The sequence below is a fragment of the Chaetodon trifascialis genome, chromosome 12, assembly GCF_039877785.1.
Source record: "Chaetodon trifascialis isolate fChaTrf1 chromosome 12, fChaTrf1.hap1, whole genome shotgun sequence".
Lineage (NCBI taxonomy): Eukaryota > Metazoa > Chordata > Actinopteri > Chaetodontiformes > Chaetodontidae > Chaetodon > Chaetodon trifascialis.
This window is the reverse complement of record NC_092067.1, coordinates 9996430-10056561: the sequence shown is the minus strand read 5'-3', so window position 1 is coordinate 10056561 and position 60132 is coordinate 9996430. Positions and strand designations below refer to the sequence as shown.

Below are 60132 nucleotides of genomic sequence, written 5' to 3'. Positions count from 1 at the left end.
TGCGATAGTTTTAATGAGATTCTGGACATTGCAGCTCATATAAGCTACAGTGGCTAACACCTCAGCTTCCTCTGGGTGAAGGTTGACTCAGCAAAAACAACATCTTACAGACACACGGTGCCCATGAGTCCTCTCACATCGCACGCCTGATGGTCAATTTACTGTGTTTCGTTTGTGTAAAATGTCAAAAAGATGGACATCTGGAAGTAGTTGTGGAAACAGAGGTATACACATGCACACACATTCACACACATTACGTACAATGTAGACTACTTTGAGGTTTGGTTATTTTTGAGACTGTCTGGGCCAGGCTGAGAGCTCAGTGGTGTATGACCAGCCGCACATGAATTTGGCAGCAGATGTTGAAAAATTAGGCTTGGAACCACAGATGTTTATACCTCCTAGTCCCTGTGGGCTGTTGGATCATGCTTAACATGCTGGGTTAGATTTGAGTGACAGAACTCACTGAAGACGACAGGATATGGCAAGTGTGATATATTAAAAGATATAATAAATAATTTGACATCATCTTTACTATTTCACTATGTTTACTCAGAGAGGCGGACTCAACTTTGCTACTTGGACTAGAGGCCGTGGACCCCAGGAAGAGTAGCTGTTGCCTTATAGACAAATAGACAAAAAACACAGTGACTTGAGACTTGATTTGAGACTCATCCTCCAAAGACTTGAGGCTCGACTTGGACTCAAGATTTGGGACTTGTGAACTATCAGTGAACATTCCCTCCCTTCTCATCACGCTTATGCTTCCACATCTGGTGTACCAGCCACAGATGACTGTAAGCTGCAGCATGGTGAGTGTACCTGTAGCTCCTGTGCCATTTGTCATAATCTTTGGCTATAACAGCGTCATCCAAAATGCAAAGCTGCGGTATCAAAGTAAAGAATGCTGGATCGATGCATCAGACTTTATCAGGGACCTGAAAATGCATCCAGATGAGTAAAACACTTGGTAATGTCAAAGTTAACATTAGCACTTAAAGTGAACAAACAAAAGCTAACATTAGCTTGTAGCTAAGGGAGGTTGACTTGATTAGATTGCCATTTGCTGACTCTTTTGAAAAGTCATCCACGTTCCGCTGCCACAAACTGCTGGCTAACTTTAAACTGAGAAAAAGGCCACATTAATTAACACGGACTACAGAAAAGTGGGTCCTTTCTTTTTTAAGTAAGACCTCAATAGTTGGTCTGTGCTGTAGCTGTATGTTCATGTTACGAGGCAGAATACAGTTATTAACTTTAAAGGGAAGCTTTCATTGTGTGTGTTTTTTCATACTGCATTGCAGTAGTCTATGTATACCATGGAGGAGGCCTGAGACTTGACTTAGATGGAGGATGAATCCTGATGAGTCTCAGTGACCTGGCTCAATAAGTACTGGATGGATTGCCATGAAATTTAGCTGAGCCACTTCATCCCTTCAGGATGAACTGCACTTACTTTGGTGATCCCCTGATTCTTCCTCTAGTGCCATCACCAGGTCAAAATGTTGATTTGTACAATACTTTGGTTGATGACAAAATATCAATAATATGTTTACTGGACATGATGGACATGATGTTGTGTGTGTTTGTTCTTTCGTCTCCAATTTTATCCACTATCTGTGCATGCATGTCCTCTCCTGCCTCATAAACAGACCGGTATGGATACAGTGTGAACTAAATCACACCTTGGTGACATTTGCCTGGCATGAAATTGTAGAACACGGTTGCTGTTCCTGTTTAGTCGCTATTACAAATTACTGCATGTCAGAGTCATTGAGGGAGTCAGATTGTTTTACATCAGTGTGTGAAAAATTCATTTGTAAAATCTTACAAATGTGAGAAACACCTCATAACACGTTACTCATGCTACTATAACTCACAGCTGCGGCCCATTTCTATGTGATTTGATGTCTGACATCTGTGTGGATATAGATGGGGGGATGACACCAGCATTTTAAACTTAAGTCAGTCGGTATAACAGACTTCTTTATAGTCACTTTATTATGACTGCACCCTTCTCTCTGTCTGTTTTCTCTGGTAACAAATTAAAACGTGGAAACTGCTGCTTAATGTTTATGTGAGAGTCTGAAAGTGGTCCTCTGGAGGCAACACTTATGTAGAATAATGTGTTGGAGAGAAGCACAGCAGGTAAAGGCAGGAGGTGTTTTCATCACTCTGTGGTCGCCATGACAAGGTCTTGGTGTTGCTATGTGACACTGAACAGACCCATGTTGTACGGTCCGTCTGATCTGTAGTCGCAAGTTTTGTCAGAATATTTCCACCCTTTTAAAAACACCTACAGACACACACACACAGACACACAGACACTGAGCTGAGACGACCCTAAAAGGTAGTGAAACTGCCCCATTTATTTTCTTAAACCATTTTAATGCATGTATGTGAGTATGGATATACATATACGTATATATGTATGTATGTGTGTGTGTACAAAATTTTACATTAGTGAATACACATAGAATATTGTCATATATCATATATAAAATCTTATCTTATATAAGGGATAATGCCTGACAAGGTGTCCATTATCAGGAATTAATGTGCGACAGGGAGGCCAGAATCATCAGAGACACAGTGAGGATTCAAAGTCAATAACACTGTGTATGGTTGACAAACAGCCAATAAAATTTGACCAAATGTTCAACAACAAGACTAGCCAGCTATTCAGCCATGTCATAGTCCCAAGACAATATTTTCACAAACAAATGACAGGCCATGTGTACTGTTGGCCACAGCCTATGGTAGTAAGTTGCATAGCGAGTGGAAAGTGAGATGATTGCAGAAGGGCAGTATACATTTTTCAGATTGTGTTTTCAGAGGATGAGGCACTGAAGGACTAGCATTGTAAACAAATTTTAATTCCCCCAGTGTTAACTTCTTGTCCCTTTTCTTTTCTCTTTTTTAAGCTGTATCCCAGCCATCAAAGTTGTCATATTCTCCAAATAGGTTGAAAGTAATGTTGAAGTCAGTCTTGAAATTAGATGTTAACTTCTTAACATCCTGCAATAGATTGTTAACAGAGGCATTGACTGCATCCATGTTACAGTGATTACTCATATTAGATACAGGCTTATACTATGTTGCCTACACAGTTATTCAGAACAGTGAACAGACAGTTTCACTGCAATTATGTAGTATGCATCCATTATCAGAATTTACTGGACACCCTGCAGCCAATCAGAATTGAATGTTCAATCAAACCGTGTGTGTGTGTGTGTGTGTGTGTGTGTGTGTGTGTGTGTGTGTGTGTCTGTGTCTGTGTTTGAGCTCTTGTGCTAAAGCATCCCTGCTATGTTGTGGAAAATAGAGAAGAGCGACTGTGCCAGATGTATGATTAGATAATGGGTGAAAGTTTGCACCTTTGACACTTCAGACACTTGAAACACTTTTGATAGATTTCTTGACTCATCTTGAGTGTTTGTTGGCAAAACTGTGTGTGTGTGAATATTTCAATTTGACAAATGTCTCAGGATCAATGCACTCTTTCTTCTAACCTCCACATCCAGCCCTCACCTCTTAGTCTGGTCTGTCCTTTGTACCCTGCAACATGCAGTATATAAATATAGAACAATCCATTTGCTTATTTATGTCCTCAGGCCTTCTCTTGCCACACACTTTAAATACAATCCCTTTATCTTTCTTTCTCTCATTAGACTTGGAAAATTTCTATTACCTTCTTTTCTTTTAGGCAGCCTCACACAGACAGTAGAACAGGCTTGATGCTCAGGTTAGTCTCTGTCACACCTTACACTCAGGGATCATCTTCATTCTTCTTCTTCCATTTCCATCACTTCTGCATATTGTCTATAGACCTCACAGACTCATACTGTTGATTAGAATACTGGAAACAGACCACAGCTTCCACTCTGTAGGGTCCAGCTCTTGTTGGAAAAACTCAGGGGCATGCCTCTGGACTCTTTGGCATGTCTGGCTTCTGTCACCTTGGAAACTAGGGGGGCTTCTTTCAAAGGCCAGCTCTCATTGAGAGAGACAGTGGCACAGCCATGTCAAAATCACCAGTCGACTGAGAAAAGGTCAAAGGGCGGAAAAGATCCAAAGAGCCAGTGATGGAGTGGGCACTAAGGATGTGGTTTAGGATGTGAATTAGAAAAGCTAAAGATGAGTTGTAATTGACACTAGGATTGTGGTTGAACCTGGATGTGGGGTGTGGCAGGAGATGAGTGGACTGGTATGAAGTGGCACTTGTAAAGAAAATGAATAGACACACTGAGGAGCAGCTTATGGTGAGTTTTTCATTCGCTGTTAAGCCATAGAAAACCGATTTTCCTTGCTCTGTTGGTGACCATTTAAAGCAGAGATCTTACAGATGTAAGACATAAATAGGCGGTCTGCACTGCACAGCTGGACTGGAACTGTGTTTGTTCAAAAATGTGCTTGTTGGACCATACATCTGATTGAAGGCCAAAAGACATCAGAAAAGTACCATCAAAAGAGTGGATTCTTCCTCAGCAGTGCTAACCAGAGAGGACAAGTCCTGTTTGAATGTGCATTGCTTGTATGTCTGACAGACATCTGTAGGTGGCTTTAGATGTTACTCAATAAATACTCTGTACACGTTCTTTGTCATCTTCTCACTTGACTTCTTGTGCAAATATCTCCAGCTGTTTTTTGCACATGGCCCTGGCTATTTAAATGGGAAACAAACTAAGTGGCTCGGACAGAGCCACGCAACACTATTCCAGCCAATCATTAACAGGTGGCGTTTGTGTTCATGCACAGGACACGGGCAATGGGAGGGGAGATGGTGGGAGAAAGAGGAACAGTAAAATCTGGTACACTAACATGTAATCACATTGTGGGGAAGGAGAGACGGCAACATCAACCATCTTCCTCCAGAATGACTCACCCCAATTTTAAGGAGAATTTTTATTATTTTATTGGGGAATTATTGTTTGTATCGGACTGAAAACATTGCAGTAATGCAGGAATTGACAACAATGCTCTTATTAATACCAGGAGGAGTGGGGGTTAACTGGGAGGTGGTAGAAATACTTCACACACTTGTAAAAAGAATAATAAGACCGGAGCGTCAGACAATCAAAGTGTCTCTCTCCGCTGCCTTTGTTGTCTCTCTCCAGCTGTTACTATCTATTTAAATAATAAAGCACAAATGCCAAAAGAAATTATCTTTAAAAAATGTGCATATCAGTATGTTACAGCCACAGGACAGTACACCTAACCTTTGAAAAATTACAAAGTGTAATTGAACTCAGACAGTAGGACTGATAAATTATGGCACTGGCATCACATTATATTGCTTGGAATGAAAGTTTCAGCTGTGTGTATGGACATCAGGGGGAATTGAAAAAATATTCTGTGGTATGATGTTTAGTGTGTCTCCCTCTTGTGGATAAGTATTGTAACTGCCAATTGTCCCAGTTTAACCTGTGAAGGTGACATGTTTTTTGTCTATCTTTGTGGAAATTTGTGTGTTTTTGAAGTTTAAAAGCCTCTAACAGCTTAAAACACACATTTCAAATTAGGCTCAGCCAGTTGTAATTAACAGATTTTTTAATTTATTGTTCAAACACAATATTTTCCAATCATGCAGTAGAAGGTTGTAAATCACCAATATACTGAAAGTACAGAACCAGGAGAGATAAGACATGAGCAGTCCAATTAATAAAGATCACAAATCAACAAAAGGAAATACTCTGCATAATACTCTGCATTATATTGTAACATGAACACATTTGTATATTGAACTGGCATTATTTCAGCACCATATTATAAACCAAGATGTACAGTATCACTGCCTTCATACAGTCATTCAATTTTTCTGTCAGAACTAAACCAAAGACAACTAGAGACATGGCTAACTGGTTATTCTTGAGAAGAACACTTTGCAAAAAGAAGAATTCCCTAACAGCCATTCATATTCAAATTCAAGTGATGTTTTTCCTTTGTAGAAACATACAGGAAAAGTCTGCGTAGGTCAGTCCCAAATGAATTCAATTTAAACAGTGTGAGCCCTGAGAGTTGTGATATTAAATATTTACCAAATTTGCTTTTGCTGCTGTTGTTGTTAACATTTTTGTTAGGTATTTACTTGATACCCCTCTATGTAGTTTTTGAAGTATTGAAGGAAATAGAAATAACAATGGGCTAGGCTTTAAAATGTTAACAGCATTTTTGTTTCATGAAATTGTTGAATTGTTTAAAGTATCTATGATGGTTTTGTAGAATACTATTAAAAAGGCAACTTCACAGTACACATCCAACGGAGGGAGACAGAGTGCAGTCTCCAGTTGCCTGCTTTTTGCAAATAAAGTTGTCCATCTGACTGATGCACTTGAAGGTTCAAGATATTTCAAGGAATGCGAAATTACAACCACACCAATGTATTAGACACTTACTGAGGTATAGGATTTAAAAACTGATGCAGCCCTTCCTCATATCGTTTCTTCTGTACCTTCCATACAGGCCTTGGCCATGCCTCCCCTCCCTGTCCCCCTCTTCCTGGCACTGCTGCAGCTTGCAGCTCTTACTTACGTGAGTGGTGGGGCATACTATGGACACAAGCAACACCCTCAGCCATACCAGCCAGTACAGCACCTCCAACACATGGGCATGGGCAAAGAAGGCTTCCCCCAACAACAGTATCTTGGAAAAGAAGTGTCCTATATGCAGTATCCCCATTACAGGAAGGAGCTACCCCAAATGCCCATGCACAAGGGCAAAGAAAACACTCGTAAAGGGGCCGGTTATAATGGTGGCCAAGACAAAGGTGAGGTTAACATTTTCAACAAACAATGCTCAACAATGTTACAAGAACACAAATTCAGATCTTGAATACATGTGACAAGACTCGTTCAAATATGACAAGGTCACAAACATTTCTCTATTTTTAATAGCATACAATTAGCTATTTTTATATTATTTTTTAGAGTACACAACAAAATATTCATGAGTGGCATTTTTAACACCAGGTGTATGCAACAACATGGAGGTTTTGTCCATGTATTTTCAAATTCATAATTTTTGGTTGAATATTTATTTAATTTCTCACAGGTCAGACAATTCCTAGTGGTGCTGAGGGAATTCCCCAAGGAGAGCCAGGCCCAGCTGGGCCACCTGGGCCAGAAGGACCTCCAGGGCCTCCTGGGCCTCCAGGTAATGGCCAGCCAGGACCTGTGGGACGGCCTGGACCTCCTGGTCCCCCAGGAGTGCCTGGAGTGGGCAAACCAGGTTTGCCAGGACTGCCTGGCAAGCCAGGGGGAAATGGTGACACTGGACCACAAGGAGAAATGGGCCCAAGGGGAGAAGAAGGGCCAGCTGGACAGCCAGGGCCTCAAGGTCCCCCAGGCCCACCTGGGCTGCCAGGAATTGGAAAACCAGGTGTACAGGGATTACCAGGCCAACCAGGGCCTAAAGGAGAGCCAGGTCACAAAGGTCTACCAGGACTTCCTGGATTGCCAGGACCCAAAGGAGACAAGGGGATGGGCCAGCCAGGACAACCTGGTCACAAAGGGCTCCCAGGGCTCCCAGGACCTGCTGGACCAAGAGGGCTGCCTGGTTTTGGAAAACCTGGGTTAAATGGGGCACCAGGACCACAAGGACCACCGGGAGACAAAGGACATCCTGGAGAACCAGGACCAGCTGGTCCATCTGGTGAAGGAGGGCAGCCTGGTCCACCAGGTGTACCTGGTCAAGGAAAGCCAGGCCAAAATGGCCTGCCAGGACAGCCAGGCATACCAGGTGGGAAAGGTCATCCAGGACCACCAGGTTTGCCAGGAAAGCCAGGACTGCCTGGATTTGGTAAACCAGGACTCCTGGGGCCAAAGGGTGATAAAGGAATGGGTGGGCCACCTGGACCTCCTGGACCAAAAGGAGATAAGGGCCATGGGGGCCTACCTGGTATGCTTGGACCCCCCGGACCAAATGGTCCACCAGGTCCTGCCGGCCCTATGGGACCCCCAGGAGGTTTAGGTGCACCTGGTCCTAAAGGAGACTGTGGAGAAGGAGGACCTAAAGGGCTTGATGGTGCCCAGGGCGACCCTGGTCCTTCTGGGATACCCGGTAAGGATGGTCTTCCTGGAGAGCGTGGAGAGCCAGGACCAAGAGGTCCGCCAGGACCAAGTGGTGTCAAAGGAGATGGTGGGCACAAAGGTCTACCTGGTACCCCTGGTCTTCCAGGACTTCCCGGGCCAAAAGGACAAGGTGGATTACCTGGTGAAATGGGACCTCAAGGTCCTGCAGGAATCCCTGGAATGGATGGTGCAGCTGGGCCAATTGGGCCTCCTGGTCTTCAGGGGCCAAAAGGAGATATTGGTCCAGCTGGTCCACCAGGCCCTGCAGGTGAGGGGAGTCCAGGTCTTTCTGGTCCAATAGGACCCCCAGGGAAAGATGGAGCATCAGGATCCCCTGGACAACCAGGTCCAGCCGGCCCTCCTGGACCACCAGGCCCACCGGGACAGCCTGGTCTGTCTCCCGACATGGCTGGAGTACTCTCCCAGATGGGCCCTGGACTAGATGGTGTTAAGGCAGGTAGTTATGGTAAGAAGGGAAAGTATGGAGGCAATGGAGCAGAGGTAATGGGTGCCAGTGGGTTAGAAATGCCAGCATTCACAGCTGTAGCAACAACTCCCTTTCCACCTGTGGGCACTCCTGTCATCTTTGACAAGCTCTTGTACAATGGACGCCAAAACTACAACCCCGAGACAGGAATTTTCACTTGTGACATGCCTGGCATTTATTACTTCGCCTACCACATTCATTGCAAAGGAGCTAATGTGTGGGTGGCTTTGATGAGGAACAATGAGCCAGTGATGTATACATATGATGAATACAAAAAGGGTTTCCTGGATCAAGCATCAGGGAGTGCAGTACTACCTCTACAACCTGGGGACACTGTGTATATTCAGCTGCCCTCAGATCAGGCCGCAGGACTCTATGCTGGACAGTATGTGCACTCCTCCTTTTCTGGGTTTTTGTTATATCCGATGTAAAAACACAAACTTCAGGGAAAGAGGGGCTTCAGTGATAACATAGTGAGAGCATATTTTTATACAATATAAAACAAGGTTAATAAACCTCCTTAGACTGACCAGTATTTTGTAATGTAGAGTCAACAAACTTTTAGTTTTGTCAGCAGAGATGAGAGGACAAGATAAAATATCTTGAGGAAAATCTAAAGTATGTTGGTCTGTATATACAGCAGTTTTTATACTGTATATCCTTACTGCCATGTAAATGGAAGAGCATGTTTTCTTTCAAGCTTTGAAGATATAAAAAGAAATGCACGAAAGTGCATTTAAGGAACACTACAAAGATGGCTGCAGGTGTTTCATACATACAGAAGAGTGCCAAAAACCCATTAGAGTGCAATTTGTTATTAGATAGAAAAATGTGGAGTGAACATGTATGTATATGCAGAGTGTATGCAAAAGAAATTAAACTGGCATCAATTTTAGTTACAAATTTTGTCCCTGTACCTCCTCAAAACTGGCAGCTACCCCATGGTGGTGGTGATGGTAAAGAATGTGAAATACAATGGAACACATGAAGACGTTCACTTTGGTTGGAAATTTTATTTTTCTGCATGCACACCTTTGTTTGAATACAGCCTTTGTCTCTCTGTTGTGACCTTTTAGGAATGACAATGTATTAAAAGGTTTGCATTTCAGTGGTTCCTACATTGTTAGAGGTAAATGCACTTCTGGTCATGTAACCTGCATATGAGCTTTAGGAAAAGGTGAAAAGTTAATTGTATACAGTAATAATTATAATAATTATGACCAAGAAAAGTTACATTTGCAAAATACAGTTTGGGAGCAACCTAAATGACTTCCACTGTGTTTGAAGGTCTTAGATATACGAGGGACAACTCATGTTGGTGATGAACTATTCATCAGTTGGTGGACAGTAGTCATACACATATCATGTAGGTGCACAGCTATCAAACAATGACATTTAATAATGACATTTTTCAGAGCCCACTTGGATCTTCCTCAGCTCAACTGGAGGATCCAAGTGCGATTGAACCGTTGTCATGATTAAACTTTTGTGACATGGAGTAAGTGTTTGTCTCATTTGAACATTGTGAACTTTTAATGGCAATGAATATGCTCACTAAGCAGAGCACAAAACAAATGAAAACTAACTTAAATAATAACATCTATGATTTGTGTTGCTGACAGACAGTTGCTCCCATAAATGAGATTCAAAAGGTAAGAATGTAGTCTGAATTTTATATTTTCATGTTTGCGCATACTGTAGGTTTAGGGGTGTGGTGCTGTGAGGAAATATTTTTTGTGTAAAAATACAAAGGTCAAACACACACACCATATTGGCCTGAACAATGAAAACCACTCCATACACTATATTAAATGAACCACAGCATTATACAGGTATAAATGACAGACGGTAACTATCAGAGAGCCCAGACCCTGCCTGTGTACATGTGCAGTTGTAAAGTTGTAACTACAAAATAATACTCAACAGGGGTTAAGCAGTGTTCCAGTTAATCCTGGTACTGGGGGAAAAAAAGTCAAACAAACTGCTAAAATGTATTCTTACTTGCTGTTTTTCATTTAAAATTCGATGTAAATTGTATTCTGTAACTGTTTTGTAAGCCTAATCCATTTTTAGTTGAGATGAAGTTAGAAAACTGATTTAAGTTCCGCAGCCTCCTTGGTCACATTTGTGTCTTGCTGCCAGGTTTACAGGGAATACAAAATACATTTGTATTGTATTGAATGTTGCAGCATTTCATCAAAACAGTTATGTCAATAATTTATTACTTGATCTGCTGATCACTTACATGCAATGACAAGGACATAAAGCATGACACCTTTTAAAGGAAAATAAATGTATATTTCTCCTTTTAACCATGGTGCTAATATTGTTGTTGTATCCAAAGATTTTATGTCTTAATGTTTCACATTTGTTATTATTGTCCATGTTGTTTTTTTCTAAATAAAAATTGTTAAATATAAAAACTGTTGATATCTCTATTTCTAAGCTCACAAAAAGCAAGTGAAACCCGTTTGACTGATGCTGGTATGTCGATCGTAAACTGCCTGATTAAATTCACTGTGGGGGGCCATCCATGAGAAACGGTAAGAGAGGCCATATACTGGAAAATGTCAACAGGATTGTTGGGTCACATCTGTCCTGATTGCCACTTCAGGTATGATTTCCTAATTATGAGGCTGCCTGGCTTTCTGATGATGTTTCAATCCACAAGAGAGCTGCATACCACACTGAGAGGTAAGACAATGTAACATGTAAGACACCACGTGCTCAGTCTTCACTGCTGTATTTTGAGAGCCTCAAGATGTGGAAAGTTAACTCGATGATGACTTAATTAATTGGATATGCCTGAATATGTCATAAAGTGCCTGCTTGTTTGGTACCCTTGATCCATGAATGGAGTTGAGAGAGTTCCAGGCATATGTGCAAATTTTATTGAAAGTGTGTTTGGGAAAAACGCAACAAATGACATGATAAAAGTGTGTTTTCTTCTTGATTAATGTGTCAGTTCCGGTTGAAATCCTGTCATGGCTACAGCTGGCTGTGTGCCGCGAGGAGAGATGCTGATGCTGCGGTGGGAGGGCTTTCAGGCTTCGGAGATTGTGCGCATGCCTAGAAGTGTGTACAACATCCATCTGTCACATCTTTTGTTGCACATTCAAACAAGGAGCTCAGCGAAAAAAGGAAATACGCCACTGTAAGTATCGTTAACAATCAAACTTCTACATGGTGTCAAACTCTATTCTCATTGGTAATGATACAGTGACGCCCAACATGTAGCACGTCGGCTACGTTGTGAAGGTAATGCTGAATTAGGTTATCGAGCAACAGCAGCTAACGCACTAGCCTGCTTCAAGCCGGTACAGCAGCCCAACTAATCTGCCTGTAATTATTCATATTCAGTTTAAATAGTTGTTAACGCCTGTTTTGTAAGGCTATTCCATTTTTAGTAGGAATGAAGTAAGAAAAGCAAATTAAGTCTCATAGCATCTTTACTGAGCTACATGTCTTGCTGCCAGGTTTAGGGTCTGTCTTATTGTGCTTGATTTCATGTCATTACGCAACTACTTGATTGTCTTTCCCGTTTCATAGGGTCTTTTTTGTGTGTGTTTTAAATTGCACATCTTTGAATATCTTGATTATATTTGGGTTTTCAACTGCTGACCAACAAGCAATATGAAGACATCACATTGGGGTTTAGGAAATTGTGATGCTCACTTTTCACTATATTGTAGACCCAACATTTAAATCATTACATTAAGAGTTTTAGCCCTTGTTGTGTTGAGTTTTGGCTTCTGAAGTGGGATGTGTTTTTTTTGCATCTGTAGGTTTCTCTCAAAAATGACGTCACGTGTTGGCCTCAGAGCTGTTGGTACCAATGGAACTGACTTTAAATTCAGAGAGAGGGTGGCCCCAGATTACCAAATGAGGCAAGTACCTTCTACCTATTTCTGATTTTGGTCATTGAATATGAATGATGACAGCAACAAAAAGGATCACTAATACACCTGGTGTATCTGTTATCTGTTTTACAGTGCTTCCCTGAAGTCAGAGATACGGAAATTAAACCTGGTCCACCTTCTCTTATGGCTGCTGGTGGCTGCACAAATGACTGTCAGCCACTTCAACCTGATGTCACATGACACAGTGTCCATGCCGTACCAGTGGGAGTACCCCTACCTGCTCAGCCTTCTCCCTCTGCTCTGCAGCAGCCTTTCACTGCCAAAGAACAATATCAGTTACCTGGTCATATCCATGATCAGCGCAGGCCTGTTCTCTGTAGCACCTCTCATTTATGGTGGAATGGAGATGTTTCCTGTAGCACAGCAGCTCTACCGCCATGGAAAGGCCTACCGCTTCATTTTTGGCTTTTCTGCAGTCACTGTTATGTACCTCATCATGGTGGTGGCTGTTCAAGTGCACGCCTGGCAGTTATATTACATGAAAAAGCTGTTAGACTCATGGTTCAACACCACTCAGGAGAAGAAGAAGAAATAATGGAGTGAACAAAGCCGTGACTGGGCAAAACTGTGTTTTTATCTTAATTTATACATAAGTTATTATTCATGTCTATTAATAGAGTCATCATCATCATGTAACATCATATGTTTTACAACAGCGTTCTTTGAGACATAGATGTGAAATTGAGTAAGATGTACAATTTATGGAGGAAACTACATTTTTTGTCACTATTACATATTTTATTTATAGAAGATGATAAATGTCTGGCACAAACAATCAGGAGTGGCACCAAAGCAACATCCACAAACATGGAATTGAATCATTTTGCATCCTCTTCATCCCTGCTCAGCTTTAACCCATACACAGAAATAGGTCATTGAGGCCGAGGACATCATTGTCACATCTCTAAAAATGTTACCATAATTCAAACTGAATGGATAATAGAGGTGTCAATGAGGACATACACGTTCCAAAATAGGTATTTTGCTTAGCAGTTGCTCTATGTTTGACATGGATGTGCTGATATTGTGTGCTTCATAAAGTCTACCTCTCACAATAACTTTTTTTTCCCTCAGATTATATCTAAGTCAATAAACAAGAAATAATAGCTGACAATAACTGCCTGTCCTGTCATGTTTTGAGGTTTACTCATTCAGCATCAGAAAGACAGTTTATTAAACCTGTGTATGTTAATGGCATATGCATTGTGACCTAAATAGAAATAAAATGAGTATTGTTCAACTTATTACAACTGATTTACAATACAATTAGGTGAGGCAATCACAACGTTCTTTGTCCCAGATGGTGTGCGGCTGCGCACAATGAATGCCACGTACTGGTTGACGTTTACAGTTTGGAGGACACTTCCTGATGCTGGTAACCGGGTCTAGCCAGGCTAGCTAACAGACTTAATTTTCACGGTTTTGGGAAACCTGTGAAATACAGCGTGGGCAAGTCATCTGAGTCAGGTGAAATACTTTCTGTTATTTGGGGTCCAGCTATAGTATAATTCAGTTTTAATCACGTAGATGTTTCTGTGGTCTCCCTGTTTGAGTGGTATGTTGCTAGCAAGAAGCTAAGAGGTTAGCTTGCTGGCTATGCAACTAACGTTACGTTAGCTGCGCAGGGAGCTAACGCTACGCTAGCTCGCCCAAACAGGTGTCGAGACAGATTCATATGAAGTAACTTACAAAAAGACCACTTACTAATCTATTGTGCCTTTATGTAAGGTTAATTTGCTGGCGTCGAATACCTATTAAAGATAGCCATTACAAGTTACACAGGAAACCGCTTTTGCGATTGATAGCTACTAAGTGAAATGAAAGCATTCTCTTTTACTGCAACTCGTGGAACTGTATAACTAACTAACTAACTAACTAACTAACCAACCAACCATATTACTGGTTTTTACTTGCATTCATAGTTAATATGTGATCATGACACGACAATGATGAAACCGCCTGTCAAACGTTAGCACTCAATAGATTGCGTTTATGGGCCACTGACAGATGACTCCGCGATTGAGCGTCTTTAACAATCAACGCCATCCAGACTCGACATTAGACAACGCCTTTGAAATTATTTATTGTCAGTGCTGCAAAAATTCATTTGGTGAAATCAATCTCGGTAGCACGCAGTTTGTTGCGCCCCCAAACATTAGTATAACGTTATGCTAAAAGTTAGCTACCACACAATCCCTAGCATCCAGCCAATTATCCATCTGGCTCGGACAGCCAAAGCCGGAGCATTTCTGGAATTAAATTCACAGTCGTATATTGTCCAGGCCAGAACATCAGCAGGTAATGCCGTAATTTATCCAGCTAGTCCCTACACACGATCAGTGTGAGACGTTAAATTATCACATTTGTGGCTGTTGAGGCTAACTTGTCTGAATGAATTTAAGCTGTGACATTAAGCTACATTTACATTGCAGATCTATAATTGCATAGCAAACAAGGTCTGGGAGTTTCACCTGTCTGACATACAAATGATCACTGCATAGTTTTCGAAAAGAGTCACTGAACATAGCTTTGATCCTCTTATCAATATAGTTGATATTTTGGGTCAAAGTCTGTAAGAAATTCTGTCATAGCATAGAAGTGTCGTTGCCACCTCACTGGGTAATGTTTGACCCTTAGACTCGGCAGTTCAAGATAAACTGTTATATTGTGATACACTGCATTAGGATAGCATTGATTGGATTTTAGATAATAATCAGTGTAAACCCTGTCGGGAGATAGCCTCGTTGTTAAAGGTTGAGAGAGACTGTTAGATCAAATCCTTAACAAAGAGAAGCTCTGTTCCACTGATTGTAATTATCCCTTTGCATTTAAGACAGATGATAAACCTCTGTTACAATAAAGAGGACCCTCTGATTAAATGTAATCACATTGTCCTTGTTAATGTGATAACCACATTTTAATTCTAAATAACAACTCTCCCACCAGCCACTTCCCCTGACCTGTTAACCTACTTCTACAAACCCAGTCTTACCTTATGCCTTAATTTGACTAATATGATAAATACATATTGATGTTGTTATTGTATTTAATGTTGGAAGACATTGTATTGTATTCCCAAAGGTGAATGTACATATATTTGTAACAACATTGTAATTGTTATCTTGGAGTGCAGCATGTTTCTGGCATTGCAATGTGTCAAAACTCTAATCAGAAATCAGAAATCAGAAATACTTTATTGATCCCCAAGGGGAAATTGTTTAAATACTTTAATACTGCAAACAGTATTGTCAGTATAGTCAGTTACCTTGATGCAATTGATGAGTTCAGTTACTTGTGACCTCCTTAACCAATTATATGAATGATAGCTTTTCTTCTGTAATTACTTGTATATGATATGCTGTTACTAATGTGTCATACTTCAGGAGTGAAATTCAATAGGCCCTAATTAGCATTGAGAACGAGAGGAGTGCTCTGACAACAGGCACATTGTTCAGTGGCTCGTTTGTAACACTACCTTTCCTCTGACTTGTCCTCTGTTACATGGTGGGAGTAGAAGTGGTCGGACGCCACCATGAACGGCCAGCTGGACCTGACCGGGAAGCTGATCATCAAAGCCCAGTTGGGCGATGACATCAGACGCATCCCTATCCATAATGAAGACATTACATATGATGAGTTAGTCCTGATGATGCAGCGTGTCTTCAGGGGAAAGCTGCAGAGTAATGATGAGGTTACCATCAAATACAAGGATGAGGGTGAGTCAAGGACACAGGACCTCTGTCCTAATTTGTCTCAAAGGTAAACAGGGGAATGTTAACAATGCAACTGATATTAAGTGCTTGATCAGGTCACTTTATCCCTTGACCATGTAATTCCAATAAGCAATAAAGTTGTTTCTATTTTCCCTCACTCTGAATCATCTTGTCTCTCTTTTCATTTTTTCCAGATGATGACCTCATCACCATCTTTGACAGCTCTGACCTCTCCTTCGCCATCCAGTGCAGTAGAATACTCAAACTAACTTTGTTTGGTAAGATATTAAATCATTTCCTTTCTGTTACACCGTCATAGACCCATCCAGTCATGCGAGTGAATGTTGCCTCAAGGAATCCAAACTTCAAGCCCGTAGATGTCTGTTTTAAATCATGTGATAGCATCGTCATGTTTAACTGTAAACCAAGATGTCTCACGTCAGCTGTTACAGCAACCAGTCACTGGAGGGCAGTCCATCTTATGTTTCACTCTACAAACCTCAGCTCTTCACTGTCCAAATTAAAGTTGCCTGCGTTCCCTTCTGATTATTTTGACGAGGTATTTCTGTGTGTTTTAGATTCAGCAGACAAAGTGGCAGGCAGTAGATAGATGTATTCATAAATGCCCTTTGTGCCAGTTATACTGGTTTCTAATCTTAATATTGCCCACCCAGCTAAATCCAGTCTTTCAGTACTCCTGCTGCTATGTGACTTCAGGTGTAGGTTGTAGAAGAATTAACTACATTTTACAAACAACCAGTTAGTTAGCCTCACCCTAAGATGTCAGGTTGAGGCCTGTTTTTGTCCGTAGTAACAACACTTTACATAAAGTTGAAGCAAACCTTGTAACTACGTGGCATATAATGAACATGCAGCTTTATGGCTAAATGGTGTTTTCATTCTGGCTAGATTACTAAACTTTGATACAAACTGGATATTTTCCAGATATTAACACATAATGAATATATACATGTGTGTTAAATTGATTAAGTTTTGATAACTAACAGAAATTGTGGACATGAAAGCAGACAAGGCAGAGCTGAGTTAATGGTCAAGTACATTCCATCCTTACATGCGCTATACCCGCTTGTCCTTGGAGCGGTAATGGAAGGCTGAAGCCAATCCCATCTGACATTGAATTGAATTGTCTCATCAGACATGCCGTCTGGAACAGTTTTCTTTCAATCATGGCAAAAAATACATGCCCCTGTAAGGCCATACACACCACATGATCTGAATCTGTAAATATTAAAATACAACTTGATATTTTCACTGATTGTATCTCCGGGCGGGCAATTTCTACATGTGTTTTTGTTAATGTTCATGAATTATTCTATTTCCTGTCAATGTTATTCATTTTAGGGCAGGACTATTTCCCAGTGGTTAGCTGTTGGATTGTTCGAATTGTGTTTTGAAGCTTTCTTCTTCCTGCCAGGAAATAAGGTTGTGGTAGAGGTTTACCGGTATGTAATATAGGCAATACCAGTCACATATGCATGAGTAAAAGTCAATCTGTAAAATATGCAGTCTACAGAATATTGCTCTCAGCTGTGGAAAAAAAACATGCCCCAAAACTTAGCACTTGCATCTTACAAATGTAATAACGAGATCTGGATTTGAAACTCATAATTGCTCACACAGAGTTAGAAATACAGTAAGTCACTCTACTCTTGAATCAGTAATGACAACATGATGTTGTTTCCTGTGCTCTGCTCCCAGTCAGTCTGTCCTCTTGCTGCTATAATTAGCCAGAGTGCTGTAAGATTTTTCTCTTTGTTAGAAAAAAAGACTTCCTCCCAATCAAATCTGAGCCCTGGCTCGTCATTGCATGTCATGACCTCACGTGGAACTGATATTCTTGGACATGTGTTGAGATTGAAAGCGAGCGAGAGTAGCTGGAACCTTGTGGCAGCTTGTGTCTCCGTGAAGGAGCCTCATGACCCCGTGCAACTCTCTGTTCAGCATTATCCACTCAAACAGAGAAACTTGTGAGAGAAAGGAATGTCGAGCGATCTCTACTTTCGCAGCCGTTCTTTTGCAGTGGGAATTTTCCTCTACAACAGGAATATTTGTGGGAGTATAAGGGATGAAAGAAGGTGGATGGAGCTGTGTGGTACAGGTCGCATAGTGTCAAAGATTGGGAAGAAGAATTTTGTCCTGTATCCCCTGCAGATTGGCAGCATAATAGTAGACTATCTGTCTTTGTTGATGATTCTATTTCATTAAGAAAGGCTGACAAACCAGCTTTTGCCCAGTGTTCCCAAGCTCAATTGCGATGACGAAGCTCCCTCTGTCAGCCTGGCTGGCTGCTACTGTGAATGTCTTTGTGATGTGATCAACCATGTGATAGATGATCTCTGTAATCTCAGGTATTCAGAGTGTGGATTTGGACAGATCAGCGTTCATAATGTACACATACTTAGTGTAGAGTTAAACAGCTTTTACAGACCAATGAACTGCAGAATTCATGTATCCAGCACATGTATTTTACAATGGCAGATGTTATACACACAATACAGTACTGTATTGAGCCAATGACCTACCATCCATTTTAATTTTCTACTTAGCTGTGAATCATAGTTTACTCATGAAAAAACTGAGCCTGATGACAAAACCAACAGTGTTTTGACATGCCTCTCTGTGGCAGCAGTATACTGTCAGGTCTTATTCGTCTACAATCACTTACTTGATTTTTGTGCTCGCTTTTGGTTTGGTTTACCATCTGCTGGTCTGCTGACTAAAGTCTGATCCAGATATTCCCGGGAGCCATAATTCGGATTTAGACCATTATCTCTGTATGTCAGTGAGCAGTTTGAGTTCAAGACAGCATTGTTTCAAATGGAAAATGAACAGAATCAGTGAGATCCAGATTCAGTTATCTAAAAAAAGGCCCCATTAATAAAGGTATGGACAAGGGGATTGTTTCCTTCTGTTAAACCCATCAGGAGTCAAGTTCAATCCATCATCCTCCTTGAGGTCTTTTTTTTTTGCTCTATGACATTCCCCAAACAAGTAAGGATTTGTCTTAATTTGCTCACTTGGGTCGTCTCTCTTCATCTCTCATTATCTGCAGTGAATGGTCAGCCGCGGCCTTTGGAGTCTAGTCAGGTGAAGTACCTTCGCAGGGAGCTCATTGAGATCAGGAATAAAGTCAACAACCTCTTGGACAGCCTGGAGCCCCCCACAGAACCAGGTCTGGCTGCTACAGCACCGGAGAGTGGTAAGCACCAGCACACACACATACATGTTAGAGCATGACCGATAAATCAGCTGATATTAGCTTATTGCAGATATATCTGTATCAGTGTGTAAGTTGGCCAATATGTAACAAGAAACTGCAGTATAGAAAAGTACCAAACTAAGACTGAAGTCATGTAGAAACTTTCACCATTACATAGTTTGTCCACCAGAGAGCACTGATATGTTGATTTTTTTCAGCCGTAAAAGGTCCTGCTCAGTTTAATTCTTGGTCACAATTCATTAAAAAAAGTATATTCAAGGGATCCTTATCAAGATTGTTTGTATATGTAATGTGACTGTGTTAAAAAGATACTATTGGCCCATATATTGTGGGCAATAGTACATGTGCTCTTTGCAATTTCTCATTGTAGTCTTTCCTGCACATTATAGATAATGACATGTGTTCACACACAGTCCTGGTGGTTTGATTTCTCTTTTTTGGTTGTCCTTTTTTTAAGATCACACTTGTGCTTGTCTCAAAGATGTCTTAATCCCACTGATGAGAATCACGCGGCCTCGTTAACAATTAAGACTCGTTCACATTCCGCCTGCTCACTGCCAGAATCTTAAGATCTGTTTCCCACAGGGATATTGGCACCAGACTGAGACAGTTTATAAGGGTCAGTCATTGTTGGAAAGATTTGTCTGGAATTATTCACCACATTTGGAGCTTTAATTTTATACTGCTTAAATACTGGTTCTGTATAGTTTGATTGTGGTCACTCACACCCACACACATATGAACAGCACAAGCTTAAAGATGCCCCTCCCTTGTCATCATAACTGTGGCCAAAGTATTTTTATGAGCAACGTGCAGCAGGCAGCTGAAACATTATGCAATTTTTTAATGCTGCCCTGTCCTGAACAAGTACATATTTATATGATATTTGGCTGATATCAAGGAGTGAAATAAACAGGGGTGATCTGAGGTAGAGGTAGGTCTTATGCACGATTCTAATCAAGGTCTTTTATGAGGTTTGGCCAGTGTTCGTAAAGAGCATGTCAACCCTTATCTCCCCTTGTGCTACACGTTTGTGTTAATGGTGTAATCTCTATAAACAGATATGTGCGTATGAATACAGAATCTGTTGGCAAGGGAAAAGATTTTGGTATCAGAATCATTCTGGTTTTTCATTCTTTGTCCAAGTATCCTTTATCTGGATATCTGTGGACAACACCGGAAGCCCCGAAACATTGACTGTTTCCTCAATAGGCTAAATTGTTGTCAGACGATAGCCCGTTGGTGCTGAGATTGATGGTGTTAATAACAAAGCTTTTTTATAGTCGACTCAAACTGGTGCAAAATGTTGCATATGTGCATTGCATTATTGCCGCTTTTTGTCTTTGTCTCTGCTGCTTCCTAAATATTTCTGTGACTGTGTTTGTAGAATCAGTGGATGGACGTGAAGGCAAAGTGGTGGCAGCAGACCCCACAGTGAAACAGGTGACTCCTGTCAGTGCAGCCAGCATGTCAGCCTTTGACCCATTAAAAAACCAGGATGAGGTCAACAAAAATGTCATCTCCGCTTTTGGCCTGAGCGAGGACCAGGCCCCAGGTATTGCACACTATCCCACTACAAAATACAGAAGACACTATTTATTTTTGAAAGTGTATAGCTGTCATGTAAATAATGATTTCTTCTGTATGTCTGTCCCCCTCTGTGTTATCTGAGTAGCTCCCCCAGCAGTTGCACCAGAGGAGCGCTCAGGAACCCCTGACAGCATTGCCTCCTCCTCGTCTGCAGCCCCTCAGCCCGGAGTGCCCCCCCAACCACAGGCTCCCTATCCTGGAGTACAGCAGGGACCCCCAGCTGGCATGGATGGTGAGGCACAAGAAATCCCTAATACACACATGTGTACATATTTAATACCTCGTAATTGGCGAACACACACATACTTGGAGGCAGGTATGTGTCTCTGTTAGAGAGGATGCATGATGGGATAATGTCCTAATCACTACAGGAATTTGGAGACCCTGCAGTATGGGTGGTTAAGCAATTTCATTCTCTTTTACAGCAGTGCTGTTATATGAGATGTTTTCCCCAACATTGCCACCAACGTAGCCTCATAAAAGTGTCACCCCCTGCTGAGAGAGTTAGAATGCGTTGCCCTAAACTACTGATCCAAGCTCTTTTGTTTTACAAAGAGAAGCTCTGCCTTGGAGCTTATAAACTCCCCTGGTGAGTTTTAGCTGGTATGGTTTGATTTACAGGCCAGGTAGTTAATCTTAAAAGCATTCTGCGTTTGTAGTTTTGGCTTCTACAGTAGATCTGGCAGTCCACCACACAGACAGTCACATTATTCACCTCTCAGGTTGTTGCCATAATTCATAAGCTAGTCAGTGTCCTATTTTATTTTTAATGTTAAGATTTGTGTAGAATAAATCAACAAGTTGAACTTTGTTATCCAAAGAAGGAAATCCAGTAGTTGGGGGAGCAAAAAAAATGCCAAAAAATAGCAATGGAAAAATACACAAAGTAAAATAAAAGGAACGATCCCAAGAACACATAGTTCCAAAACGGTATGCAGGGTTCCTTGGGGTCTTGTGTCCTGTGTATTCAACCTCCCTCCCAGCTGCGAATTTACCCTGTACCCCTCTTACCTAAAATGTCCCTGCAAGTCATCTTACGCGTGTAGTACTGCAGTAAAACCCATAAAACTGATTGAAAATGTAGGAAATCAAAATGACTACATCATAAGCATTTCAAACTGCATTGTTTATTCTTTTTATTTTGTCGTTCAGCCCTGTCTCAGCAGTGGTCATGCACATACAGGGCAGTATTTACGCACAGGCCTGTTATGCAAAATGACGGATTTACTCCCAGAACATGTGCAGCTGTTGCCACAGTCAGAGCCTTCTTCCTGTATGTGAGATGCAGTGTCGTACCCCTTTTGCCTGTGACCACTCTGAAAACAATAACAAACAAAGGATGAACCAGACAATACTATGCCACCTTCGTTTAGTGAGCTGTGTTGGTTAAATTCCACTTATCCTCTTTTATTGCTCATTGGACAGTTCCACTTTCATCCTGCCAGCTGTTAGATGAGGTGATATGTTAATGGAGTGGAAGAATATAGTTTTCACTTGAGAAAAGCAAACTCAAAAAAACCAGGAAATGAAACGCAAATGATTTCAATTAAGGGAAGAAATTGAGGAGGATATCAGATAGGATGAATGTACAATATCCTGTTTAACCAATTTATATTTAACAAAGCTTTCAGTTCACACATTTACACTTTACTGAAGGCGCTGTAAGAAAATGCGTCTTTCTTGTCTTTGGGGATCCGATCCATTCTGCCATCTCACTGAATGAGAAATGATCCTTGAGTCTTACCTCTGTGGACTCTTAATCAACACTGTGTAAACACGAGTATCCATGGAATTAGAGTCTATCTTACTCAGCAGAGACCTTATCGCAGCTCTCCCCGTGTGAGATTTTTAACATGCACATGTTGGACCCAGACCCGAGGCCTAAATAAAGATAAATGAACAAAGAATTAGGCAGGATGTTAGCAAAAATGAGCAAGACTTACTTTACTTCATTTTCTCAGCACAGTACCTCTCTGTGATCCAGCTCAGGAAAGGAAACAGTCTTCTGTGCCAATCTCGCGTGTCCATTTCCTTTATCTGAAGTATCTCGCTAAACATTAGGGAATTCTCTGGCTTGATTCTCCTTTTGTTGTTTAGAATGGCCCAGGCAGGTGCAGCCGCAGAGGTGCATATCATATTGTTTATCGCACTGCTGTAACTGGATTGGATTGTTTTCAGCTTGTGGTTTGGCCCAGCTGAAGGAGACCACTGGAGCAAAGGAGGTATCTGTGTTTGCACCCTGTGAGAGCTGTAACTTCATCAGTCTATTCTCATTCTATCACAGCAGTCACACTGCTGACTCCTCAAAACACCTGCAACATCAGCACACATGTGGTATGACTACTTCCATTTAGCTGGTGGTTTGTGGTTTGGCATGGCATTGCAGGGCCTATCCAAAGTGTTCAATAAGAGTTTATGCAGACGGAAGACTTATTCAGTCACTGGGTAAGCCAGCGACACACCACGTTGCACACAAACAGCGGACTCAACTGCAAGCTGTTCATGGTTCTTTCTGTTCCTTCAGTAACACGAGGACAAGGAGAAACAACAGCATTTCTTATCTAATTAGGCAGGGATGCTATCATGAAGTCCAAGCTCTGCATTGGCACACAAATTGGCAGTCTTTCCAAGCTTGCTGAAAGGAATTAAGGTGTTAATTATACTATAAAACATTTGGTGAGGAGGAGAATAAACACATAAATAGGATTCAAAAATGGTATCAGGCAAATCTAAATTATGGAATTTATTATCACAATAACCTATAACCTACTGTACCAGATACAAATATCCAAATGCACAGGATGACCTGTACTAGTTGTAAGGTCTTAACCCCAATGTGATGCAATTGAGACTTTGTGGTGACTACTTAGCATTTGAGACAGAGATGGTGATATAAGTCACTAAAAGTAAGAATGAATAAAAGTTAAGTTGTGGCAGGCTGATCAGGGCCTATTTCAGGCGTCAGGAGTCACATCCAGTAAAGCTTGAATGAAAGACCCAATTTGTCTTTCATTCATATCATATCAATATTTTAAGCTTATAAATACAGTATTTTTGAACTGGGACTTTCAGTAATTGGATCAAACAGCTCGTGAAAAATAATACGTGTTAGAACAGCTACAGCTGTTCAGTGTGTCAGATACATTTTTCATCAACATTTACAAAAAATAGGCAAGAATCTGTTAAGACTCTCTAACAGCAGATATCCAGTAATAAAGGCCTTGGATCAGAATTGAGGCCAAAAACACTTGATCGGGACATCCCCAGATAAAAGCTTGAAACGTTCAGCTTTGGCCACTGCAAGTAGTGAACAAAAAGAAGGAGAGAGCCCAGGCATAAGTATGAACAATTCAACTAAAACCCCTGTGTTAGCACGCTTTAAATCCTCTTAAGGTAAGCAAAGCTACACTTTGACCCAGCTGTGGAGGGAGACAAGTAGAAAGATTATTTCCCCTCAGACATCAGTAAAGTATTATTACACAAATTGGCAGCTCTGGCTTTATACCGTCTTGTAACCTTTTAGCAGGTTGTTAGATTCATCTCCAAGTCCAACGTGGCCTCAAACAGTTCATCTTCTCCTTGCTGCAGATGGTTGGCACACAGAGACATTAAACTAGATCCTCTCCTCACTCCTCAGTCTTTGTCGTCATATTATTCCTGTCCCTGATTGCAGACTGTTTCTCAGTATGAGAATTTGTACAAGTTAATACATGATATGGGATGTCAGCTGGGCATGTGTAGCCTTTTTAAAAGTAGCCTTAAACTAACTTCATGCTATCTTAGGTTATTTGTTACCGTGAGAATGCTGCTGCCAACAGGATCCATAAGTAGGTGGTAAATATTTCAACCTATTGTCTGTCCGATGCTGCTAGACCTTTGGCCATAATTTACATCTATGCAAGAAAGAACCTGTAAACACATGTTGTAGCAACGACTCAAACATTAGCACGAACCCCGTTTTCAGATGGGCAGACGTGTGTTTTGTGTGAAGTGTTAGTTTAAAAATAGGACCTTGTCTTCCTGACTCCTTCTTTAGGCATGCTTAGAGGTCAGCAGAACAACAGCCAACTCCTTCTTTGTTCCAATGAACATCATTTTCCCAATTCAGGGTTTTTTTTTCCTCCCGAAGCAATGCAGCTTGTCTTCAGTGAGCCTCAAGTCATTTATTGTCCTGTGAGCGCTCAGCAGACTCATTGTTGACCTCTTGACTCCACTGAAGTGAAATGAACTCCCCGGGCCAAAGGGGTCTAACAGCCACGCATCCTTATCCTTCCATCACTCTTACATAACACTCATGATGGATTACAGACCAGGAGAACAGGAGAAGGAGCCAATTTAACACACATGCTGTCTCACACAATAAAGAGTATGGTGTTCATGTTAAAGGTGCTGTCGGCGAGATAACAGATGGTTGCCACATCACGTCAATGCTTATAAAAAGACACTGAAGAGGTACACTGTTTCGAGAGAAATACTTAGTTGTCAAGTGTCTCCCTGGCCAATGCATGTACTCTAGTATGACTTGTTTGCTGCTGGTTCATTGAGCCTCAACTGCTTGGATTATACATTCAGTGGATGCAAATGTACGTTATTTCTGAGTATTGATGTCATCTGTCAGTAAAGAATAATTTGATTGTCTCTTTTGAGATTTGCTTGCTGTTAGAATATTAGCACTCCCAAATAGTGGAAAATCATCACCAGCCCTTGAAAAATCATTGAACCCTCTTTCATTATGCCTTCTCTCTTTGTGCTTTTCACGTGTCGTCACCCCAGTTTATATGCCAGGCTGGAGAAGAGTTAGGCCTCATTAAGGGAGAACACAAGTTTGCCAAGTCTTTACATGTTCACTGAACATTCAGGCATTACAGTGGAAAACTTGATGAACAAATGGACAAAAAGTTGCCATGTTTTTGAAACATAAAAAAAGGATGTGCATTGACATCTATGTCAAGCAAGATATTACTGATTAGTCGTCATGCTGCTCAGTTGTTGTTACGTCTAACGTGATGTTCCAGGCTTCCTTGCATGTTGAGAGGCCTTTATAGAATTACTATTTGAGGCTCATCCTGGAGATGGCTAGATTTGTAGAGACGATGGAGACTGTCCTCCACATGTGCACGTACGCAATGTGGACTGGTGAAGTCATAGTTAATAAAAGCGAAACGGGAAGTCGCCGTCTGCAAACACAGACATGTCTAAAGGACAACTCCTTGTCCCGAGTTGTGCCTGAGTCATTCGTGTCTGTGTGCCTCGATAGCGAACACATATGTCAGCCTCTGTTTTGAATGTTTGCTTCCTTTACTTGGTCTGTGTTTATGTCTGCTCGGGCAGCTGCATGCTGCACTCTAGCTCCAAGCCAAGGCTTACTGTAAAGTGCCACAGACAGATACCTGTGGGTACTGGGCTTTTAGCAACAAGTACTTAAATAAAAGTGGTTGCAGCTGTTTTCATTGCTGCAGTTGTGTGATTCTGACCAGATACACAGGTGTTTCCATAAAGATAGAGACTCTATTTACTCTTATTTACTTTGTGTCTTGGATAGCTATCTGATAGAAAAAAAAATGCCATCCAATTGCATGTTGGCCATATGTTAAAAAGCTGTAAATGCATCTCTGTCCAAGACATGTGCGTAATCTTAACCCCGCTCAACTGTAACTACATCAGTAAGTGGTCTGTGGAAGGGGGAATGATTTTGATTTGCATGTAGAAAAAGAAATGACACAATACAGTCAGTTTATGTGGAAAGTGTATTGAATGGCATTTGTATTCGGATGCAGAAATGTACATGGGGCCGTAGATGTAATTGATAGTGGTGATTTGGTATTCGATATCTTACTTTTGTGACTAATGTGTACTGATGATGCTTGTTCCTGTCTCTTCAGGTCAGGTGTACCAGCAGTACCAGGCTCCAGGTGGATATCCGCCTCAGCAACCAGGTGCTCCACCGCAGCAGCAGCAGTACGGTATGCAGTACCCTGGTAAGAGTGAAAGTGTTCAAGGTGTACAAATAGGACAGGTAGCTGCTGTGTTGTGAAGTAAAGTGGCTCTCTCCTTTTTTTTAGAGTGAATCAAAGAGACTCTGTCCCTTCCTTCCACTTTCTGCAGGTTACAGCACTCAGCCCGGAGCCCCTCAGCCTGGCCCACCACAGCCGCAGCAGCAGCAGCAGTTTCAGAACTACGCACCTCCCTCCTCCCAGGCTGCAGCCCCTGGTCCAGCTCCAGCTCCGGGCTTCCAGGGTGGCCAGCAGCAGCCCCATCCATCTCAGGGAGCCCAGCAGTATCCACCAGGAACCTTCCCTCCTCAAAACTATACCTCCCAGGCCTCCCAGCCTGCCAACTACAGCATGCCGCCCAGCTCCCAGCCTGGTTCAGGGTACCAGCCCCGCCCTGGATATACCCCACCTCCAGGCAACACCGTCACCCCTCCACCAGGAGCTGCTAACCCGTATGCCCGCAACCGCCCCCCTTACGGCCAGGGCTACACTCAGCCGGGCCCTGGATACCGGTAAAAGAGGATAGCGGATGGTACCAATCCTCACACGCCCCTCAAATCCCCTACCCTATATGTGGCTCCAACTGTTTGGCGTGGGTGCAGGAAATATGGTCTACTGCTCTGCATCACCCCCCCCCCCCCCCCCTACAAATATCGAATCCAAATATGAAACAAGCAGCTCCCCCAGTCTGATGGTTAGTGTTTGTATGCCGTCTCTCCAACATACCGCTCTGTTCTGGCCCTGGTGTATGGTCCTTGTGTTACTTTTTCCCCCTTCTCCTGTCTTTACCACCACCACCACCACCGCTGTCTGCCCTCTCGTATCTGTCATTGTAAAACTGTAACCAGTCTGTTTGCACACACCTGGAAGACGAAAACAGGCTGTTGCACAAACTGTTTATTGTTCTTTTCATGGTAACGCTTCATTTTGCGAGTGAGATCAGCATCCACTTTCTGCCTTTGAGTCACACATGTCAATGACAAACATCTCAGCCGGTTGTGTTGAGGTTACTGTGTGTAGATGCATTTATGAGACGCTGTCTAAATGAAAAGTTACCCATTTGTCATTTGTTTTGACTGTTTGTATTGTTTGTATTCTTTATTTGATCAATTTCACCACCATGTTGGTATTAACAATGTGTCAATGAAACTGCCCATTGTTGGGAACACTAGCTAAGTGATGGCTCATGGGAGGTGTAGATCCCAGCGTCATGAAGAAGGCTTCGTTTGTTTAGCTTGTTATATCACCTCCAGTAAAGCTTGCTATTCCTCTTTCTCTTTATCTTATCACTGGTTTTTACTAATAAATCAAATTCCACCTTCAAGTGAGATTAGTTGTTTATGTATAAACTGTAACATTTTTTTTTCTTGAACCTAATAAATGATTGAGACCCTGTTGGAGTCCTTTCTTCATCTTTTTGTTTTGATATTGTGTAGTTCTTGGCCCAGTGTTGTCTTGCTGCCTTTCTCTTGACACTCTCTCTTTGTGGTTGCTGAGTTCATGTCTCTGTTAAGTTTGGCTTCTCTCTTCCTCTGCTCCTCCACCCAGATTTGGAAAACTGTAGTAATGCTGGTGTTCCTATTTCGTTTTCCTGCCTGTGGGTTGTGGTTGGCTGGGACATGTGGAATGCGAGTATGTGGTTGATCTTTCATGTCAAACTGTCACTGAGTGAGAAAAATTGAGCATACCCGGTTTATTAAAGATAATGTAGATTAGTGTATTCAGCGTCACTTTTCACCTCTCCTGTGCTGAACTGAAATCGCTCTTTGTGGATGTGTCTGTCTGCTGTCAAGTGTGTGTAATACTGATAGCGTTAGCACAGTGTTAAAGATTTTAATACATCAGGTTACTGCCTGTAGAGCGGAATTCCAAATTCTGTCCTCAGTCCAATTCAGATCAGAATTCAAGCACAAACACATTATACATCATCTCTTAAAGGAAATGTGCCATTCTGGAAAAAGCCCTGTAATCAGCCTATCAGCTTTCTTGCAGAGAGACCGAGCCCACTCATGTGTCCGTACACTAATTATGGGTTAACACCAGCAATTAGCTAACTTGGCTTTAACAACTAACCTGGCTTTGTCCAAAGGCAACAAAATGTCCCTACCAGGACCTCTTGAGTTCACCAGGACCTCTTGAGTTTGTGTGGGTAAAACAAACAAGATATGTGTTTGTGAGCTTTAGAGATGCTGCTAGAGAGATTTTGTCGACAGGCTAGCTGTTTCCCCCATTTCCAGTATTTGTTCTAAGCTAAGTTAGTGGACTTCAAAAGAAAACAAAAAGCGTGAGAGATCTCCCCACATATCGAACTTTTCCTTCAACAAAAAAGACATTGAAGTCAAATGAAAATGTGTGTCAGTGGATATAAACACAAGATTTATTGCTGAAAACATACATGGTGCATCAAAAACAACTGCAGCCATGACAGAAAAAATAAATGGTACTTTCTGTTCAATGGTTCATAGCTTTATGTACACTTTGTAGTCAATTTGAACACAAAAAACATAAATTATGTCGTTTGCTTATGCCATTTCCACATTGAAACACAGTTTATTTGTAAATTTTCATATATATTTTATTCTTTTAGAAAATACAGGATAAGACTGCACAAGCATTACAAATGCATTCATCTTTTGTTGCCAAGTGATCCCGCAGAAACTTTGGGCTCCAATTGGGTAAAGCTGTTCTTTTACCTGAAATATATCAAACTATATGATCCCTGGTATACAAATTGTATTTTGCACCATATACATATATGAACAAAGGTTTAATACTGTGCAAATTGCAACTGCTAATAATCCCTTAGGGCCAGCAGAAGGTCAATTCTGCATGTCTGTGTGAACTTGCATTTTACATAGTCCAAATGTACATTGAAAGTATGATTGGCACCTTTCTGTACAGAAATGTCCAATGTGTGTGCTCACTGACATGCAAGTATTGGGAACAATTTTTACTTTCTCATCTCAAAAGCCTGAACACACACAGAATATTCAGTAACAATCCCCTTGATAAATAATATCATACAAGTTATTACACTTTGGGAGCCAGCTTCCCAACATTTTCTCTGCGATAACTGTATATTCAACATTTTGGTTCACTCAAACTCCTGCATTCTTTCGTCTGTTGTGACATTTTTGATAAATACAGAAATTAAGACCATTGTTACAAATGCAATCAATAGAGGTGACACCTAAAAGTCCTGTACAGGTTCATACCTGGGAGAGTAGGCAGAGTTCAAACAGATACATCTCCTACAGTGTCCATGGTAACATGAACAAAAGGCCCACATCCATTCAGGCCTCATCAGGCGTCTTCTTCTTCATCACCACCAAGGAAGTCATCCTTCCTGCACAGCCTCATGGGGTCTTACCACTTCCCAGGTATGGGTGTGCCACACTCATACCAGCCTACATAAGTAACGTGTGACTTTCCTCCAATGTCTCCGAAGTTGACAGGCTCCTGTCTCATCGCTCTATAAAACCCTGGTACAAAGACACAGAGGAGGGTTCAGAGTCGGCACAGCTACAGACTTAAAACAATCAGTTAATGGTTATGTCTAACTCAAATACCTAGCCTGCCGGGTAGCTGGTCAGCAGACATCTGGGTGCCCGTCCGTCCATCCAGGAAGGAATCCACAAATTGACAATGGTCCTCACCGTGCCCCGTCTGATCCCCAATGTTGTAGAACTTCCCTGCAGAGGGGACATAATAATGCAAAAATGCTTTAACGTTCCCACAGAGCTGATATTTTTGGAGATGCACTGTGATTTGTAATTTGCTGGTGGCCCCTGGGGACCCTAAGCAGCTGCACAGTTGACTAATGTTTCAATCTGTAATTACCATTGAGAGAGTCACTCAGGTAGATCTTGTATCTCAGGGAGTTGCAGAGCTGGATGCCCACAAACTTTCGGTACCAAGTTCTCTTCACATACTGCTTTCCACTGCATTCGGAGTAGGCATCTGATTTAAATGGGAACTGAGTCCAGATTGCATCTTTGCCTGTGAGGAATTCATTTAGGCCAAATGCTTAATATACTGTTTATAATATGTATAAACAGGATACAAAAGTTGTGATAGTTAAATGTGATGGAACATACAGATAAGAAGAAAAAAAAGACAATATTCACCTGAAACATACTCGCTCACTCGTGGATCCGCTGCAAACGTGAGAGAAAGTTGCAATGAATAACGTCATCAAAACAACTTTGAATCAACACAGCCATGAGACATCTTGAACTACTGCACTCGACAAACGCAGACTTGTATCAGAGCCAATTTGGAATAGTATTTACAATGTTCAGCCCCAACAGGCTGCACTTTGATTGCACAAGGGCAGGAGGCCAATTAAGCAAAGCATTCCCCCCACATTCCCCTGTTTTCATGATCAACTCAGGGCTGCACTTCAGCTGCTTTAGGTTCAGTGCAAATTTAGCTTTGCTCAGATCGCTCCGATCACCAGGTGGATGATATGCCTCCGTCAGAAATGAGCCTCAGAGGACGTGTGGTGAGCTGACAAGACCCTTGAGTCTTAATCAGTCAGACCCCAGTGCCATGTTGAAATCATTAGACTAACAACTGCCTAATGGCCCACCTTCTGAGAGTCAAAGCAATCACTGCCTGATAATTACCAACATATACAGTGGCAACAACATGCAATTAATTAGTCTCTTCTGTTCAAGCAAACACATCAGGGTTTATCAGGTATTTTCTGCATTGTGACTTAAGTGCATGAGACCGTTTGTAAAACTTGCCTGATTCTGTGCTAAAAGACACAGGATCACTGGAGGGTCCTGTTCCCTTCTCGTTCCTTGGCGTTACTTTGAATTCATAACTGAAATAAAATAGAAAAAAGGGAATAAAAGGTATAATCCAAGCTTTGAGGAGTTTTCATTTCAAATGCCTCCCATCTCCAGAACTGGGACACATAATATTTTCATGCCTTTGACGGCTAAGAATGGCTCTCACACACACTCACTCACACACAGACAGACACACACACACAGAGCTGATGGTTATTCCACGTGCTGCGTTCAGATGTTCGGGCAATAGCTGGGCCAGCAAACCCAGCCCAGGGGAGGGTTCTGGTGAGTTCTGAGACTCCAGATGCTGAAATCTAATTAAAAACTCAGTGACCTTCTCCACCCAGATTTCCTCAGCTTTTGTGTCATTTTGGCCAGTTTTTATGTGCTACACCAAACATAATTCACTGCATGGGCTGCAAGAGCACAAGTCATTGCTTCTAAACAAAGCACACTAAGAGCTGATTCCTCACTCGATGGGATCTACAGTGAACCACACTAATGTAATAAGCCAGTAGTTCAAGCATGCAGCGTTTGTGAAATGTTCTTTTTCTTGTAAACAAACAGCAGTAATGTTTCCATTCAGTACATCCTTCAGGTCTAATACACATGGCAAATACATTTTCTTCCACATAAAAAAAAAAAGATTTTTAAGTTTCAGTTTGAAACCTGGGCTGTTCACTTCCATATTTTCTAGAAAGAAAATATGGTGCCTTTGTTAGTGCATTAGCGTCTTTCATGACATGTCACCCCACCTGTTGATGGCGACACAAACAAAACGGGGGCTCACTCATGGAAAAACTGCTCCTATGATCTACTAGAGGTCAAAAACTCTACAGGGAACCTTTAAGCAAAAGGTTTACAGTATGTGGACCACCTTATCATGATGTAAACTGTTTTTTTAACATCCCAATTCAGATTTCTCCAGCAGCCACTGGAGCACGGTGATCATTAAGTGACACAGATGCTCCTGTGAGCTGACTGCTTGATGAATGCTTGCCAGAAGTTACTCTTCCTGATTTTACATGTGATACCATGATGCAACTGACTGGAAATGATTCAGCTCTTCCTGAAACACCTGCTACACCTGCAGCAGCTGGGTCTGTGAACAGCATGTTTACCTCTCTCCAGACAAAGTCCACCTTAATCTTCTACTGCTGTGAAGTCGCACACCACAACTCATTCAGAGAGCTCCAACAGGTCTCAGGCCGCCATTAGCAAGAGGCAAAGCACCAAACTAAAGGTTACCTACAGGCAATGCCAACTATGCCAACTATATAATGTTTGGAGAACGACTCCAAATGAAATCAGAGGTAGCAAAGAGACAGAAAGAAGCTACTAACCCACCACAAACAAGGAAGGTCCATTTAACTAGAGGTGAAGCTTTGGGGAAGCATTGAGTAGTGCTGAAGCCTCAACATTGCATGGTGCTGTTAACAGAGCCAGAGGCTAAAAACAGCCTGCAAGCAGCCATAGAGCTCTGCTAGTCCAATGCCATGGTTATATAAACTGTGTCATGCTTGAGGAACAGTTTAAACTGGAATCAGAAGGAGGAGACTGAAAAAAGAGCAGAAGAAGAAGAACGGTGATATTTCACCATATTCTCTGCATGAATGTTTAATAGAATAGATTTTATCGTTCTTTTATTGTCCTATTTTGTTACAGTTTCACAATAAATATTTTATGAATGAATCATTTTTATTCAGCGTATTGAGAGGCTCAGGTGCTGCTTCACCGTGATGTCGACAGTCGTTCACTGGTTCTGGAGTTGTTCAATTTATTTTTTAATCAATCTTAGCCTGTGTTAGCCACTATTTTATCCAGGAATATAGACAGGTGTTCTATCTGGCCAAAGGAAGACAAAAGGAAAAAATGCAGCATGTCCCATGAGATGATTTGTTCACCATGATAATGTCTGAGTCACATACTTGCTCTCTGGTTTGAGATTCTCCACGGCTGTATGTGTCTGGTTAGTCGTCAGTACTGACACCTCCTCTCCATTTGGTCCTTTAGAGGTGGATACAACTTCATACTCTGGCAAAAGAAGATTTCGCATTTCAGCTTTTTTGATGACAGAGAACTTGAGGCAGGATATGAAGTCTGGGGTTAAGGTGTGATGCTGAAAAGCCTCCAAACACAATTTACCTGTTGCTAAATTCTCATGATAGTATAAGGGGTTGTAGGTTAGCTTTACTAATGGTTAAGAATGCTAATTACAAATTTGAGAGGTCTTATAGATAAAAATAAAAGTGAAGCTTATAGATAAAAAGACAAAATAAACACCAATCAAAAGGGATTGGAAAACACTGTCGATATCAGTTCATTACTATTATTGTAAAAAGCTTTAATGAATTAATATTAGATTATTATCATCGAAAATTACAACCCTAAGTTGCAGTTTGTGGTTTGTGGAGAGCCATTTACTTCTGTACCACCTGTTGTCACGAATGGAGACACAGCATGACTGAGTGTAGATGGAGATCTTCACAGCAGAGCTCATTTTCCAAAACAATACTAGAATTAAGTATAATGGAGGTTCACTGAGTCAAGGTGACTGGGAGACTGACGGCATCGCTAAATAGGGCTTTAAACCACAGTTCTGTCTTACCTTTGAAATGACAAATTCCATTCGTAGGTACCTACCTCTGGTTTCATTGTCAGATTTCTGCCAGTCAAGAATGACAAAGGATGGGCAGCCCTCCACGGTAACCACAGTGAGGTTTGAGGGAGGTATGCGGGGAGGACCAGTCACATTCTGATCACTGCCCTCCTCATCAGGGAAGTAAGCGAGGGAAGAGGTGATAGAGCACGGCTCATCTGGCTTCTTATCTGTCTTATAGATCACATGGGGAGCTGCAGACGAGTGGAATAAAAGCAGCAGTCATTTTATTTATGCATGCGTATACGTTTATGCAGCAGTATGACGTAGAGCTGCGAGAGATCTGAGTGATGAAGCATTTAAACCTGCAGCGGAGATGTAAAATGGCCTTGATGAAGTCTTACCTATAAAGCGTTTTTTGCCCATGATGTCTACGTCTGACGCAGGCAAAGGCCTGAATATGGAGGAGTTCTCATTTATGTCAAAACGGCTGCCTGGAAAGGAAACAGGAGAGAGGAGTTGGGGTTGGATTGATGTGCCAGGAGTCCCTGGCCGCTCTCTCTGTCCTCATTTTTACAGCTCTGGCCCTGGTAAATGACAAGCCAGCCCAGCACCTGCTCTGGCCTGCGCTCGGCCTCTTCGGCTGCCTCTTAGTATTTAAAATGTTCTCCTTTTTCTTTCTTACTACGATGTCCACCTGCAAGCTGCAGCTATATCTCCTGCTTATCAAGCCAAAAGCATTTTCAATGATATTATTCTCTGATTTATGGAGCTTCTCAGTTTTGCCTGCAGGGGTTGAAAGCAGTTACGATAAGGGGTCATAATGTTCCTCCTAAGATACATGAAAAGTGGTGTCAGTCATACTGTTTACTGCCGGGGCGGAGGTGGTTGTCTGCTGTCTGCGCTCTTGCTTGGGCTTGGCTGTCACCAGAGAGAATGGCTTCAAGATGGATTCCTTGTCTCCTTGTTTCAGGTCCATGGGTTTATCTGAGGACAGAGCAGCAGGAGGAGGAGGAGGAGGAGAGATCAGTTCTTCACCCTCATCATTTGACTCACAGTCAACCACAGTTGTGATCCATCTGCTCTGGCCATCCTCACTGAGCAAGTCAGTGGCCTTTTCCTGGCTGCTGAAAGATCAGAGATTGCTTGTTCAGTAATATCTCTTGTGCTCTTTAAAGGGGAAAAAGGTCTGCCAGAATACATCTGCTGAGACGAAGGATGCCCAGATGCTCAGGACCATGTGCTTGCTCACAAACACACACACTGGCCTTTGTGCAGAGAAGCACAGTCACGTGGAGAAAGAGAGAAAGATGAGGAGTCGAAGCCAGTGACAGAGAGAACAGCGTGAGACACAGAAAGTCCAGAAAAAAGCCTTAAAGAAGACCACTGAGATGCGCTGTAATCTGAAGATGAATGCTGTTTTGCTCATTAGTAAACACTGTATATTTCTTTGCATGCTTTTTTTCTACTGTAGGCCAGTAGCCAGTAGTTGTCAAACTATAATGGAGGACGTAGAGGTACCGCAGCCGAGACGTGACCATGTGGAAAAACGTGTAGTGGAACTAAAGCTGAATAAATCGGCCTCATGTGGGACTAATAAACAAACAAGAGTGTTTTCACGCTAGCAAGGCTATGAAGATTAAGTTTAGCAGGCTTCATTCAGACAACAAAACAACATGTAAAATACAAGATGGACAGATTTTTAACAGGGAAGAAAATGAAGAAAGTCATGCTCATTGAGGAATCGAACAACAAGCTTCGTAGTATTTATGTCTTCAAGTTGTGGTAGTTTGGGGGAAATTCTAAAGGTTTATTCACGTTCTGTTCAAGAATTAGATGAGCCTGTTAGCTTATCTTAGCAAAATGACTGGAAACGGTGGGGGAACAGCTAGCCTGGCTGTGTCCAGAGGTACCAAAATCTGCATAACCAGCACTACAACGTTAACATGATGTATCTTGTTTGTTGAATCGGCACAGAAAAGGAGTGTAAAAGTGACTTGTGGTTCAGATGGGGTCTTCAACCTCAGACCTCCGCTTGTTGCAACTCGGGCCGACAGAACCAGGCTAGTTGTCAGTCCAGCCTTCCCAAGGCTCGGTGTTGTGTAAAATTACAATACACGCAAGGTGCAGCAGTGTTCAGTGGTCAGTACAGCCATCACTGTGTCCCTCACCATGGTCACTGGGTTTCCCCACCAGGTTGGGTCTCTTGTTGACAGGAATAGGGGGACGCAGAACTGCAGGGAATTCTGGGAAACAAGAGTCCATTTCAGATTAAGAATCACATTCTCCAGAATGTGAACAGGTGGTCGGCACTGAAGGACAAACACAAGACTGAAAACAATGTTGTTGGTTATTTTAATAGTGCAATAATGATGAAAGTCTGTCGAGTTTATAGGTTCAAAAAAGGGGAGATATTTAGCAGGGCAGAAGACCGCAGTAATACTGTGTGCTGAAAAATGAGTACACAAACACAGGCATAATACAAGCAACAATAAAGCACATAAAAGCCAAGCAGATTGCATGTGAAATGCTAAAAAGTCACTTTGTGAAGTGCTGCCACAGAGCACTGCCATGGCCTATGACTAATGAAAACCACGTCAAGAGTTTAATAACTATGAAAGCATAAACCGTTGTTTTAAACACTCACCCTAAATCCCCAGAAGAATAACTGAGGAATTTAAAAATCCTGCGTGAATCCTCAGCTGAAAAGTAATGTAGCAGGTCCAATAACATTTTTGTATGATTTTGACTCCCTCCTATGAAAAGATTATTATGGATCTCATGCTGACCACGAAATTTTCCACAAAATTCCTGCACCAGAGAGAAAACAATAAAATAATGATCAAGCCAAGCTGTGAGACGAAGACCAGATCAGTTTCACTCTCCACTGCTTTAACGAACACATGAAATTAAAAGGAAGAGCAAGGCTTTGTAATGAAAACACCAAACTGTCAACCCCAGATGTCTTAACATGGGAGGTTTTGCCATGATTTAATGTTTCTAAATCTTTGTTGTGATATCTTAGTTGTGCTTGATACATGAGGTTTCTTTTACATGTTTCATATCAGAGTTGCTGAGGTGTAATCCATTTTAACTGTTATGATTCAATTCCAGAGCATCCACTCCCTTCACCATTTGCCATTTCCTTATCTCAGAGATTCATTAATGGTCATTCTGCCAATAAGATTCTGTAATTGTCCAACTATTGAGGCCAACAAGACATTTCTTTTGGATTCCTCTCCTCCCTGGAGCTGACCATCTCCTGGTCAGCATAAATCAGTGATGTCTCAAGAGAAAGGAGTTGAGACTATCAAGACAACTGAAACAACATCTGCCAACAAGTCTCACTGATTAACTCTGAGAAAATATGGGTGCCTCGGACTCACACATGGTATAACTGATGGCTAATGGCAAACATATGTTCATACATGAAGTCGCGCAATATGATGACGCTGTAATTTAAATGCCAGTCTCAAGATATACAAATACGAATGACAGGGGTACATACGGCACAGAAGAGTGAAGTCATGATTAACTGGGCAGGGAATGAGAACAAGGCCATGGTGAAAAGATGTGATGTCAACAATATAGATGTCAACAATATGTCTACAATGTATACAATATGATCTGGTTGGTACAGTTTCTACAGTGGGTGTGTTTGGCTTGCTGTCATACAATAAACCCCTCAAACAGAAGGCAGAGTCTCTGATGTGCCAAAGGCCTCAGACTCAGATACATGATGTAAAACAGCAGCAGTGGTGTGAGCACTGGTTTCTGTCATATAATTTCCTCTTCAGGGCAAGAACGTGAAAATACGTGCATGCAAACCACAAAGATTTACCCAGAGTCCAGAAAAATATTCCCACTGAAATACATACCAATGTTCACATCGCCAGGGCTGCTGCAACACACGCTCAGATTTCATAAATGGACACTGTCCATTATGCTGTCCACTATAAGTGGAACTTTGAAACAAACTGAAGTTAAAATGCCAATGTGGAACTGAGCTCTAGAAAACTGTTGAGGAAACATGCTAATTTATGGCAAAAGCAAACTCTCTACCAGCTTTTGTCCACAATACAATGCAGATTGCAGTTTAGTATAAGAAAGAATAATGACACATTGGATACATGGTTGCATTTACTTCGTGGGGTTAGGAGGTGAACTATGTGTTGGTTAGGTTTTTTTTTAGAAAGGTACAGTCATTAGCAGCTTTATGTTTGAATATGTGTGCAGGGTGGCAGGCAAAATATTCTTTTCTGTAGAGTTGCTTCCAGAGAGCCTTGTGACTCCTTGAAGACCTCTGAAACTGTCAAAGTTTCCAGAAATAACACACACCAGCTGTGACATGGGACTGAAGCACAACCTCTCTTCACAGCTCCAAACAACAAGGAGTGAGGGAGCTTCACCATTAATACATGCGGTCCAGACGTGGTTTGCATTACTACTTGAGATAGATTCAATTACTTTAATTAGCTGAGACTGCCTGGCAGGATGGAACCAATGTGATTGACCATAAAAAAAGGGCAAACCACACTCACCTTTCACAACAAGCAGGCTAAAGCTATTCTTAAATGAATTCAAACCAGTTACTGATTTGGAGTCCATATGTGTGGTAGACAAGATAATAGCAAAATCAGAATTATATATATGGCTTCAGTCTCAGTCAAGTATAAGCTACTGGGACTATACTTATTGGACAACACAGACCAGGACCAGACACAAAACGTCACACAGACAAGTTGAAAATCACAAAGCACGAGAGGGTTGCGACAAAAGCGCAGATCAGTGTGACTGTGTGGGACGGGACACAACACGGATTCTTATGTTAGTGAGTGAGGAACGCTGAAAGGCAATTATCTTGGTTTGTCTTTACCAGGTTGCTCTCTGGACCACGCCACACGTTTAGGAAGAGCAATGCCCCTATGATGCACCCCATCGGCTGTTGGAGGGAGAAAAAGGTCTGTTATAAAATGTTTTGTGTCACTGTGGTAAACATACTAATACCAGATAAGAAGAAAAGAAAGAATGCTTGTTGTCTTTCTTTCTCACTAACTATTTTCTTAATTGTCTCTCTGTCAAAATTTATGTCACTGACAATAAAGCCGGAGACTTGTTTGTGTGTTCAACCTAGTTTTACAGATGTTCTGGATATACAAATGGAATTGCCATGACTTTAAAACATAAATTCTATTGTTCGACATTTTTGACTCTCTTTTCTTCTGTAACTCTTTGGGAAGTGTGCACGTGTGTTTGAGAGAGGAAGAGATACGGAGAGAGAAAGAAAAAGAGACTGGCTCTGGCAGCTGTACTGTCTACACAGTGCTTGGCTTGGCATAGTTGGTGTAAAATGTGGTGTGTCCTGGCCAGTGCTGTGGCCAGACTTCCCACCCGGCCAGCAAGAGGGACCGTAAATCATGTTAACGATCCTGACCCCAGAGACGCCACTGCTGCTAGTGGTAAAACTATGAAATACACACGGAGCACATGTGGCAGAGCGTGGAGAACATATGGACTGTACAAGGAGGTGAAGCAGAAGATCGAGCCAGAAAAGGAGAAAGGCACAAGCATCCAAATATCTAATGTATACATTCAAACACAGATCATGTGCTAAATCAAGAGCCTTGAGTTTGTTGGTCTTCTTCTGTAGATTCACAGGTGCAGATGAGAGCGTGAGAAGGCTGACAAGAGAGGATAACCCGAGGTAGCTAGTCAGGAAAAGTGAATGACAGGAAGGGAAGAGAGTACTCCTTTACCCCCAGGTGTGCTGGAACTGAGAGGGGTGGCGAATGTCTTTGATGGAGAAAATGGTCGTACACTATTACGAGGTGGAACCCGAGGACGAGACTGCGTGATGTTTCTTCCTGCTGGAGGGATTGAGGAGCTAATGGGAGAGCGAGGAACTTCAGCAATGGACAATCTGTGGACACCAGTACCTAGATGAGCAGAAAGGCAATTGGGGAGGTTAGGGATGATCCACTTCTGAGCTTGACAGCTTTACCTAGGTGGAATAAATGATAGAGCACAGTGAAAAAGAATGTAGAGGAGTAGAGAATGAATGAAATGACAGAGAGGCATAAATGAGAATGAACTAGCCAGACTGCTCTGGTTGTGAGTGGGCAAGGGTGAGGTGAGTGTGCTGGGCTGAAAATGGAGGCACACATGGAGGCAGGGATAATGATGGGGTGGGGTGGTGTAGGGTGGTAGGATGGAGATGGGGAAGCAGTGACATCATCCAATGGTTTGAAGTACAACTGAAAGCACTGGGTTCCATGTGACTTGACAAAAGCAGAGATGGTAATGGGACAAACTTGTTATGGTGTTTACCCTGATTGTAACTACCAGCCTTCTCAGTAGCCAGGGCAGGTCTTGGTAGAGGCTTGCCCTCTTCCGGTGGACTAGGAGCTGTATGAAAGAAAACTCACTATTTATCTAAGATAATTTGTAAATGAATGTATTTTTGACTTTTAAAGGGGCATATCCTACCCTAAAAACACAAGGACATGACTGTGGGTTTAAAATCAATGTAGCTGGTAAGGGTACAACCTCGATTCCAAAAAAGACGTTGAGTAAAACATACTCCTTATATAATACAATATACTACTCAAATGAAAACAGTCCATAGAGAATATATTTAATGTTTTACCTCATCAACTTCACTGATTTTTTGCTGCTGCTGCTGTTTATTCCAAATTTGATGCCAGCAACGTGTTTTAAACAAGTGGGGACAGGAGCAACTGAAGATTGGGAAGTTGTGGAATGCTCCAAAAACACCTGTTTGGAACATTCCACAGGTAAAAAGGTTCATTGGTAACAGGTGATAGTATCATGATTGGGTATGAAAGAGACATCCTCAAAAGGCTCAGTCATTCACAAGCAAGGATGGAGTGAGGATCACCACTTATAATTGTATAAAGGAGATTACTACATGGGCTCTGCAACACTTAATACACAAATGATTACATTGTGTTTTTATTTACACTCACACAGTGACCCAACTTTTTTTGGAACCGGGGTTGTATTTGTTGTGATCATGACATCCATCAAGGGTAAACTCTTACATGTAGAGACCAATTTAGATGCCACATGTCTATATGGACTCTCTGATTAACCAATTACAAAAATTAAACCATGATAAGGAGGAGTTTCTAAATAAAAAATCTGTTTCAATTTAAACGATTGATTTTCAGCAACCCTTTGAGATTATCTGAAAATATGTGGAATTTATTAACCAGAGTCTGACAGTAAGAAAATAAATCTGCTTTTGACAAAATTTCCTTAAAAACTCAATACAAATACAATCAAAATTCCAATCAATATGCCCCCTTTTAAACTGTAATTTTAATTAAAGTCTAAACACTTAATTGTGTGGATTGCTGATGGCAAAAACTAGGGTCTTTACCCGTAGGGACAGCCTGCCTTGGGGAGACCTTGGTGGCATCAGAGTGGGTCCCAGGTTGAGGTTGTGGTTTGGGCCTATATGCACGGTGTGGCTTGGGTAGAGGTTCAAGATGGGAATGAGTCTCAGTGTTTGGTGAAGGTTGTGGTTGGGGAACATCCAGAAAATGAGTTACAGGTTGGGCATGGGTCATTGTTGGAGAATGTGATTGAGGCCATGGCTGAATCTTTGGGATAAGTTGTTGTTGGTCTCTTGTTGTGGATTTTGGCTTTGGCTGATTTTTTTGGTGAGCGTTTGGCTGCTTTTTTGGTTGAGGTGGTGGTTGGGGCTTGTGCTGGCTCTTTGGCTGAGGACCTGTTTTTTGCTTGGGTTGGCTCTCTGTTGGATGTTGTGTCTTGGACTTGGACTGAGAAAAATGTATCTTTGGTTTAGGTGTTGGTTGGGCCTTAGACTTCTGCTTGGTGGTTAGTTCAGGCTCTGTGATTTTTAGTTGAGGATGCGTGTGGATTTGTGACTGAGCTGTAGCTTGTGGTTGAGGTTCAGGATGGATGTGAAACTTTGGTAGTGCTTGTTGTGTCTGAGGTATGTGTGTTCGTGTTGGTTTAGCTGTTTGACGATATGCCAGAGGTGTGGGCTGTGGAGTTGGTTGAACTTGATGCTGGGTCTGGTTCTTTAGATGTGGTTGTGTTTGAGGTTGGGCCTGGTGTTTTGGCCAGAGTGTTGGTTGAGGTCGTTTCTCAGCCTGGAGCTGGGTAGCCGTTTGAGGCTGTGATTGGGGATGTTTCTTTGGCTGAGATTGTAATTTAGGTTGGGTCTGGAGTATGGGCTGGGATGTTGGTTGGATCTCAGCTACGAACTTGGATGTTGGTTGGGATTGAGGTTGGGATTTCGGTTGGTTCTGGAGTATGTGCTGGAATTTTGGTTGATGTGGGGGTTGGGGTTGTGGTTGAGTCTGGGGCATTAGTTGGGATGTTGGTTGTGGTTGGGGCTGGAATATGGGCTGGGATGTTGATGGGGGTTGTGGTTCAGTCTGCAGTATGGGCTGAGATGTTAATTGCAGTTGTGATGGTGGTTGGGTCTGGTGTATGGGCTGGAATGTTGGTTGTGGTTGTGGTTTAGTTTGGAATATGGGCTGGGATGTTGGTTGGAGTTGAGGCAGGGTCTTGAGAATGGGCTGGAATGTTGGTTGGGGTTTTGGCTGAAGTTGGGTCTGGGGTTTGAGCTGGGATGGTGCTTGGGGTCGTGGTTGAGTTCGGAAAAGGGGTTTTGGTTGAGGTTTTGGTTGAGACTGAGCCTTGCCCTGGGGCTTTAGTTGAGGTTTTTGGACTTGGGGTTTTGGTTGTGGTCGATACTGTGGCTGGAGCTGGGCGTTAATTTGAGGTTGTGGATGAAGATGGGACTTAGGCTTTTGTTGTGGTTGATTCAGAGGATGTCCTCCATGTTTTTTCACATTTGTCAGGAGGACTGGCTCAGATGCCATGGTTTCTGTAATGTGTAGTGGTGGATGGTGCTCGGGACCGAACAGGACCTCCGGGAAAGGAGGCAAGACAGATCTGGAGAGGTCTCCTCCTCCTGGGTTGTGTGGGAGAGAGAAAATATGGCCATGAAGCCACAACTATGCTGTAAAATATAATTTCATATAGAATATTGTGTCATAAAAAAAATAATAAAAAAATATAATTTTATTGTCTAGAAAATGATGAAACCAAGACAAAAAGGCAGTTAGGGAACAGTTGAAATTTAGATCAGCAGAAGTGCCAACAACTACTGGCCTGAGAACTCACAGAGCCAACCTTGGACTGAAGCACAGGTTACACAATAACCTCTACCTGGCACTAATCTGATCGAGGGGGTCTAATTTCAAAGGGAGACAGACCATATGGAGGTATTTGCAATGTAACAGCCGTGTCACTGCAGACAGATTTGGCTACCAAGGCCAGGATGCCTGTGATTGACAGCCATCCAAATCCATTGGCTGTGCCTCAAGGGTTTAATAGTTGCTGATTGATGGCTTGCTGTGGGTTTTTGATGGACCATTCTAAACTGATTGTTCAATCTGATCAGATGTTCACCTCAGTGACAGAGATGAGAGAGAAAAAGAGAAGTCAGAAAATAAGAGAGAGAGAGAGAGAGAGAGAGAGAGAGAGAGAGAGAGAGAGAGAGAGAGAAACTGCAGGAAGACAAAGCAAATGCTCCTAAACTTAAACTCAACTTTATGGATATGCAATGTTTAAAATACCTCTGTTTTTTTAGCTATTGGCTTATTCAATGGAAATAACCAACCAACCAAGAACAGGGGTCACAACATAGGTCAAATGATTGTTTCCTGGAATTGCCTCCTGTATATTAAAAAGAAATGGAAATTTTAGCTTTGTAGCTGTGTACAGGGACTGGATCCTCTGAGGCAATTCAGCCCAAGAAAATGGATCTATCAGAGACTGAGTCTGAGCTTCTTCCCCAAATGAGAGAAGTCACTGACACCAAACCTATGGTGTATTCAAGCTCTTGCTGCTACTAATCACACAGCTATGTCACTCTTATCATCAAAATTAGTTTCTATTTTTATTTCTATTCTCAATTTATTATACACTTCTATTTGTTTTTTACTGTCGCTCTTTACCTGTACTTATTCCTCCACCTGAATTTCCCCTCTGGGAATCATGAAAAGTTCATCTTTTTAAGTCAGTAATTTTAAAGTTCATCACAAGGATTTTGCCTTCAGATTGGTGTCATATTGTATGATAAAACTTATTTAATAAGAATTAAGGTCACTTGGCACTATAATAAAATAGTAATTTTGGAGAAGGGGACACAGAAAGACAGGGAAATACAAAGAAAAGTACAAGAAAAGAAGAAAATAAAAGTCTGCTTGAGGTCCTGCTGGAGAGAGAGGACTGTTTGGTGCATGCAGTTCTGTCATGCAGACTTTACACCATCACCTGCGCTGCATTGAAAGCAAAAGCCTCAAGTCTGTAATCAGTAAAAATGGAGATGAATAATCATACTGTAAATACTGAAAGAAGAAACAGAATTGTGAATTGAACAACAACATATCTTATGTAGTGTTACTGACTGATGCAAGATCTGGACAAGTTGGCAATGATAGATTTACGAATGGCAAAGAAATGAGAGACAGTGAAAATTAAGATATACTGTCTGTATATTTGAGATATGACTGATCTGAAATGCAGCACCTAACAAGGTTCTCAGTGCTTCTTCTGAGCGACCGGGGATGATTATCTACAGTACTGCTGGCTGGATGGCGTGTTTCGACTTTTTTCGATTTGAGCCATGGCTTGTGATCAAATTGTATAGATTATATCTTGCAAATCAGTCACTGTGTAAATAATTTACACAATAAAACCTTAAAACCATCATTAAGAATCCCTGCAAGCTTTGTTGTTTTGCTAAAATGCCATGCAGCCAAGGCCACCTACCTTACACTTTTCACAGCTCAAACAGCTGACACCTTCAGTTTCCACAGGGAGGGTCCAACTACTGTTCTCACTCAGAACATGCCTCTCTTGCTCATGCAGCTACTTACAAATGACACTGTAAAGCACTGGCAGCATCTCAATTACAGTCTATCAAGTCTATGATTACATACAGCCGGAACGAGAGCCATGAAGCTTTCTTCAAAAAGAACCATGATTCACTTGTTTACCGATTGGCTGTTTGGCGACCACAGGCAGTGTGGGTCCAGGGGTCGACAGAGATTCCTGTTTAGTGGTTGTGGTTGGAGCTGAGAAATATAGTGCACATTAGTAGACCTGGGAGAAAAGTTATTACTGTATGTCCTATAGAATGTAAAAAAAAAGTAAAGAAAAAAGATGTATGTACAGTAAACAACAAGCTAAGATGTGCAGGATAGTGATAGAGATGTCAGGTCGAATGGTCAGATGTAAGGTCAAGAGTTTTTTCTGACCTCTGAACTCAGCTTTAGGTCAGAAAAGTCATTACCAAGAGTTGTCTTTGGGGCTATGTTCCGGGAGAGGGGCAGTCTGCCCTGGGTCCTGTTATGGTGAACTGACAAGGACAAGGGAGGAGAGGTTCAAGTTAAGGAGTTACACATAAGATGTCCTCATAGTCCTGAAAAAAAAGAGTCACGTAGAAGAATTATGTTCCTGAACCTGTTTCACACCAGTAAAACGTGTTTTTGAGGGAACAGTGTCCCCAATGTCCTACAATATCTGAACCCAGCATCCTGAGGTTCTTAGCCATATAGGGACAGTGGAAAGATGGTGTAAACACAACATTGAAACACCTTTTAAGTTGATATGGTGAAAAGTCATGTTTCTGGTCACCTGGGCAATTGAGTCCAATAACATTCATTCTCACTTTCACTCTGTTTTTGGACTTCACCAACTCATGAGGGAAATATATGGCCCATTTGTTGATAAATGCTCCACTATGTACACCAGCAAGTAACTAACTCTGTCTGTTTGGTGCAGGGCAAGTAGTGTACGGAGGGTTTTTGGAGCTTTTTTTGCTGAGATGACAATGATGAGAACAGTGAGGATGGACCAAAACAGTTGAGTTGTGGGCCTAAACGTTAAACACTGAGGTTTCATCACTGCGAATGACCCTCACATTCACACATGGTCATTTGAGTTATTGATTTGTGCAGCATAATATTTTGTGCTTAGCTCGTCATCATGAACAGTTTCAAAGCAGCTTTACTCTACATGGCATCATTTTTAAAACGTGAGGCTGGATATGATGAGGTCCTGTGTGCAAAACGATAAATCAACATTCTTGTTAAAATTCTTCCAGTACTGAGTCTTAAAGCAGGGGTCACTGAGAAGGGCTGAAACAGACATTTCTGAGCAGCGATAAATCATAGCATGTTATAAAAAATCCTGCTGCTGTATTAAAAAGGGGTTCAGTGGGTTTGATAAAAGCAGCATGTCTCTATTGGCTTACCATGGCGAGGAGCGTAGGGGAAGGAGTGTGGACCTGGTGTGAAAGGTTTCTGAGAGGTGGAAGACAAAAAGACAAGGAGAAGAATTAGTCTTTAAAACAAGTCAAAGCATTGGCATTTGACCTCAATGTCATCTCTCTCTCTGTGTTTCAGAACTCCTAGACCCTCCTCTCTATGCTGAATTAGTTAAGTCCCCGGTGAGAAGCTTGTTGTTCGAAGTTTCCCTCTGGAAGGGCAAGTGTTGTGACTGATTCTCAACAGCTGTGATGCTTTATGAGAACAGAGCCAGGAGCACGTGACACATAAGGCCTGCATTCTCCCAAATCAGTGCCACCTTTGTCCTCTCGACTCATTTCCACACTGTTATCCTTCCTCTTCTATCCTCCTCATCTCCCTCTTTTTTCTCCTCTCTTTTGTTCCACTCCAGAAGTTAGCTAGTGACAGACTGCTCTCTTGGCTTGGCTGATCCTGGCTGGACTGGTGCTGTTTCCATTCGGCAGTTGGATGGAAAATAAATGAGGCAAACAACCCTGAGAATAGCATAAGCTCACTGAAGTGCACAACATGGACTCTAAAGCACATTGCCTTTTCCGAATACACACCCTGTTCTCAAAAATATTCATTTCGAGGGGAGGAAGTGTACCCGCGCAGTCTCAGTACTCTCACTAGTTTATGACACTTATTTAATTTAGCATATTCTACAACTACTGGCAACAACTGCATAATATTAGTTATAATGCTTTGGTTATGCTTTGATAAGAAAATTAAAAGTGTGTCCAATACATACCACGGAGTTGAGGGGACGTTTAAAGATTTTCCTGATGGCCTTCTCTAGAAACATGACACAAGATAAAAATCAGCACAGAGATCAACACTGTGGAGCTAATGGAAAGTGAGGGAACTACATAAAACCACATTACAAACATGCTTTGCTCTCGATGCATTTCATATCAGAAGACTGAATGAGAGAGTTCCTCAATCGTAATGCAAGCTAACCACAAGATGGATTTCATTCAGTAACACTAGTTAGCATCTCCTGGGTGGAAACATGATACAGCATCTGCATGTGATGCCACTCAAAGACTCAGTTAGATCTTCCATTCTTTATTTACATGAAAAACATTGAAGAAACTGCTAAATTAGGAAAAGGGCTGTTTTCTATATGACTGTGCAAACTTTTAGACCGGAAAGAACAGAAATAACACGGGGTAATGCTTTCTTAGGAGCTGTGTAACACTGAACAATAAATCTGTCCACAGATAACCAGAAAGTCTGGTGATCAAACTGACAAACTCTGTTTCAAAATAAAATTTCAAAATTTCAGGCTTTGTGTCAAAGTTCAGGTAGCAACAATAAACTGCTGCATGGATCTTTGTTGATTCTGTTTGTCAATACTTTTGAGAGATAATTGTTGTGAACCGTTGTCGTGAGGGTCAGAGTGATGATATCATGTGGAAATCAAGCATCAAGCATACCCTCTATGCCCCCTGTGCTGATGTTGTGAATGACTGGCTTGCTCCACATCCCCGTGCCATCCTTAGAGTTGGACTGGACACCAAACTCATATTCTGTGTTGGGCTTCAGATGGTCAATGACCGTGTCACTAGTTGGGCAGGTCTGGTAGTTCCATTTCCTGTTCCTCTCACGATAACGCACTGTGTAGTGTCTGAGCCAAGGACAGAGCAAAACAAACATGAAGATAAACAGTAAGTCTGTTAAGAAACTCAGACATCCAGATGATAGAATATCAAGAAGTAAAAAGAAACGTGTTTTTGTCTTCACATTTTGTCTCTCATTCAAGAGGCTGCTTTTAGGGGCAGTTACACTTAAATGTCATGGTAAAACTGTAGTTAAATGCCATAAAATCCCAATGTCTTGTCTTATTCAGTATGTAGGCGAATGCCAACAATGCTGACAATGTCCAAACAACTCCTTTTGAGAGAAATGCATGCACTCCTGCATGGACTACACAGGATGCATCACGACACATGAGATACATATCAAACTAATATTAGACATAAAAGGCAGAGTAGGAGTTTTTCATCAAATGCGTCCAAAATGGTATTTGAGATTTCTTTGAGAGAAGGAAAACTGTGTCACATATGTTGTGTGGGTGGACTCCTCTCCTTAACACCTGTGTGCATGCACTGCTCAGTAACCTGAGTGACTTCAGGGAACTATTTACTGTTCGTGCAGTTATCCCAGATATTGTGAGTGCGTGAGAGAGTGTGAGTGACTTATCTGTCCACCATCTGTTCCTGTGCTTACCAATACAACAATACAGCCAGCATACATGAAATGAAAAGGCTGGAAATTTTTCCAGTACATCTGTGCATCTGTACCACTCATCTCTCTGTGGCAGGAGAAGTGTTCAAATGACACTTAAGCGTAACATTTTCAAACTGAACTGAACTGGCTTCACCGAATCACCAACTGAATCAGGTGACTGGCCACAATTCACAGTATGTTACTTGTTAAAAAGCTGATTAAAAAACAAAAGCCACAGAAACAACCATGATGATGATGTGTGTGTGTGTGTGTGTGTGTGTGTGTGTGTGTGTGTGTGTGTGTGTGTGTGTGTGTGTGTGTGTGTGTGTGTGTGTGTGTGTGTGTGGATGTGTGGATGGGTGTGTGGGTGGGTGTGGGAGTGGGTGTGTTAGCTCACCCATCCTCAAGACAGTCATTCATGACGTTGCCTTCATAGGGGGTTTTCAGCAGAGTCCCCCAGGACAGAAGGACAGAAGTGGGTGTTACCGAGCCAATGACCAAGTGTAGCGGCTTCTCCATTTCCACTTTACCTGAGAAAAAAAAAAGTTTGACCTTTACAACACTCCAGTGTTCATGTTTCATATCTTAATGCTACTTCTATCAGGTCACCCTGATGATGATTTTTTTCCTATGAAATCCTTGTAGGAGCATTACCTGTGCATTGCTTTTTCACCTCATTGGTTGGGATGGGCTGCACAGCGATAAGGTACTTTGGCTCAGCATCTAAACACAGAAGAAGCTGGAGGTTATAGATCCTCTGAGCTGACAGGCACAGAACATGGCAAACACACACATTCATGGGCTTTCTTACCGAACTCAGACTCATATGGTTGTCCGTTCTCAGGCAGCTGGATGAACTGCTTGGAGAACATGCTGCTGCCATAGCCCAGGATGTAACCCTCAAGCTTGGTGTCAGGGCTGGGACGCAAAAACTTCATCACAATGGTGTCTCCTGTGGCGCTGATACGGACTTTCATGTTCTGACGTCTCACTGGTGAGGCAAGAGAGGACACAAATGTTCCTTTTTCTATTAGTCCTGTTGGTTTTAAGAATGTCACCACATTCATGACATACAGCTGTAAGGTGCTCGAGGGACCGAAAAAGAAAAATCAAATATGGAGAAAAGGAGGTTCAGGACACTTCAGTCCAATGCACGTAATAAAAATAAAACCAAGCTTTCAGTCACTTTCAGTCAAAAAGGAAATCAGAATGATCAAAATACATATCACAAGTAATAGAAAGGAAATATTGCACAAAAATGGGCAAAGTGCAGTATCTACAACCCTCAGACAAGCCTTTTTCTTCTACTTCTTTCCATTTTAGTCTTGTTTTTTAAAGCAGAATGAAAAGCTTTCAAGGAAGAGTTTGCAGAGTTACATAAATGCTTCTGTTTTAACGACCTGCGCTTTCCAGATTCAACACTTCTGTTCTCCATCACTTCACAGGAACACTCAAAGAGTACATGCAATTAAAGCAAACTTGCCGCTGGTTTAACTTCTGCTGAGGTGTAAGTTTTGCCGAAAACCAGTAACTGTGATTTTATCACGCAGGAACAATCCCAGTAGAAATACCTAATAACACATGGATAAGAACATTACTTTTATAAAAAGTTCATCTGCCACTTACACACATCATAAACTTCATACACTGAAGCCTGCATATGAGTGGGTGTAAGATATGTGCTCAGAATGGGCTTCTGAAATGCTTATACTGTTATTGTAATCTGAATCTGAGAGCATGCACTATTAAAACTGAGGGGAGCAAGGCAATGCGAGTTGACAAGGAAATGGTATTACACTGGCTCACAAATAAAGTATTTTCTCTCTCTCTCACTCTCTCTCTGACACACACAGACACACATACAAGAACACACACACACACACACACACACACACACACACACGCACACACACACACACACACACACACACACACACACAGTGACATCATTTTACAAGAAACTGCACATTTTGTGCCAGAACTGACTTCTACAGAATATAGTGCTAATCAGCACAGCCTGGGGACAGATATGAGATGAGGACAGCCATCAAAGGGTGGGTCATAATAAACCAGAGTGAAGAGAGGTTACATGTGATGTGGTTTTTACAGAGCAACCATGGAAACGTGACTTGGTCTGAGGTCTTGGTCAGTGACTGCAGAGCCACTTGGCAGAATACTATAGGCAAAAACAGAAAGGAGTACATGAGAGGTAGTATTCACTGAGAACAAACAAGAGACAGAGAACAGTTTTTGAGAGTGTGTACTTTGTAATATTGCCTTGTGTCTCTCTCCTTTTTACCTTGTTTTTGAAAGGTTCTGTACAAATAAAATAGTCACGGCTTGCCTTTGTGTATATGTGACACATGCAAGTGGTGCATGTACACACTGACACTAAAAATAATATCTATTGGATTTTAAATTGATTTTTAAAAGAAAAATGCTTTTACTTTCGTTTTACTTTACTTTTTTAATTCCAGTGCTGGTATTTTGTAGGGGTTGCTGAGGTCGCAGAAGGTGCGAGGGTCAAGGGGAACACAATAATAGTGGAAAAACATGATCTGTGTCAAAAGTTGTGACTCAGGGGAACGGTTGCATTAAGCATGTGTATTATTGTCAGAGACTTGCATGACGCTGTTTAGGCTGCTTTTAGTGTCTGTAAGAGAAATAATATGTGTTGGTATTATGGATGTATTTGTTGTGTAAGGGGCTGGAACACACGTTTAATTAAGATCTGACTCCAGTGATACTAGCTGCCCATCTCTCATGGGACAATCACACAGCATGTTAAGGAGAATCAGGTAAATTCTGACAACAGACATTCAATTGATGGTCTTTTTCATTATCACAACTTTGTATGCCATTCAAGTGTTGAACTTTAGTTGTTACTTTCCAAAGAAACTTATTAACATTATTGTCTGGAATTACTACTGTCTTATGTTCGCATTTAACTTGCATATGAAGCAAGTCTCCTAGAGTGAAGCATATCATAACTTGTGAAGCAAGCGACTGCAAGTTCAAAGAATCGATTAATTTGTTTATTGTTTTCTCTCATCACTGGCCTTTGCCAAGTGGCCATGTGGACTTCAAAACTAGCCAAGAACAAGGCATGTTAATAATTAGCCAGTTTGTAACAGGCATGCTAATAAACAACAGAAAACTCAGATGAGAGCAGTTGGGCCACTGAAGAAGTGTGACTTATGACTGACAGTTGGCCGATGATCATGTAAATCAATGAATAAACACACCATTTGGTTTGTCAAATTAAGCTGTTTCTATTAAATTTAATTCAATAGTTCAACTTTTAATTCAATGATTCACACCCTTCTTAAATGAAGTTTTTATCAGTTAATTAGAGCTGAATAATTTATAAATTCAACTACATATATATAGAATTTTTACTTGGAAATCACAAATGAGTCTATAGGGCTCAATCTTCCACTATCATACATCCAATTTTTTGTTTGGCTGTTCACATTATTTTTTAAATGTGGCCTGCATGTCTGCACCTCTGTCTGCACCTCTTCACGAGAGTCTTGTGACAAGGCTCGCAGTTTTAGAGTGACATAAAAGTTGCATGAATTCTATTATGACTCTTTAACCCGAAATAAGAATTTAAAACATCAAATTCCATGTGATTTGTGTTGTTCACACTGTCATGAAAAAAAAGATTTGAGTCACTTATGAGCAAAAAAAAATGGATTTGGGCCACTCGTGCCTGCAGTCGGAGCGTAATAGGCTTAAAACAATAGACTCTGCTTGGATAATGGCTTGTACTATACTCTCCGCAGCATGTCACTGGCTCATATTTCAGCATTAAATGAAATAATGGAACTTTGCATGAGGAATAATCCCAGCAGCTGCCAGACACCAAAACAGACACTGACAGTGAAAGAGGGGGAAGCCCTGGATTTTTGAAAAATACCCTCATGCTTTTCCAGCTATGTGTTTCCTATCAAAAATGAGTTTGTTTTGATTCCCTCATCAATATTTCCGATAAAACACAAGTGAGACTGAGTCAGAAGGAAAGGGGCTCAGAGTGTATGAAACATTAGGAAACTTCTGGCAACTTTAAACTCCAGTACAAGCAAACACCGGCTCATTCCCAGGACAACCCATCCAGAGCCCAGCCATTTGGCCCACACACTGCTTAGGGACTGTTAAGACTTATCAGTATTTCCAGGATCCAGTCACAGTCCTGATAATCAATCAACTACAGTACAAAGAAAAACAATTGACAATTTGGCTGGCCACAGACAAAAAAACCACTATGCCACAAAGTAATGTTGTTTGTGGCTGTGTCGATGAATAGTCAGGAAAATATTCATTGATTATTTGAATTTAAATTCTTCCTGAGGGCAGCTCTGCTGGTGACCTTGGTGACCCTGTGAAACACAAGAGTCCATTGAAGATTTACAGCCTCACCAAAAGACATGTAACACAAGTATAATCAAATCCTTCATCTTACCTTTAATACCCTTAAAACAATGGATGGATTACTGAACAGGCCTAGCAGGTAGAAAAAGGGCCTCTGTTTACTATATCTTGTTGGAAAGTTACTCAAATGACTACAAGGAGGTATGATACAGGATGCAAAAGAAAATGCAAAACAACTACAGAGGCAAGAAACTACTGCAAAGAGAAAAAATGGGACACAAAAGAGACACAGAAACAGATGCAAAACAACAATAAAGAGACGTAAAGCACATTCAAAGAGATACAAAACGACAAGAGATGTAAAGCAACCTCAAAAAGATACAAAACAACAACAAAGAGATGTAAAGCAACCTCAAAGAGATACAAAACAACAACAAAGAGATGTAAAGCAACCTCAAAGAGATACAAAACAACAACAAAGAGATGTAAAGCAACCTCAAAGAGTTACAAAACAACAACAAAGAGATGTAAAGCAACCTCAAAGAGATACAAAACAACAACAAAGAGATGTAAAGCGACCTCAAAGAGTTACAAAACAACAACAAAGAGATGTAAAGCAACCTCAAAGAGAAACAAAACAACAAATAGACATAAACGGACCTCAAAGAGATGCAAAACAAGATCAAAGTGATTCAAATGGCCACATATGTATAAATGTCAGCTATGGAGAGACGGAGACAGTTTTATGAATGTCTTGGTGTGGGTGACAGTCTATTATATAATATCCTGTAAATCTCATGGTGAAGACTAATCCCTTCAATTAAAATTTTGTGACATAAGCAGTGTACCCCCCGCATAACCAATTCATCAACAATTACTGCACCAGCAAATCCATCACAATGCTGGGAGTCAGCCAATAAACAAGTCAGATTATGCAATAAACAATGCCACATCATTCAATAAACATTTCAGCATTATACTTATGCTGTTTTGGACTAATAGCCAGAGGATGTAATCCTCCTGGCCGAAAAAGATGAAACACCCTCAAACTGGAAATCAGTCCTGGCTCAGCAGAGTGGCTATCTTAGATCATCAGCAATGATGGACGATCCTCAGGGAAAGGGAGTAGGTTAATGGGGTTGTCAGCCTAACACAGTCTCTCCTCTTTCAACTGCAGTGCAACATGATATTTGTGTGTTTGGCATTTGAAAATGAATATGAAAACTTGCATCTATGCGGTATGTGCAGTTTTGGCATCAACACATCCTGATTTACTGTCTGACATTATCGAGCCACAGATTTCCGCCATTGGCAGCCCCCTTGTACTCTACTCTCTCTCTGTGAGGAGGAGGACTGCGTTAAAGTAAACTCTCAGAGAATAAATACACTGAGATCACCACAAGACTTTTCCACTCATGCTGATGTGTGAACTAATGAACTATAAATATCTGAAGTAAAGCCTCAACAAAACAAAGAACTTGGAACAGGGCTACGAGGCTTGTTTTATTTTCAAAATATGCAATGGAAAAGAACTTTTCCACTCCTCGTTGAAATGAGTGTGGTAGGTTTGGTGGCTGGAGGTGACACAGAATAATGAAGTCATGTCAGTTCGCCTTGATGTACCACACACTTTCACGTCTACAGAATCAATTAAACTGAGTGTAGATGACACTCCTCCTGCCACACATGGTATCCTGCCTTTGTGTGGCTGCTGCTCTGAGTGATTCTACGCAGCTCCAGTCTACAGTATTTCAGCCTCTCAGGTTTCTGTCCTGGAAGAGGAGAGGTGGAGAGGAGACTTGGTTTCCTGCACCATGGAGACAGAGACAGATGTTTTATGGCCCCTTGGTAAAACAGTCACCTTCATTTAGGGCAATGAAGTGTGAAAATCTCTCTGAGGCTTGTGCCAGCCAGAGCACAGAGGGTTTGAAATAATTTAGCTGGTGAGCAAACGAAAGCTGAACTGACCTATATTAGCTCTAATGGGAATATCCCGAACCTGCAGACTGGGGTAAAGCCGAATATCTACTGTAATACAGCAGGAGCCTGTTTGATCCGGTCCACCTCTTAGGTTCACAAGAGGCCTCATCTTGCGACGCAGCGGGAAAGAGCTGTGCCTGGGATTACGCTCCAAGATTTTCCCCCTTACCTTGGGGGCTTCGATGTTGGTTCCTCAGCTCTAACAATATATATCCCCCCTGTCAGAGTCAGCAGAGCAACAGCTGTTTTCCCTGAAGCGTTGCTCCATCCCATCCTTCTCCTCCTTCACTCCATCTCTGCTGTCCTATATGTGTCAGCAGCCATCTTTCCATCGACCTGGTCTCTTTCAACTTCCTGAGGTACTTTGAATTCATCTGTCTTGTCCTCCAATCTCCTCTCCTTTCTTCTTCTATATTCCAGTCTCATTATTCTACACAGGTGGCCATGTTTTGTCTGGCTCAGCAGCAGTTTCCAGGCCATATATTGTCCTGAAGTGAACTGGTGGTAAATTATTTCTTGTATTACAAAGAACTGAAATCATTCAGATACAGAGTGTCTCATACACACCTAGTCTGGTTATTGTAGTGAAAAACACGTTAATGAGAGTTAAACACGTTGGGAAGTACAGATCATCTAACCTATCCTGACCTAACCAGTCAACTCTGACCCTATGTATTATGCTATAATATCTATGACACAAGAAAGCAAACACCTCATTGCGTAACGCATTTCATTCTGAAACTAGGGGCTTGATCCAAGAAGAACACAGATACAGACGTTTAATTCTCCTCCCAAAGCAAAAACAGACACATGGCCCCTTTCATCTAGCTCCCAAAGCTGCACATTGAGATTTGTCTGCAAGCCAAGTTCAGCCAGCCAGTTACGCACTGGAAGCAGCCTTTTCCACTGTGCTTACCTCTTCATACCGACTGCGTCTGCTCACCTCAAAGTCTCCAAAGGGCGCCCAAGTTTAACTCGCAAAATAGAGCATGGCTGTGAAGCATAAATTCAGAGATGGAAAGCCAGCAAGTGTGCGTGTGTGCACGCGAGTGTGTGCGTGTGTGCAGCAATGAGATAATGAGACAATATGGAAAACGTTTGTGGAAAATTTGCTGCTTTCCAAGAATGTCATGGGAATCCTAATCAGGCAGAAGGGGCTCAATATGCTATAATATACTTATTAAAGTGTGCCTGTTTTATGCTTTCCTTTGTGGCATGTTGGAAAAGAAAACACTGCATGTGGCTGTGGCTGAGGGGTTTGGGAGCTCTGACACTATTTATCTTCAAACTATTGACAAAAGCCTCCAAATAGTGATTTGATTTGTCAATGATTTATATAGAGCAAAGATGCTGTGATAATTTCCATGTTGCTGTTGATATTTTGGAAACATTTTGGACATGTGTGGTTTGTGCTGGCCAGAAATGATATTTCTACTGCGCTGTCTGTGTTTAATTTGAGGCTCTCTTCAGGTGGCTTGATAAAATCTCCTTAATAAGAGTTGTAATAGGTTTGAAATAAATGAAATGGTATAAAATCTTTTGCACGGGGCAATGAATGAAAATAATTAGCCAGCTTATAAACTCATATGATCATCTGCTTGGTGGATACAGTTCCAGGAAAGCCATGCCAGCAGGTTGTCTACAAGTCTAACCCCTGACCCCCCACCTGGAAACGCTTTCATTAAAACCTGGGAGCAGTAACTGACCTATTTCACTGTGTCTGCTCACCTCATTTCAGGGAAATGTGGATAAACCGCACAGATCGTAAAACCAGTGCTTTCTAATCAAGGCAGTTTGAAAGCCTGACAGGTGGCTCAAGAGAGCAAAGCTGATTTTCCTTTTAGGTTTCAGGTTCAACAGCATTTTACTGAATCATAGGTCAGTATCAAATCCATTTATTCAATATGAATCCTTTCAAATCTCCTATTGAATAAATTTAGATGCTTTGTGTATATGGAGGGTGGGGGGGGCATAATATGTATTGCTTTTATTGGACTCAGTGGGGACAGAACAGTTTCAACAACTTTAAGTCAGAAACATATGAAAAACTTAATATTTACAAACTATATCTCAAAAAATGGAAGAGTTACATTTCACAACTAGGGTTAACTTTGCAATTAGCATATATGGTACATGGCTCTTTAATAAGAGCCATGTACCATATTGCATTGCATTACGGACAGTGTACAACAACAATGGGGCATAGCTTGCTATGTTTTTTAGACACTGAAAACAAGTCCCTGGGGAACACATGGCAGAGCTACATTAAAGCCAAATGTGGTCATCAGGGACACATCAAGCAAAGTTAAGATGATATCATTATGAAAGGAAAGGGAACAATATCTGAGGAAAAGCATTTGTTGCCTTGACATATTTCTGTCACTTTGCTCGCTTTGTCTCTGTATGTGTGTATTTGGAGCTTTCTGCACATCAGAAGCTTCCATAAACCTCATTTTCACCCAGTTTCCTTCATGATGTTACAAACTATATGTGTCAAATGGTATCTATCAGTCAACATACTTTGCAGTGAATGGCTGTCTCGTTACGGTTCCAAAACCTTTTGTCTTGTCATTTATCATTGAGACAAATATCCATCTTACTATGACATATTGTCTCTCCAAGCATATCCTATCATGCATTTGGCAGCAGGCAGAGAAAGACCATGGGAAAGTCATCAGTGCATCATAGGGATAACATAGACAGGCAATCACACTGATGCTCTTTTTCACTTAAATGGATGTTAGACTGTGGGAGGACATCCAGAAGCAGAGAAGACCATGATGACCAAACATTGGTCCACGCAATAAATCACTTCACAGTCAATAGTGTCCCTTGATTTGGATGTCTCAGTGGAAGGCAATAACACTGATGCAAGCATCACCTACCTCTGCTCCTGCGGGGAGTTGAGGGGCCAGAGAGAACTATCCCAGAGATGAAGACCATGAGGAGAAGGACCACAAAGCTGTGTGAGTGTTGCTGCATCCCCATCATCATCTGTGCTGTTGGTCAGCTCTGAGTCTCAGGTGTAACGAGCTGCTGAGATCTCAGAAGTGAGACACAAATAAGAGGATGTCACTCAGCGTCACTTCGTTGATTGAATAAATGTTTGTGTGTTGCAGCTGCAGGAGTCAGGCTGGAGGTTTCTGGAGTGGCTGGACTACTTCTCTGAGCTGGTGGCTCTCAGGACTAGTGCAGCTCACCGGACTGGACTTCTGGGTGCAGCGGGCTGCTCTTGCACCATCTATACCTCTATAATGGAGGGAGGGGACAGACAGAACCAGACACACCCACTCTCATTACCCTCCCTCATCTCTCCTTTTCTTTCTCCCTCTTTCTCCATCTCACACTCTTTTTCTCTAGAAAAGGAGTGGAGGTTTTCTGCAAGCTTCCCACCCTCCTCTGTCTCTTTTTTCTCTGCTGAGCCTGGTGTGTCCCCAGTAATCCTACTTTCCATGTGCAGAGACCTCTTGACACTTTATTGTTCCTATTCTCACTCTATCGCTCTATCTCAGTCTCTCCTCTATTTAACTTGTCTCATGTGCACATATGCACCATACTGTGCTTGTTTACATGCACTCAAAGATCCTGGTGATTTAAGCAGCACACCAGCACATGATCACAAACTTGCCTCAAAGGGATTTCTATAAGACACTCTATGGAAAAGAAGAATATTCACAAAAAAAACCCTAATGGGAAAACAAGGATGAAACTTCAGGAAGAGCAACAGATGGAATCCAACTTCTAGGATTGACAAACCTGTACTCTGTACCATAAAGATCTGGATAGATAGATCTGGATCTGACAAACTACACACACACACACACACACACACACACACACACACACACACACACACACTTTGTATGTCTTTGTGTCTGCAAAAGAGTGAAAAAGCAGGATGGAGATGATGGATCAAAGCAGGAGAAGAGGCAAGACTTGAGGAGGGAAACACATGGAGGGAAACATAAGATGCTAAGAGAAGATAAGACAATTAATTAAAGACAACACATAATTTGATGAGTACTAAAGATGTGCTAAAGTGATTCAATGTTTACTCTAAAAAAAACCCTAAAATATGCCGTCAAACTTGACAGAACCAACTCTCTGGTCCCCAGAACAGAGCCAAGTCCCTGTAATGTGAGTGGGCTTTCAGGTTTGGGTCCCGACAATACCATATAAACATGAGCAGGCACTCCACTCGTGAAATGCTGAAGAGTAATTGGAACAGTCATGTAAGCTGTGTGTATCTAAAAAGTTATGAGTGTACGGGTTACGACTGCCGTTATACATTCCATGGAAACAGTGTTTCTCATCATCCTGTCTATAAATATATTCTCTGCCAGGGACAAAAAACATGTTAACGTCACATGCACCACAGACCAGCTGACAAAAACATGTCATTTGTAGCCATGTGTCGCACATTCATTCAACATGGCTTTCCGATGCACAAACACATGGTGACAGCCTTCTGGGCTTTCTTTGAAGTCAAACTCAAAGTTGTTTACAGCCAATGAGTTCAGTTTTTGTTTGCAAATTTATGTGTGTGATTCTTTGAGCCAGTTTTAGTCGTGGTCAGCCAAAACTCTCAGCCAGAACTGGGCCTCAAGGGCAAGGTATGTGTGCGTTTGTGCAAGGCGCACACATGTCTGCTTGCACGTGCATACGTGTGTGTTTAGTCCAGCATCTCCACCCACTAATGTAGTTGATTATATCCCACATGTCATCACACGAGACAGGAAATGATGTTGCGCGCCAGAGGAGGTGTGTCTCCCGAGGAAG

At 41.7% G+C, this 60132-nt stretch overlaps 4 protein-coding genes across 7 annotated transcripts; 3 read left to right on the top strand and 1 right to left on the bottom strand.

Moving 5' to 3' along the window:
- Window positions 1-6462: 6462 nt before the first annotated feature.
- Window positions 6463-8987, top strand: col8a1a (collagen, type VIII, alpha 1a). The gene is made up of 2 exons (XM_070976231.1): window positions 6463-6766; window positions 7051-8987. Exons 1-2 carry the CDS (start codon window positions 6472-6474, stop codon window positions 8985-8987), a joined length of 2232 nt encoding a protein of 743 aa, XP_070832332.1. The 5' UTR covers window positions 6463-6471.
- Window positions 8988-11633: 2646 nt separating this feature from the next.
- On the top strand, window positions 11634-13714 carry jagn1a (jagunal homolog 1a). Of its 2 annotated transcripts, XM_070976121.1 has the most exons (3): window positions 11634-11710; window positions 12342-12443; window positions 12549-13714. In XM_070976121.1, exons 2-3 carry the CDS (start codon window positions 12355-12357, stop codon window positions 13009-13011), a joined length of 552 nt encoding a protein of 183 aa, XP_070832222.1. In that variant the 5' UTR covers window positions 11634-11710; window positions 12342-12354; the 3' UTR covers window positions 13012-13714. The 2 variants fall into 2 exon arrangements, with proteins under 2 accessions (XP_070832222.1, XP_070832221.1); XM_070976120.1 differs by lacking the exon at window positions 11634-11710 and having other exon boundaries at window positions 12239-12443; window positions 12549-13582.
- An 84-nt stretch (window positions 13715-13798) lies between these two features.
- On the top strand, window positions 13799-28408 carry tfg (trafficking from ER to golgi regulator). 2 transcript variants are annotated; one of them, XM_070976435.1, is made up of 8 exons: window positions 13799-13943; window positions 15991-16192; window positions 16384-16467; window positions 19263-19409; window positions 20818-20985; window positions 21106-21252; window positions 26903-26998; window positions 27126-28408. In XM_070976435.1, exons 2-8 carry the CDS (start codon window positions 16009-16011, stop codon window positions 27527-27529), a joined length of 1230 nt encoding a protein of 409 aa, XP_070832536.1. In that variant the 5' UTR covers window positions 13799-13943; window positions 15991-16008; the 3' UTR covers window positions 27530-28408. The 2 variants fall into 2 exon arrangements, with proteins under 2 accessions (XP_070832536.1, XP_070832537.1); XM_070976436.1 differs by having other exon boundaries at window positions 13813-13943; window positions 26903-26983.
- A 948-nt stretch (window positions 28409-29356) lies between these two features.
- LOC139340719 (target of Nesh-SH3) lies at window positions 29357-58576 on the bottom strand. Of its 2 annotated transcripts, XM_070976644.1 has the most exons (22): window positions 58239-58576; window positions 49811-49990; window positions 49654-49722; window positions 49397-49529; window positions 48207-48397; window positions 47519-47562; window positions 46734-46782; window positions 45771-45836; window positions 41814-43382; window positions 40739-40816; window positions 40168-40347; window positions 39288-39353; window positions 36583-36645; window positions 35276-35398; window positions 34816-34905; window positions 34456-34665; window positions 33741-33846; window positions 31765-31844; window positions 31141-31170; window positions 30854-31012; window positions 30583-30705; window positions 29357-30495 (listed from the first exon to the last, which is right to left on the bottom strand). In XM_070976644.1, exons 1-22 carry the CDS (start codon window positions 58345-58347, stop codon window positions 30380-30382), a joined length of 3834 nt encoding a protein of 1277 aa, XP_070832745.1. In that variant the 5' UTR covers window positions 58348-58576; the 3' UTR covers window positions 29357-30379. The 2 variants fall into 2 exon arrangements, with proteins under 2 accessions (XP_070832745.1, XP_070832746.1); XM_070976645.1 differs by lacking the exons at window positions 40168-40347; window positions 40739-40816; window positions 41814-43382; window positions 45771-45836.
- Window positions 58577-60132: the final 1556 nt, after the last annotated feature.

What these genes read in the sequence shown, in the direction of transcription:
- jagn1a (XM_070976120.1), top strand. Translation starts at nt 12,319, where the DNA reads ATGTGTTTTTTTTGCATCTGTAGGTTTCTCTCAAAAATGACGTCACGT. An exon ending in GCCCCAGATTACCAAATGAG is followed by an intron (nt 12,444 to 12,548) that starts GCAAGTACCTTC and finishes TCTGTTTTACAG; the next exon opens with TGCTTCCCTGAAGTCAGAGA.
- LOC139340719 (XM_070976644.1), bottom strand. Translation starts at nt 58,347, where the DNA reads ATGATGATGGGGATGCAGCAACACTCACACAGCTTTGTGGTCCTTCTC. An exon ending in AACTCCCCGCAGGAGCAGAG is followed by an intron (nt 49,991 to 58,238) that starts GTAGGTGATGCT and finishes TTGCCTCACCAG; the next exon opens with TGAGACGTCAGAACATGAAA. An exon ending in ACCATATGAGTCTGAGTTCG is followed by an intron (nt 49,723 to 49,810) that starts GTAAGAAAGCCC and finishes TTCTGTGTTTAG; the next exon opens with ATGCTGAGCCAAAGTACCTT.
- tfg (XM_070976435.1), top strand. Translation starts at nt 16,009, where the DNA reads ATGAACGGCCAGCTGGACCTGACCGGGAAGCTGATCATCAAAGCCCAG. An exon ending in CATCAAATACAAGGATGAGG is followed by an intron (nt 16,193 to 16,383) that starts GTGAGTCAAGGA and finishes CATTTTTTCCAG; the next exon opens with ATGATGACCTCATCACCATC. An exon ending in GTACGGTATGCAGTACCCTG is followed by an intron (nt 26,999 to 27,125) that starts GTAAGAGTGAAA and finishes CACTTTCTGCAG; the next exon opens with GTTACAGCACTCAGCCCGGA.
- col8a1a (XM_070976231.1), top strand. Translation starts at nt 6,472, where the DNA reads ATGCCTCCCCTCCCTGTCCCCCTCTTCCTGGCACTGCTGCAGCTTGCA. An exon ending in TAATGGTGGCCAAGACAAAG is followed by an intron (nt 6,767 to 7,050) that starts GTGAGGTTAACA and finishes AATTTCTCACAG; the next exon opens with GTCAGACAATTCCTAGTGGT.